The sequence below is a fragment of the Pleurodeles waltl genome, chromosome 6 (genome assembly GCF_031143425.1).
Source record: "Pleurodeles waltl isolate 20211129_DDA chromosome 6, aPleWal1.hap1.20221129, whole genome shotgun sequence".
In the NCBI taxonomy this organism is placed as follows: Eukaryota; Metazoa; Chordata; class Amphibia; order Caudata; family Salamandridae; genus Pleurodeles; species Pleurodeles waltl.
The window spans coordinates 311,384,932-311,457,020 of NC_090445.1; positions in this window are offsets into that span (position 1 = coordinate 311,384,932).

Below are 72,089 nucleotides of genomic sequence, written 5' to 3' on the forward strand. Positions count from 1 at the left end.
GGAGATGTACTGGTCAGCAAGGCACACCATCTGGACAGTGAGTGGAAACTCTTCTGATTCCTGTACATTTGTTCATTGGCCTGGGGGGGACTGAGGCAATATGGGCCCCATCAATGGCCCCCAATTACATGTGGTATATGTCCCATTGCAGAGAATCCAGCCATCACAGCATGTAAATTATCTACCTGGGGGAATGTGATGCAGCTGCACCTGTGTTTGAGCAATGCTGCTAAAGCCCTTGCAAGCACTACAGAGAACATTGGCTGTGACATTCCTGCAGCCAACCCCATTGTCACCTGGAAAGAGAAAGTTGGCAGGAAATGGAGCAGTGAGAGTACCTGCACAAGAGGGGTATTACTATGGTGCAAGAGATAGCAGGTAGCAGATCAGGCTCCAATTGTGCGCACAGCACTGTTATTGTGGCCCTGTCCAGATAATAGGTGAGTATGATGTGCCCGTCCTCCAGTGTAGCCAAGTCCACAAGGAGTCTGTACACAGAAGCTTGCCTACTCCTCCTAATCCTCCGCTGTGGTTAGTACCTAAGAGTCCCAAAAGTAAGAAGGGAGTGACTACTGGAACCATGAACAGACTACAGCACTGTACACAGAGCATGCTTGTATGTTGGATACTGGAATTGTATAGGTGATAATATTCAAATACAATGACACACTTACCAATCTGTACATGTGTACCTTCATTAGAAAATGTCATCAGGGACAGGTGGAAGTGATCGAACTCCACTGGCGTTTGTGTCATCGCAGGAAGTCTGCACCGCTGTGCAATTCCTCATTGGCTAACATAGCCCTCTATGGAGTATGGGAACCAATGATGATCAACACTGGCGGTGACGGTGTTCATCACCGTGGACGTGCCCACCATCTTATTCCTACCACTTCACTTGATTCCTAACTTTCCACAGGACGACATCTCCACTGAGTGTGCTGCTGTGATCTGCGCTGGAACCTGCCATGGCTCGTGCAACATGGGAAATGGCCCCAGCCTTCATGTTGGAGGAGTTGGAGAGGCTCATAGATGGGGTGCTACCCCTCTATGGGCAGTTATATGGGCCTCCAGACCAACAGGTGAGTACACCATGGGTAGGTTGCATGTGACATGGCTGCATGGAGATGTGTGTGTGCTGGCAGTGTGTCATATGAGGGGGGTATGGCTGGTGGCAGTGCTAATGCAGGGATACGGGTCATGTGTGTGCCTGATGAGGGGATAATGCATTTTTTAGGCCATATGTGTAACAGGCTGGATTGTCTGGTTATGTTGTCTCACTATTGTGTTTCCTCTGCAGGTCAGCGCCCATCAGAAGAAGGGGGTGTGGCGTACCATCACCAAGGACGTGCGAACCCTGGGGGTCTATAGCAGGCAGAGCACCCACTGCAGGAAACAGTAGAAGGACCTGAGATGATAGGCCCAAAAGACTGCAGAGGCCCAGCTTGGGACAGCCTCCCAACGAAGGAGGGGTGCACGTCGGAACCTGACCCCCCATGATGGCCCGCATACTGGCAGTGGCACACCCAGAGCTGGATGGGCGCTTGAGGGCATCACAGCAGCCACAAGGGGGTCAGCACAGGGTGTTTGACAACCATCTCTTTTGCCTAGCAAATGATGGTGCAAGGTACTAGTCAGTGGATGCCCAAATATGCCAGTTTAGACATTGCTCCGTGGTCCAGCTATGGATAATAGGGTGAACTGCATGTTTTTGATAGCTAGGTGCTAGACCTGACAGCCTTAAGGTGCTCACCTCTAACTTTTTGCCTGCCTGCGTCCACTTTTAGATACTGTTTATGCTGGTTTTTAAGACTCTGCGCACTTTACCACTGCTAAGCAGTGCTAAAGTGCATGTGCTCTCTCCCTTTAAACATGATGACATTGGATCATACCCAATTGGATTATTTAATTTACTCATAAGTCCCTAGTAAAATGCACTGTATGTGGCAAGGGCATGTAGGTTAAATGCTACCTGCAGCACTGATTGTGCCACCCACTTAAGAAGCTCCTTAAACTTGTCTGAGGCCTGCCATTGCAAGGCCTGTGTGTGCAGTTTCACTGCCAATTCGACTTAGCATTTAAAAGTACTTGTCAAGCCTAAAACTCCCTTTTTTCTACATATAAGACACCCCTAAGGTATGCCCTAGGTAACACATAGGGCAGGGTGCTGTGTAGGCAAAAGGCAGGACATGTACCTATATAGTTTACATGTCCTGGTAGTGTAAAACTCCTAAATTCATTTTTACACTGCTGTGAGGCCTGCTCCCTTCATAGGCTAACATTGGGGCTACCCTAATATACTGTTTGAGTGGTAGCTTCTGATCTGAAAGGAGTAGGAAGGTCATATTTAGTATGGCCACAATGGTGATACAAAATCCTGCTGACTGGTGAAGTTGGATTCAATATTACTATTTTAGAAATGCCACTTTTAGAAAATGAGCATTTCTCTGCACTTAAATCCTTCTGTGCCTCACAATCCACATCTGGCTGGTTTCAGTTGACAGCTCCCTTGTGCATTCACTGAGACACACCCCAAACACAGGATACTCAACCTCACTTGCATACATCTGCATTTTGAATGGGTCTTTCTGGGCTGGGTGGGTGGAGGGCCCGACACTTACATGTCAAAGGACAGTAGCCTGCCCTCACACAAAGGACTGCCACACCCCCTACTGGGAACATGGCAGACAGGATTGAACTGAAAGGGGCCCTTGTGCACTTCTAATCCGCACTTTTGAAGTCTCCCCCACTTCAAAGGCACATTTGGGTATTTAAACAGGGCCTCTGCCCCTACCAACTCAGACACTTCCTGGAGAAGAGAACCAGAATCTGCAACCTGCCCAGAAAAACTGCCTGACTGCCCAAAGGACTCACCTGACAGCTTTCTGTGAAGGACTGCTGTCTTACTGTTGCCCTGCTGCCTTGCTGCTCTCTGGCTGTGCTGAGAAGTACTCTCCACGGGGTTGGAGAGCTTGCCTCCTGTTCCCTGAAGTTTCAGGACCAAAAATACTTCATCTCTACAAGAAGGACTCCTTGTGCGGCGAAAATTGACTCACAGCCTGCCAGAAACAACGCACAGCCTGCACCACGGTGAAAAATTCACTGCACGCCGAACCGGAACGATGCAGCCCGACTTCGCAACAAGAAGATGGATGCAGCGCCTGCGTAGCGACCAGAAATTTGACGCACAGCCCACTGGATCAAAGCACAGCCAAGCCGGAACGACGCAGCTTGACTTCCAGAGAGGAATCGACGCAGCGCCTGTCGTGCGGTAGAAATTTCCATGCAACTCCCACCGGATCGACGCAGCCCCTGTGACTTTGTTCTATCACCGCCAGAAATCCACTCATCATCCCCAGGGCGTCCGAAAACCCAGCAACCCGAAGGGGATCCATGACCGAGTGCCGGAAATCAACTCACAACCATTCCTGTGTGAAAACTAAACAAGCATCGCTGTGTGCGGCCCCAGACATCAATGCTCACCTCCCTTTTTTCCACGCATCTCCTCCTCTGCAGCTCCTTGTGGAGATTTTGAATGCAAACCAGGTGCTTTGTGCTTGAAAGAGACATTTATTGTTTTTAAAAGACAAAAGACAATTTATATCACTTTTACAGTGACATCTCAACATATATTTATTGAATTTTAATCGTTTTGACCTGCATCTCATCAGATAAATATTATGTATTTTTCTAAACATTGTGTGGTGTATTTTTGTGGTGTTCTACTGTGTTATTGCATGATGTATTGCACAAATACTTTACACATTGCCTTCTAAGGTAAGCCTGACTGCATAGTGCCAAGCTACCAGAGGGTGGGCACAGGATAATTTAGATTGTGTGTGACTTACCTTGACCACAGTGAGGGTCCTTGCTTGGACCTGACTGCCAACCAAATACCCCATTTCTAAAAATAGGTAGCTGGCTTCCCATGTCAGACAATACTTAGCCCTTCCCAGTTGGTGTGTAGCTGGCAGTGTTTGGCTCCTACCTACTGTGGTACTTAGCCAATGGTATACCAGTGTGGTCCATATTGCACATTCTCAATCTCAGTGTGTGACAGTGATGTGTATACCATTTGTGCTTTTGGTGCTGTGATCGACCCTGTGCTCCCTTTCTTCCCTCCCTCTCCTTTTGTCATCCTATCCATGTGTGCATTAGCATCATCTGGCGAAGGAGCAAAGGCACCGGCGAGTGAGGGAGCTGCAGCCCACGGGACCCAGGAGGCAGAGTCCACCGATGCCGAGGGGACCAGTGGGACGGAGTGTGAGGGGAGCTCCACGGCAGGGACAGGAGGTGATACCACTGACTCTGATTCCTCCTATGATGGGAGCTCCCTGGTGGTGGTGGACCCTTCTGGGACCATCCCAGCTACAGGTTCTACCGCCACCCCATACCAGGACCGCCCTCCCAGTAGCCTCCCACCGAGTTGCCCGTGCCCGCTCACCCAGGAGGGTAGGCATCTCCTTAGCCCCAGGCCCCTCAGGACCTGCCACAGTCAGCCCTGCTGCCATCAGTGAGGAGGCTATTGTCCTCCTGAAATTCATCTCTGTAGAGCAGTCAACAAAGGTGAATGCCATCCAGGGGCTGGCATCCCAGATGCAGCAATGCAATTTCTTCCTGGAGGGCATTCACAGTGGCTTGGCGGCCTACTAAGATCGTTTCAGGCTCTGGCCTCTTCACTGACAGCAGCCAGTGTCCCTTTTCATCCATCCCCCCTCCAACTACCACTTCAGTCCCAGTCTCCTCACCTCCAACCCATCCCACGTACACATTCTGACAAGCATGCACCCAAAACAACACACAAGACTCTCAAAAACACAGGCAGCACACTTCAGTCCACAGGCACTCACACAGCCAACACCCAGATTCACACACATCATCCACTGCCTTTACTGTCTCCACCTGTTCCTCCCTCACAGTCACATCCTCACTCACACCTGCATGCACAGCATCAACAGTCCCTGAACCTGCCACCTGCACAGCCGTGCCCACAGTCATCACAACAGCAGACCTGCAGACATGCACCCAATGCAATGCCTTCCTGGAGGGCATTCGCAGTGGCTTGGCAGCCCTGCAGAGATCGTTTCAGGCTCTGGCCTCTTCACTGATGGCAGCCAGTGTCCCTGTTTCATCCGTCCCCCCTCCAGCTACCACTTCCCAGTCCCAGACTCCTCACCCCCAACCCATCCCATGCACACATTTTGAAAAGCATGCACCCAAAACAACACACATGACTCTCACAGACAAACACAGGCAGCACATTTTAGTCCACAAGCACTCACACAGCCAACACCCAGATGCACACACATCATCCACTGCCTCCACTGTCTCCCCCTCCTCCTCCTCCCTCACAGTCACATCCTCACTCATACATGCATGCACTGCATCACCAATCCCTGAACTTGCCACCTGCACAGCCTTGCCCACAGTCATCACAACAGCAGACCCGCAGACATGCACCCCACACACCATATGCGTAGTCACCACCACCAACATGACCACATCATGCAGCACACCCACCTTACTTGCAAATACCACCACAACATCCATCCTCACATCATGTTTGTCCTCTCCCACCCTGTCTGACCGACCTCTACAGACACACAAACACTCGCACTACCCCAACAGCCATCCACCTCACACATGCACACTGTCCATTCACCTGCACCCAAGTCCAGCACACCTCCTCCTCCTACAACCACTCCCTCTACCTCCACTCCCACCCCTCCTCCCACATCCTGCCCCATTGGCCCTAAGAAGCTTTTCCTTGCCAGCCTTGACCTCTTCCCTCCCCGTCCCCCCTCCTGGCTGTAAGCGGAAGGTCCCACCCCCCAGCCCAGTACCTCAAGCACCCAGTCTGACAGTGCTCCAACCCCAAAGTCTCCAGCTGCCACTAAGGGTCACATGAGTGTGACGCCAGTCCCCGGAACCAAGGAAACTCCTTCACCCACAAAATGGAGGGCTAAAGTGCTGACCCTTTCCAAACAGACTACCAAGACCATGGAGCCACCTCCAAAACTAGGGACAAGGAGGCCCCACCCAAAACCAAGGACAAGGAAGCTCTGCATAAATGTGAGCCCAACGAGGCCCCACCCAAAACCAAGGACAAGGAGGTGTGAGAAAATAGCCTCTTTCTAGCATGGTTACCCCCACTTTTGGCCTGTTTCTGAGTGTGTGTCAGAGTGTTTTTACTGTCTCACTAGGATCCTACTAGCCAGGACCCCAGTGCTCATAGTTAAAACCCTGTTTGTCAGTGTGTGTTTCCTGTCTCACTGGGATCCTGCTAGTCAGGAACCCAGTGCTCATAGTTTGTGGCCTCTGTGTGTGTTGTCAATAGGGCTTAACTGTGTCAGTGAGGTTCTGCAAACCAGAACTCCAGTGCTTATGCTCTCTCTACTTACCAAATTAGTCACTATAGTTTAGTGACTCCATATTCCGATTCCAATTGGCACACTGGACCCCCTTATAAATCCCTAGTATATGGTACCTAGGTACCCAGGGCATTGGGGTTCCAGGAGATCCTTACCGGCTACAGCATTTCTTTTGCCACCCATAAGGAGCTCAGACAAACCTTTCTTCCGACTGCCACTGCAGCCTGAGTGAAATAGTGCACACACTATTTGACAGCCATTTTCACTGCACTTAAGTAACTTATAAGTCACCTATATGTCTAACCTTCATTTACTGAAGGCTAGGTGCAAAGTTACTAAGTGTGAGGGCACCCTTGCACTAGCAAAGGTGCCCCCATGTTGTTCAGGGCCAATTCCCCGGACTTCATGAGTGCGGTGTACCATTACACCCGTGCACTACATATATGCACTTCACAATGGTAACTCCGAATATGGCCATGTGAGGTGTCTAAGATCATGGAATTGTCCCCTCATTCTAAATCTGGTGTTAGGGGGCAATTCCATGCACCTTGGGGCCACACCATAGGCCCCCAGTACTGCCAAACCAGCTCTCTGAGGTTTCCACTGCAGCCCCAGCTGCTGCCACCTCACAGACAGGTTTCTGCCCTCCTGCGGCCTGAGCAGCTCAGTCCCAGGAAGGCAGAACAATGTGTTTCCTTTCGGAAGAGGGTGTTACACCCTCTTCCTTTGGAAATAGGTGTTACAGGCTTAGGAGGGGTAGCCTCCCAAAACCTCTGGAAATGCTTTGAAGGGCAAAGATGGTATCCTCCTTGCATAAGCCAACATACACTAGTTCAGGGATCCCCAGTCCCTGCTCTGGCACGAAAATGGACAAAGGAAAGGGGAGTGACTACTCCCCTGTCCATCACCACCCCAGGGGAGGTGCCCAGAGCTCCTCCAGTGTGTCCGTGGCATTAGCCATCTTGTTTTCCAAGGTGTGGGGACACTCTAGAGACCTCTGAGTGGCCAGTGCCAGCAGGTGATATCAGAGACCCCTCCGGATAGGTACATACCTGGGTAGGTATCCAATCCCCCTCTCAGAGCTATTTAGGGTCTCTCCTCTGGGTGGTTTTTCAGATTCAGCTTGCAAGATTCCTCCAGAAATCCTCTGCATCCTCTACTTCAACTTCTGACCATCCGATCAACCGCAGACTTCTCCAGGAACTGTTGTAACTGCAACAAAGTCCAGCCAGCATTTGCAACAGTTTCCAAGGTGTGCATGATCTGAGGACTCACTGTCTTCATCCTGCACTAGAAGAAACAAAGGAATCTCCTGTGGCATGATGGAGTCACTTCCCTGCTTCTGCAGGCACCCTTCTGCGATGCTGACCGGTATTCTGGGACTCCTCTCCTGACGACGAGCGTGCTCCCTGGAACACAGGTGGTGGACAGACATGACCCAGACTGTCCAGCTGTCCAACTTTGGTGGAGATAAGAGCTTGCCTTCCAGGTTTGCAACAGTACCCCTGTGCATGGAATCATCTCCAGCTTCTCTGCACTTCTTCCAAGAATCCTTCATGCACAGTGTAGCCTAGGTCCTCAGCACTCTAACCTCCGGCACACAACTAGCTGAGTTGTTTTCCGGCGGCTTGGGACCTTCGTTTGTTGTGCTGAACCAACCGCACTTTGCATCTTATTGTCCCCATGTCCTGAGACTCCCGTGGGTGCTGCCTGTTCTTCTGTGGGCTGTCTCCAGTGTTGAGATCCCCCTCTGTCTCCTCAGTCTGAGTTGAGACCCCCAGGTCCCTCCCGGGTCCATGCAGCACCATTTTAATGCAAACTCTAAACTTGCTTGAACCAAGGCTTGTTGGACGAATCCAGCAACACAAACAGCCTGCATCCAACTACTTGACATGGGACATCTCCTGCACCATGCAGGAACCTGCAGCTATCTTCTTTGGTGCTCTTCTGCACACTTCTTCTAACCGGAGAATCCACTTTTGCATCATCTTCTAGGTTGGCAGGGGCTCCTGTCCTTCCTGGATTCTTCTGCGACTTCTGGACTTGGTCTCCCCTATTCACAGGTCTTCAGGTCCAAGAATCCACCGGTTGTTGAGTGTAGTCTTGCTTGGTTCTTGCGATACTCTTATCACGACCTGTAGTGTGTCCTGAGGAAACTTGCAGTACTTTACTCCTACTTTCCTGGGCTCTGGTGTGGGGTACTTTACTTACCTTTGGTGTTTTCTTATATTCCCAGCAACCCTCTACACATTACACTTGCCTAGGGGGGAATTTGTGATTCGCATTCCACTTTCTTAGAATATGGTTTGTGTTGCCCCTAAGCCTATTGCATTCTATTGTATTTTCTACTGTTATAGGACTGTTCACTTACCAGATTTTGGTTACTAGTGTATTTATTGTGTACAATACTTACCTCCAAAAGGTGTATTGCCTCTAAGATAGGTTGGCCTTGTGTCACTAAATAAAAGTACCTTTATTTTTGGTAACCCTGAGTATTGTCTTTTATTGTGTATGAGTACTATGTAACTAACTATACCGGTTTTGCAGGAGCTTTGCATGTCTCCTAGCCTAGCAGCCTAAGCTGCTCTGCTACAGCTACCTCTAAGCTGCTAGAACACTGCCTACATTTCACTAATAAAGTATAACTAGACCTGGTATAAGGTGTAAGTAACTTAGGTACCCACTACAAACCAGGCCAGACTCCTACAGGAGACCCCACCCAAAACTGAGCCCACGGAGCCCCATCCCGAACCAGAGGCCAAGGAGCCCCCTCAGTAACCAGTGGGCAGGGAGCCCCCTCCAGAACCAGTGAGCAAGGAGCACCCTCAGTAACCTGTGGGCAAGGAGCCCCCTCCAGAGCCAGTGGGCAAGGAGCCCCCTCAGTAACCCGGGGGCAAGAAGCCCCCTCCAGAACCAGTGTGCGAGGAGCCCCCTCAGTAACCAGTGGGCAAGGAGCCCCCTACCAATGATATGTCGCCCCACCCCACTTCCCCCCTGAGGTGCCTGCCCATTTCCAACATGCTGCCCCTGAACAGTGGAGTCCCTATGTTGTCAGGAGTCAAGTTGTGGCTTGGACTTTTGTAGGAAAGTAACATCTTGCCTGGCTTGTTACCCCCATTTTTACTTGTATGTATGTTTGTTTTTGCCTGTGTCACTGGGATCCTGCTAGCCAGGACCCCAGTCCTCATAAAGTATGCCCTGTATGAGTTCCCTGTGTGGTGCCTAACTGTATCACTGAGGCTCTGCTAACCAGAACCTCAGTGTTTATGCTCTCTCTGCTTTTAAAATTTTCACTGCAGGCTAGTGACTAATTTTACCAATTCTGATTGGCACACTGGAACACCCTTATAATTCCCTAGTATATGGTACCTAGGTACCCTGGGTATTGGGGTTCAAGGAGATCCCTATGGGCTACAGCATTTTGTTTACCACCCATAGGGAGCCAGCTAATTCTGAGCCTGAGTGAAATAACATCTACGTTATTTCACAGCCATCTTAGACTGCACTTAAGTAACTTATAAGTCACCTATGTGTCTAACCCTCACTTAGTGAAGGTTAGGTGCAAAGTTACTTAGTGTGAGGGCACCCTGGCACTCGCCAAGGTGCCCCTGCATTGTTCAGGGCAATTTCCCCGGACTTTGTGAGTGCGGGGACACCATTGCACACGTGCACTACATATAGGTCAATACCTATATGCAGCGTCACAATGGTAACTCCGAACACGGCCTTGTAACATGTCTAGGATCATGGAATTGTGTCCCCAATACCAGAATGGTAATGGGGGGACAATTCCATGTATCCCCGGGATCCAGCATAGAGCCTGTGTACTGTCAAACTTACTCTCCGGGGTTTTCTCTGCAGCTACTGCTGCTGCCAACCCTCAGACAGGTTTCTGCCCCCTGGGGCCTCAGCAGCCCAGTCCCAGGAAGGCAGAACAAAGTATTTCCTCTGAGAGAGGGTGTTACACCCTCTCCCTTTGTAAATAGGTGTTAAGGGCTTGGGAGGAGTAGCCTCTCCTAGCCTCTGGAAATGCTTTGAAGGGCACAGATGGTGCCCTCCTTGCAGAAGCCAGTCTACACCGGTTCAGGGATCCCCCAGCCCTGCTCTGGTGTGAAACTGGACAAAGGAAAAGGGAGTGACCACCCCCCTGACCAGCACCTTCCAAGGGGAGGTGCCCAAGCTCCTCCAGTGTGCCCCAGACCTCTGCCACTTGGATGCAGAGGTGTGTGGGCACATTGGACACCTCTGAGTGTCCAGTGCCGGCAGGTGACTTCAGAGACCCCTCCTGATAGGTGCTTACCTTTCTCTGTAGCCAATCCTCCTCTGAGGCCTACTTAGGGTCTCTCCTGTGGGTTTCTCACCAGATAATGAATGCAAGAGCTCACAAGAGTTCCTCTACACTTCTCTCTTCGACTTCTGCTAAGGATCAACAGCTGAATGCTCCAGGACGCCTGCAAAACTGCAACAAAGTAGCAAAAAGAGTACCAGCAACATTGTCGCGCCTCATCCTGCCGGCTTTCTCAACTGTTTCCTGGTGGTGCATGCTCAGAGGGCTGTCTGCCTTCACCCTGCACTGGAAGCCAAGAAGAAATCTCCCGTGGGTCGAAAGAATCTTCCCCCTGCCAACGCAGGCACCAAACTTCTGCATCACCGGTCCTCTAGGTCCCCCCTTATCTTGACGAGCGTGGTCCCTGCAACACAGGAGCTGGATCCAAGTGTTCCTTCTGTCCAAATTTGGTTTGCCTCCCCAGGCCAGACAGTAATCCTGTGTACTGCCTGAACTGCAGCTGCTAAGGCTTCTGTGCACTTTTGCAAGACTTCCTTTGTGCACAGCTTAGCCCAAATCCCCAGCACCCCGTCCTGCATTTCCCAACTCGCTGAGTTGGACTCTGACTTCGTGGGACTCCCTTTTGTTGTGCTAAGACAACCGCCGTGCTCAGATCTTCTGAACGCCTGTTCAGGTGCTTCTGTGGGTACTGCCTGCTTCTGCGTGGACTCTCTGTGTCGCTGAGCGCCCCCTCTGTCTCCTCTTCCAAGGGGCGACCTCCTGGTCCTTCCTGGGCCCTGGCAGCACCCAAAACCCTCAACCGCAACTCTTGCAGCTAGCAAGACTTGTTTGTGATATTTCTGCAAGGAAACAACTCTTATCCTCCAGCTCACCGTGGGACATCTTCTGACTAAAGGAGAAGTTCCTGGCACTTTCCGTTGTTCCAGAATCTTTGGCTTCTTCCACCCAGATGCAGCCCTTTTGTTCCTTCATCCAGGGTTTAGTGGGCTCCTGTCCCCCCTGGACACTTTTGTGACTCTTGGACTTGGGCCCCTTCCTTTACAGGTCCTCAGGTCCAGGAATCCGTCTTCAGTGCTTTGCAGTCAGTTGTTTGCAGAATCCCCTATCTCGACTTTACTGTCTTTCAGTGGTAGTAGGGTAACTTTACTCCTACTTTTCAGGGTCTTGGGGTGGGGTATCTTGGACACCCTTTGTGTTTTCTTACACTCCCAGTGACCCTCTACACACTACACTAGGCCTGGGGTCCATTCGTGGTCCGCATTCCACTTTTGGAGTATAAGGTTTGTGTTGCCCCTAGGCGTATTGTCTCCTATTGCATTCTATTGTGTCCTACAGTGTTTGCACTACTTTTCTAACTGTTTATTTACCTGATTTTGGTTTGTGTGTATATTTTGTGTATATTACTTACCTCCTAAGGGAGTATATCCTCTGAGATACTTTTGGCATATTGTCACTAAAATAAAGTACCTTTATTTTTGGTAACTCTGAGTATTGTGTTTTCTTATGAAGTAGTGCTGAGTGATATAAGTGGTATGGTAGGAGCTTTGCATGTCTCCTAGTTCAGCCTAAGCTGCTCTGCTATAGCTACCTCTATCAGCCTATGCTGCTAGAACACCTCTAATCTACTAATAAGGGATAACTTAACCTGGCACAAGGTGTAAGTACCACAAGATACCCACTATAAGCCAGGCCAGCCTCCTATAACTTTGCCCTGTGGGCATTTGTGACTTTGAGCTGGCCTTTGGGCCTGCATGTATGTATATATGCAGTTGTGTATGCTTTTGCATTTTGAATATTCATCCAACAGAAATACAGTGGTTAGAACAGTGTATGTGTCCTCGCTTTCTTTTCTCCGGGGTTCTGTTACTGTTGTTTTTCTCTGCAGGTGGTTCTGGGTGTGTGGTGTGTGTGTATGATGTGTGTTGTGCGTAAGTGTGTCACTCTCCCCACCCTCTCTCCGTCCCGTGTGTGCTAGACGGCTGTACTCACCTCTGTCGTCTTTGTTGGTGTTGGTGCTCCAGGACTGCCATGGCATAGTACAGCATAGGGAAGATTTGCAGTTCGGGGACCATGGCGGCCGCCGACGCCTCTGTGTCCCTGGAGGTGAGTGTCTCCTTTTATATAATGTGTTTTTGCCTGGCTTTTGGTGGTGTTGCTACCTCCCTGGAAATCCTGGTAGTGTGCTGTGTTATAATATGGTGGTCGGAACCTTGTCTTCTGCCTGCCAGTAGGTGGGTACTGCTGTGTTCAGTATTCGTACCGGCCTGGTGGTTGGTGTGGTACATTGGCTGTCTATGGGAGGGTTCACCGCCATGGTCATTATTTGGCAGTCATTACTGCCAGCCTGTTGGCAGTGATACCACCACGTTAACCCTGGCGGTCAGAAGACCACAAAGGTCATAATGACCACCATAGAAAGGGCATATTTGCTCATGCAACCATATGTCATCACGTGCAGTATAGTGCACACTACCTTGGGGCTGTAAGATCTGCGAGAGGGGTAACTTACCTATAGTGCATGCAAGGTTAGTGTACAGAGCACCCTTGATGAGTGCCATGTCGAGTTTGCAACTTTTAAATACACCTTGTCATGCACTTGCAATGGCAGTCTGTAAGAGGCTGGCATGGGGCCTCTCAGAGTGGTAGAATTGGTGCTGCAGTTCTGTTGTGTAGCCATTTTAGTTATAGCTCCATGCATGTTATTTCAGCATACAAGGCCTGCCGCAGTGTACTTTAACCTAGATTATTTTATTCAGCTTCGTTTTATTATTCTTACAAAAGCCACTTTTGCGGTCTTGTTTTATTTATTTCTATCTAGCTGTTTTTGCCTAGGCCAGCACTACGTTCTTAAACAGGACATTCTTGCTCACTCTCTGCTTCTTTCAAGGCTGCAGCTAGATAGGTTGCTGGTGAACATGGTACAAGTTTTGTCTCTGATATTCATAGAAAAACACACATCCTTATGTAAGGACATTTTCTCAGAACATCAGCTGTTTTATTATATAAACACTTCCTTGTCCCTTACACGTTAGAGGGAGATTCCAGCCAGAGAACCATGGCTGTATGCTGATTGCTGAACGCTTTGCTAGAGCTGCTTATGCAGACTTCAGGCCTTTGCTAAGGTATGGGGGATGATATCTTTCCAGGGGAACCTGAAGGCAGAATTAGAGCTTAACACGCTGTGCTCTAATATAGCCTAGGTAGGAATTTGTCTATTGATTCTAGTGACAATATGGTAGAGTTATTTCTATGCTTTACTCTCCTTGTCACCATTTTAATCTTGTCATGCTGTATCGTCCTGGTTATTGCAGCACATGCTTTGCTATCTAAGATGCAGTCACTTCATTAAAATCTTATTGAAACATGTACTGCCTCTAGATGTCATTGTGTATGTCAGACTAATGTAACTGAGAGAAACGGATGAGACCTGAGTGACCACGGTTTCCCTGAGAAATCAATTATGTCATGCACTCGGCTCCCCAATCGTCCCTGCCCTTGGTGGAAATGAGGCACTGCTAGTTATCCGGAACAAAACCTGGCTTGGGGCAACAGGTGTCACCTGTAGTGGGTTAGACTCAGTCTCCCACACCTCAGGCAATTCTGCTGCTCAAAATCTAATAGTGTCATTAGAAAAATGAGAGCCTACATAACAGTTCTATGGGGGGCTCTTCAGTACCCATGCTCTGGGTACCAGTGGTACAGTTTACTATGGATTTACAAGGGCGGCCACGTAGTACAGTTTTTGAAAAAGAGGTCTGGACCTGGGAACCTGTTTAGCAGGGGCCCAGGCAACTTACAGTTTGAAACCACATAATTTTCCAAGTAAAAAGTGGGAGACTAGCATGTCAAAAGAGGTCCTTTCTCACAAGTGTATCTGGAGGGTGAATGCATGAATCTCTAAGTAAGTCTGTGAGTAGGTGCATCAGTGCCTAAAGTGCATCTGTGAGTGGCTACATGAATGTCTGAGTGGGTCTGTGGGTAACTGTATGAGCATCTGACTGGGTCTGAGAGTGGGTGCATGTGTCTTTGAGTAGGTCTGTAAGTGGGTGTATTAATCTCTGAGTGGATGTGTGAGTGGGTCTGTGAGCGGGTCCATGAGCCTCTAAGTGGGTATGTGAGTGAGTGCATGAGGTGTCTCAGTGGGTTTGTAGGGGAGAGCATGGGTGTCTCAGTGGGTCTGTGAGTGGGTCCATGAGTCTCTGAGTGGGGCTGTCAGTGGGTGCATGAGTACCACAGTGACTCCGTAATTGAGTGCATGAGTACCTAGGTGGATCTGTGAGAGGGTGCAGGAGGATCTCAGTAACTGTAAGTGGGTGCATAAGTCTCTGAGTGGACTTTTGAGAGGGTGCATGAATCTATGTGTAGGTCTGTAACTAGGTGCATAAGTGTGTCAGTGGGCTGATGAGTGTGTGCATGAGTGTCTGAGGTGGTCTGTGAGTGGACACATGAGTCTCTGAGTAGGTCTACAAGTGGGTATAGGAGCCTCTGAATCTGTGAGTGGGTGCATGAGTACCTCAGTGGGTTTGTGAGTGTGTGCATTGGTATCTGGGTCTATCAGTGGGTGCATGAGTTTCTGGGTGGGTCTGTTAGTGGGTGCATGAGTCTGAGTGGGTCTGTGAGTGGGTGCATGAGTTTCTGGGGGGTCTCTGACTGGGGGCATGAGTATTTCAGTGGGTATGTGAGTATGTGCATGAGTCTCTAATTGTGCCTAGAAGTGGGTGCATGAGTCTTTGAGTGGGTCTGTGAGTGGGCACTTGAGTACCTCAGTGGGTATGGGAGTGGATGTATGAGTCTCTGAATAGGACTATGAGTGGGTGTATGAGTCTGGGAGTGGGTGCATGTGTACCTCAGTGGGTCTGTGAGTGGGTCATCAGTATCTGAGTGGGTATCTGAGTGAGTGCAAGAGAATCTCTGTGAGAGTGTAAATCTCTTTTTTTGCAATATACACAAATTTGTTGTTACACAATGGGGGCAGCGCTGTGTGTTGTGATGCATTAGCACAAATCACATGTGGGAAGGAAAAACCTATTCTTTGACATTTTCTGCCTATAGTGTGTCCCAGAAACACCCCTACATCCCACCCATGGGGTCGGGGTGCATCCAACCTAACCCCTTATGGCAGTTTTTCTGATTCGTTTTTAACCCCGGGGATCATACCCCTAAATTAAAATGTGACATTTGCAACTTTCTGCTCAGGTAAATGTGTGAATATATGTAGATAGATAGATAGATAGATAGATAGATAGATAGATAGATAGATAGATAGATAGATAGATAGATAGATAGATAGAGCCTCACAAATCCAAACAGTACATTTTAGCTATTGTGGACTTACCTTGGATTTTGTATTGCTGCAGTCATTTGGTCCTCAACCTGTCCTACATACATTGACAGGGCTCTTAGAGTCTTGCCGGTGTTGATGTAGAATGGGGGTGTGCAGGGTTTGCAGGGTTCGGATATTTGTAATCTATAATCATCTGATATAACAGGTTTGGAGTGTTTACCTCTATGGATATACTGGTGAAAGATGGACTCTAAATGCACCAAACAGAGTACTCAATTTTCAACAGACTATTGGTCAGGTTTTATCTTTGTACTGTCAATGGAGGTAGTGGAGGGTAGTGTAGGTGAAAGGACAGATGACGGATATTCGTCCATCATGTTGTCAAACTCTAATCGTTTATGGTGGAAAACCGATTAGTCATAGTTTTTTAAGGTCCATCTGTATCCACCAAACTCTAGATCACAAATTTCATACATTTCTAATCTTTCTTTCCAAGACTACCTTCAAAAGTGTAAAAGTGTGCATGCACAATAGTTTTTTTGTTGTTGTAATACATCTTGTAATTATGAAAATTCTGTAAATGTATATTGTTTCTTTCTAGTTGTCTCCATAAAGGATATTAAAAACAGATTCAAATTATAATTGTTATTATCCATCAAGACCTTCAAGAATGCTTCTGAGGCTGTCCTCATTCAGGGCCAATAGAAACCAATAAAGATCCTGTCTTGTCCCAAATGTCTTCCCAGGGTTATGTCATGAGCCAAATCAAGTAGGAAGGGCATGTAACACTGGGGACCACCAGTACACGGCTGTCCCAGTGCCAGGAGCCTGAGGCTCATGCTATGGTCCTCACTCCCACAGTAGATTAGGTGACCCCCAAAGTCTTTGCCTGCTACATGGGCTGAAGCCTGGTCCCTCAAGCCCTCAAGAATATAACAATCCTTCTGCACTCTGCAGAATTCTTCCCTTTCTTGCCTGCTAACAAGCTGAGGTATGTCATCTAGGTTAGCAGTGTCCTCCCTGGTTAGCTCAGGGGCTTCCTCTTCAGGGATGCTGTCAACCTCCACCACGGGAATTTCAGGGTTTGGTTTCCCATGGCCACTGCCTCTCTCATGGGCAGCTGTCTTGGCCATTGTTCCAGGTTCCAGATGCCCTTGACTCCCTTCCCGGGCAGTCATGGGCTGTGTGGTCATACTTAATTACTCAGGCAATCCCATCATCTCCAAGTGAGACCTGAGCTCTACCTCCCTTTAGGCAGTGTTCTCCAGGTCATTGCCTAGCAAATAATCAACCAGCATGACAGGGCTTGCAATAATTTTCAGAGAACTTGAGCCCCCCCTTTCCACTCAAAGGGAACCACAGGCACAGGTATATGGCTCTCACGATTGTCAGCAACTATGACTTGGTGGAATGTGTTCAGTAGTACCTGCTCTGCAGGTACCTCCAGACACTTAACAGTATTGATGCTGGCTCCTCTGCCTTGAAGAGCCTCCACCCATTGCCCATTAATGGTGACCATCTGCCTATACTTTGCAGGCATGTGGGCTTTTTGGCAACATGTATTTATCCCCAAGGGAAGCTAGGGTCACCTTTGTCTGTCTCACCAAGCTAACTGGGACTACCTCCTCTCCGAGCCTACATTCACCAACCCAGGTGTCTGCAAATCAGTGGGGGCTGTTACCTATTGGGACATGTGGAGTCCCGCTTGGAGTACCCATATTTGTAGCACTCAGTACCCTGGGATACAAACCTCCCTGTCTTATGATCAATTAACCTCTTCTTCTTAGGGGCAGACTGGGACTGGCTACTGCCACTCCCTCTGGAATTATTTTGGGGGCCTTTACATGACTACTTGCTTTTAGGTTTTTCTCCTCAATCTTTCTTCTGGTGGGTACCCTGACCCTCTTCTTTTGGGGACCCTACCCCCCTATCTTGAATGCCTCCCCCATCCCCCAGATACCTTAGTGGACACTCAGGTGCTAGCCCAGATGTCCTCCTCCTCAGCAGGCGTCCTGGGGTCAGTCATACTAAGCATGTGCTCTCTCATGATTAAATAGTACATCCCATTAAAATCACTAACCTTGTTATCTCTCACCCAGCCATTCAGTTCCTTACTTGAGTAATCAAATACATTTCAACCCAGGTTTGGTTGATTAGCTTCTGTCTGTCACGATACTTTTCGAGAGTGAGCCCACATTTGGCAATTTAAATGGCCTTCATAGGGGTATACTTTGGTCCCCAACCTCCAGTGTCAGAAGTGCTTCCCTGCCAAGTGTCGGCATGTGTTTTCCCAGACTCCCTACCCCAGTGATCCTCAGAAACCATGTGAACTTTCCCTGTAACCTCATAAGCAGAAAACCTTGTATCAATGTCCTTGGGTCTATGAACCTTTTTTTCTCCAGCAATTACTGCATGCATACTGCCACTATGACTGCTGGAATCTGCCTGTCTGTCCTTGATATCCAGCTCTTTCAGACTCCTTACATGAGCCAGTACATTTTCGTCTGCTAAGGCTCTCTCTGCTTCAGCCTTTTTGGCCTCCCTTTCAACTTTTTTTTTTCTGCCTCCATCCTCCATGGGAGAACACACTGCTTCTTGCTCTCACAGGGAGCTCAAATTTAGAGATTTCTCCATCAGACACTGCATGTTGTTCCCAGACCCTCAGTGACTGAAATTCCTCCTTCTTGGTTGCACTCTTGACAGGAACTCCCATCTCTTTGCAAAAGTCATTAAGCTGAGCCATTGTATAGGTGTCCAAGTTGGCATGCTCATTTTTTCTTTGATTCCACTTGTAGAACCAGCGGGCAGACACATGATTTTGAGAAGAAATTAAAAAATACCAAACAGGGCAAATTTAAAATTCGAAATGGCCTTGGATGTGGAATGGTAGTGTACATCAAGTCATTGTATGGTACTGCACAAACATAAGCCCTGTACTGCTGATCACCAGTCTTAGAAATTAGGTTTCTGGTTGAGAGAGGTATGCACCCTGATCAAGCAGGAACCACAATCCTAGGCATGGTAATTCACAAACACACCCTAAATTAACCTTTGCTCATTCTCTGGTAGCTGGGCACTGAGGAGTCAGGCTTAACTTACGAGGCAATGTGTAAAGTATTTGTGCAACACTTCAAACAGTAAAAATGAAAACATCACACAAAATGATTCCACACATGGTTAGAAACATAGAACATAATGTACTAAATAAAACAAGACCAAAATGACAAAATCCAATACATTGAATTTGGGTTATGAATTTTTTTAAATAAACTAAAGAGAAGTGCTTAGAAGCAAGAAATGTCAATGAGGGATATCTAGTCGTGCCGGACTGGAACAAAGTCAAGAGTTCAGGCCAGCTGTAATGGAGTGCGGACTGGATATAGAGTCTCACTTAGGCCCACTGAACAAAGGTACCTTGATCCTGACAAGATGGGAGGTGCAACTGAGGCAATGCGTTGGTTTCAATCCTACAACAGATGCGGATGCAGGTAAGTTGGACGTTTTTTATGTCCCTGAGACTTCAGAAAACAGGAGACCAGTCAGTTGGCCCTTGGAGTCACTCTAGGTTCTGGTGTGAAGAGTTGCAAGTCCATTCCTTCTCATTCCCAGGCAAGGCGCAGAAGGCATCAGGTCAGAACAGAAAAGCAGCTGTACAGCAGAGTAGAAGTCCAGCAAAGTGGCAGTACTTGTAGCAGCACAGCAGTCTTTCTTCCTAGCACAGTATCCAGAGGTCCAGAAGTGTACTGAAATGGTGGTGTCAGAGGTCCAGTACTTACATCTAGTTGTGCCTTGGAAGTGGTGGAGACCTAGAAGACAGATCCTCGAAGTGCCTAGTAGTCTTCCCTTCCTACATTGGCTCTAGACTCACTGCAGGGGGTATGCAGTCCTTTGTGTGGGAAAGGACAGAGCCTATTCAAGTATAAGTGTGAGTCTGTGCACAGCTCCTCCCTCCAACCCTGTCCAGGATGAAAAATCAGGAGGTGGATGGCCCATTAAATCACACCTAAGCTCCCATTGTGTGTGGCCGATAGAGGGAGTGCACAAAGCCTAGCTGTCACCCACCTCAGACATGTATTCAGAGACAGGCAGCAGGCTCCAAATCGCTACAGTAAGAAAATGTCAGCCTTCTAAAAGTGGCATTTTCAGTACTGCAGCTTAAAATTTGACTTCACCATAAGTTGGGATTTTACCCTGTGAATCCAAAGACATCAAACTCATAAATCTTATATCTTCCAGACTGTGAATTACACGTATAAAATGTAATAAGGTAATTCCAATGTTATCCATGGGAGAGATAGGCCTTGCTGTAGTGAAAAAGAACTTTGGGAGTTCTGTATTACAAGGACATGTAAAACTTACATGTTCTGCCTTTTATATACATTGCACTCTGCCCTCTGGGTTGTCCAGGGCTTAATATAGGGGCAACCTATATATATAAAAAGGGAAGCTTTGGGCCTGGCAAAAGGGTTATTTTTCCAGGTCGTCATGGCAATGTAAAACTGCACACACATGCTCTGCAATGGCTTGAGGCATGATTAGAGGGCAACTTTAATGGGTGGCACAATCAGTGCTGCAGGCCCACAGGTAGCATTTAATTTAAAGGCCCTGAGCACATGTAGTGTACTTTACTAGGGACTTATAAGTAAATTAAATATGCCAATTGGGTTAAGCCAACCTTACCATCCTTTAGAGAAGAGAGCACATGGACTTTAGCACTGGTTAGCAGTGGCAAAGGGCACAGAGTCCTAAAACCAGCAAAAACAGGGTGCAGGTAGCAAAAAGGAGGGGCGAAGACCACCCTAAAGACGTCAGGTCTAACAATAACTTTGATGCTATCCCAATCTTCAATATAATTTATGTTACATTAAATAACACCTGTATCACTATTACATCTAATGTATTTAATGCCTTTAGGGTATGATCAAAGCCTTTTGTTGGGGTATTTCTACTCCTACGTGGAGTCAGGCTGGCTCTGGGAACAAAAGTTTTCCTTCTCTAGGTCTCACCTCACCTTATATTTACTTGTAGAAGCACAGGCTGTTTACAAGTTAAGGATATTTTTGGGTTTACCCTAACTGGTCTTCCTGCAAGGAGCTGGCCATTGTCACTGCTCTAGGAGCAGTTTTCACATTTTAAGGTCAAGCAGTGGCTGGGCAACGGCATGGAGAGCTAAGGCAAATTTGCCTCTAAATGGTTCAGACAGGGAAAATGTACATTTCTAAGAGATACCTTTCTTAAATATTTATAAAAAATTCATGTTTGCCATTAAATTGGGTTTGTAATAAATAGTAACATAGTGGTTGAATCATTTTTCTGGCTGGTCTCAAAACCAAATTAATATTTGAATCTGAGCTCTAGTTTTTCTCTTAGGACAGCTATACCATTCACAATGAAAATACCTTTTGAGAGCTTGCCATTGTAGGGACATACCAACAGTAGATTTCAAGAGGTTCCAATTTCAAATACCATTCTCCTGAACCTGAGGTCTATAAGGCCTACATAATGTGACGTATTAATATTGAAAAATAATGTTTTTCTCCTCGCCAAAAATGGCTAATTTGTCTGGTCAGGCTGCAGGTCTAAACCTAAGCAGTCAGACTAAAATTGAAGGGCTGAAACTATTTGTCATGTTAGTGGATGACCCAATAGGTGCTGCAATCCAAAGACGTCATTTATCTCTCCATGCCATAGTGATTTTTCTACCTCATAACGTATGGCTTTATTGAAGTGTTAAATGTGTGAATCAGAGATTAGACAATTTATACATATTTAAGGGGATGCAGCAAATACCCTGAGCTCTGGACAGTGCAGTGTGCAGACTTTGGAAACCAGCAAAAGAATTAAGTAAAAAATGGGGATCACAACGCAAAATATGTTTCTTCTCGCATAGCAAAAACTCATTTTCTGAATTTCCACTTGTAAACCAAGACATTTGGGCAACTCAGGTGTGCAATATTTTGAAATGGAGACCCTAAATATGCTCATAGTTGACAACCATTTTATGGGCAGACAGTGTGGATAAAGCAAGTTATAACACAGTAAAACACAATGGCCCTCATTACAACATTGGCGGTAAAAGGCGCTTAACGCCGTGCAGAAGACCGCCAAAACATAGCCGCGGCCGCGGAATTCCGAAACAGCTATTATGACACACATCTCGGAATCCGCCGAAATTCAGACACCCACACAAGACCGCCACACCAAAGGTCAGTGATAAACTGGCGAAAACAAATCCTCCACCGTCACGCCAACAGAAACATGCCCATGCTATCACGACCCACGAATCCACGCGGCGATCTTTCAACCGCGGTATTCCATTGGCGGTACACACCTCCGCGCTCAAAATACACTCACATCTCCAAAACACCGCCACATTCGACAATTCAAAATACACACACCTGATACACATACAAACACCACTCCCACACACCCAACACAATATAAAACACACAACCACATCACCCACAAACCCCTATGACAAAAAATCAGAGACGAAGGCCAGATAGACAGAGAGCACAGCAACTGAGAACCCCACCACACAGAGGCACACAACACCATCACCCATGCAACATTACACACCACACACCACTACACATCACCACACACATCAACACTTACACCACCCCACACATCACCCACACCAACTCATGTCCCGCCAAAGACACCCCCAGTTTTCAGAGGAGGAGCTCAGGGTCATGGTGGAGGAAATCCTATGGGTAGAGCCACAGCTATTTGGCTCACAGGTGCAGCACACATCCATAGCCAGGAAGATGGAGCTATTGCAAAGAATCGTGGACAGGGTCAACGCTGTGGGACAGCATCCAAGAAATCGGTGGGACATCTGGAAGAGGTGGAACGACCTACGGGGGAAGGTGCGTTCAGTGGTATCCAGGCACAACATCGCAGTACAGCAGACTGGCGGCGGACCCCCACCTCCTCCCCCACAACTAACAACATGGGAGGAGCAAGTCTTGACCATCATGCATCCAGAGGGCCTCGGAGGAGTCGGTGGAGGAATGGACACTGGTAAGCTAAACCTCAACTATCATATCCCCCACCCTACCTGCATGCCTTCACACACCCCCACCTTCGCCCCCTCCCCTATCACTCGAAATCCTCACTAATGTACTCAGAACACAAACCAAACATCCCAACACCAAGCCCTGCATGGAAAAACAAAGCATGGTCAGCTCTCACCAAAGCATGCTCACTGCACATACCCATAACAATCCCCTAACCATCATCACACAAACCCACACACAGGAATGCTTGCACTGGGGTACACAAACACCCACCCATGGCACACCATTACTCACACACATGCACTAATCATGCTCTTATATCCGTGCAGGACCACTACGGAACGTCACCACACCGGAGGGTCCAGACAACTCCACTCCACCCACAGAAGAGGCCCACAGTGACGACAGCAGTTCTGTCCTACTGGATCCTGATGACCAGCATGGACCACCGTAGGCCTCGGTACAGTCGGTTCCCCTTGCACAGACACAGCCCAACTCTGACCTTCCACCCTCTGGTAACACCAGCACAGCACCCACCCAGCGGGCCCATACCTCCGTACCCAGGACACGTCAATCAGCAGTGTGTCCACCACTACAGGGAACCCAGGATAACCCACCACCCCAACAACAACAGGGACCTGGGGACAGTGGTAGTGGGCACACAGTCCAGGGGACGGAGGCACAGGAACACAGGGGAACTGGGAGGGCTGCTGTGCGACAGGGGGCAGACAGGCCAAGGGAACCCACCCTCCACAAGGCCCTCTCCTACATCATGGGAGCCTACCACCACTCCCAGGAGACGATGGCAACGGTCCTGGCCAAGTTTCAGGAGACCCAACGCCTGCAGGACGAACTGTATTTGGGGTTCAGGGAGGAGCTCAGAACCATCAGCTCCGCCCTGGGCACCATCGTAGGGGTGCTGAAGGACATACAAAAGACCATGAGGAACACCGTGGCACTCCAAGGGGCCCCTGACACTAGCATGACGATGAACTGCCCACCACCTCCGCCGGCGCTAGTGGACGGGACGCCCCGCCACAGGACCACCACACCAGCACCCCACCCCCTGCAGACGGACAACCACCCCGCAAGCGGTCCCTGAGATCCAGGAACAGGACAGAGCAAGATGGGAAGACCCCTGCCAGGAAATGAGACCACCCTGATTGTCCTCCCACTGTCTCACTTTGTTACCCTGTCACGATTGGAACTGCCCCATCTCCACTTCCTATGCCCATATGGGAAGTGCACCTGTGTGACTAATGGACTGGACTCTGCCATGGACATTCCTCCACTGTCCCCCATCACCATATCACTACCCCCCTCCATTTTTGAGCACTGAAATAAACACCCTTGAACCACAAAACAATCTGGAGTCAGTCTGTGATTTAGTAAATATGTATAATCAATGACAGTGTCAACATGCGTTTCCAATTTTAAAGCCAACATACCTATGTCACACATCACAAGTCCTTGAAGGATGCAAGCAGATGACACACGTTGCTAACCACACCTGTGAAACCGTAATGGAAAGGTACAACTCAGTGACCAAATACTGCTATGAACTGACAGACAGGATAGAGGTAGAAGTGTGAAAGTGAATGTAATGGTAAAAAGAAAAGTGTTCTCACCTGTGTGTCACTGGAAATATTGCTGTATGACTGACTCCCTGTTGTCTATGTCTTTTTCCTCAGCGTCCTCCTCATCACTGTCCACAGGCTCCACAGCTGCCACAACACCGCCATCTGGACCATCCTCCTGCAGAAAAGGCACCTGGCGTCGCAAAGCAAGATTGTGAAGCATCGAGCAGGCGATGATGATCTGGCATACCTTCCTTGGTGAGTAGAATAGGGATCCACCTGTCATATGCAGGCACCTGAACCTGGCCTTCAGGAGGCCGAAGGTGTGTTCGATCACCCTCCTAGTCCGCCCATGTGCCTCATTGTAGCGTTCCTCTGCCCTGGTCCTGCGATTCCTCACTGGGGTCAATAGCCAGGACAGGTTGGGGTAACCAGAGTCCCCCAATAGCCACACCCGGTGCCTCTGGAGTTGACCCATCATATAAGGGATGCTGCTATTGTGCAGGATGTAGGCGTCATGCACTGAGCCAGGGAACATAGCATTTACCTCCGAGATGTACTGGTCTGCCAAACAGACCATCTGTACATTCATGGAATGATAACTCTTCCGGTTCCTGTACACCTGTTCACTCCTGTGGGGGGGACCAGAGCTACATGGGTCCCATCAATAGCACCTATGATGTTGGGGATATGTCTAAGGGCATAGAAGTCACCTTTCACTGAAGGCAAATCCTCCACCTGAGGGAAAACAATGTAGCTCCTTACGTGTTTCAGCAGGGCAGACAACACTCTGGACAACACGTTGGAAAACATAGGCTGGGACATCCTTGATGCCATGGCCACTGTTGTCTGAAACGATCCACTTGCAAGGAAATGGAGCACTGACAGCACCTGCACTTGAGGGGGGATTCCTGTGGGATGGCGGATTGCTGACATCAGGTCTGGCTCCAACTGGGTACATAGTTCCTGGATAGTGGCACGGTCAAACCTGTAGGTGATGATTAAATGTCGCTCCTCCATTGTCAACAGGTCCACCAGCGGTCGGTACACCGGAGGATTTCGTCATCTTCTCAAATGTCCAAGCTGACGGTGCCTAGGAAGGACAACAGCGACCACAGCGTAAAAAAAATCCCAGGTATGTACCCACAGATACACAGAACACGACACCAAAGACAAAAATCTTCCTGTATGTGTGTCAAGTGTAGGCCCAGGTATGTGTGACGCAGTTGCAAATCAAGCCATGTGGGCCCCTGAAATGGCGGCTGCCTGACCTCTAAACTGTGACAATGGGATGTGAGGTAACTGCGCTGGCGTTGTACACCGTCGTGGTCGAAGACCGAAGCGCAAAGCTGCATTGGTTAACATTGGACCCTATGGGTCCCAGTAGCCAATGATGAAGTGCGCCGGCGGTGATGAGCCGCGGACGTGACTGCCATTTTCTATCTGTTCAATCACTTGATACCTGATCTTCGACAGGAGAGGACCTACACTGCAAGTGCTGATGTGACCTCGGTCTGGAAGAGACAATGGCTGCTGCGTCTGGGGAAAGGGCCCCTGCCTTCACTGCTCAGGAGTTGGAGAAGCTTGTGGACGGGGTCCTCCCCAAGTACACGCTACTCTCCGGTCCTCCAGACCAACAGGTAAGTACACAGGGAGCACGTTGTATGGGCTATGCCTGAGTGGAGAGGGCTGGTTGTAAGAGGGAAAGGGGCAGAGTGCAGTGAACATGAAGGACTGTGAATGCATGTGCCACATGGCAAGGGCAGGGATGGGGGCCACTCACTTCGACGGTGCTCTTGCTAATGACTTCTCTTCTTCCCCTGTGCATGTCATGTAGGTCAGCGCCCACCAGAAGAAGGACATTTGGCGTGCCATCGCCAAGGACGTCCGGACCCGGGAGGTCCACCAGAGACGGGGCACCCACTGCCGTAAAAGATGGGAGGACATTCGCCGCTGGAGCAAGAAGACGGCAGAGGCTCAGCTGGGGATGGCCTCCCAATGTGGGAGGGGTGCCCATCGCACCATGACCCCCCTGATGTTCCGGATCCTGGCGGTGGCCTACCCTGATTTGGATTGGCGCTTGAGGGCATTACAGCAGACACAAGGGGGTGAGTACACCCTCATTCTGGGGACTTTGCGCGCAGTTGCGGGGTCTAGGTGTGGGAGGAGGGCTGTGGGTTTCCCTAGGCCAGGGCGACTTCCATAGGCTAGGCCCCTCCGTAATGCAGGCCATGTGGCACTCCAACCCACTGCAGTAGAGTGTCAATTACAGGTATACATGCTCCTGGGGCATCCATGTGTGCAGATGTCCACCATAGCGATGTAGGCCATATCCCAGGAATTGCATCTGTAGAGGCCAGGAGCACGGCGTAGTGCAGGGGGCTGCTGTGTCTGTATTGTCCGCCAACGGTAGCGGTAAGCCATGCACTCAACCTGTCTTTCTTCTGTCGTCGTTCCCCCTCTTTCTCTGCTCTCCCTGTTCTTTTGTGCATCAGCATCATCAGGCAGAGGTACAGTGGCACCGTAGCACGAGGGAGCTGCATCCCACATGGCCATGGAGGGCCACACCATGGACTCAGAATGCACCAGTGGGACGGAGGGCGAGGGGAGCTTCACGTCGGGCACCGGATCACCAAACAGCGACACGGACTCGTCCGCCGATGGGAGCTCCCTTGTGGTGGTGGCACCATCTGTGCCCCACACTTCTACAGGTACAGCCGCCACCTCCCCTACCAGCACCGCCCTCCCAGCAGCCCCTCAGCGTTCGCCCCGTGCCCACTCACTCAGGCGGGTGGGCATCACCTTCGCCCCAGGCGCCTCAGCCCCTGCCCCTGTCACCCCTGCTGCCCTCAGTGAGGAGGCCATTGACCTCCCCAGGTCACTCACTGTTGGGCAGTCTACCATTGTGAATGCCATCCAGGGTGTAGAAAGGGATTTGCAACATGGTAATGCATTCCTGGAGGGCATTCATTCTGGTCAGGCTGCCCTTCATCAAACCCTGAAATATTTGGCCTCAGCACTGATGGCAGCCATTGTCCCTGTGTCTAGCCTCCCCCCTCCAACTTTCTCCACCCAGACCCAAGCCCCTGGACCCCAGCCTATCCCAAGCACACCATAAGACAAGCATGCACACACATTAACACACAAAAGTAGCTCAGGCAAACATAGGCACCACACATCCCACAGGCACTCACACAAGCATCAGACACATACAGACACAGCAACATCCACTGCCTCCACTGTGTCCCCCTCCTCATCGTCTCCCTCCTCCCTCCCAGTGTTGTCTACACTCTCACCTGCATGCACTACATCTACAGCCATTAGGATTCGCACCAGAACACCCAGCACCACACCCCGCTCACCTGCACTCACCACCCCCACTCCCATTTACACGTCCCCTGTGTCCTCTCCCAGTGTGTCTGTGACACCCCCTCCCAAAGTACACAAACGCGGGCACCCACACACCCAACATCCATCCACCTCACGACAGCCTCCAGTACCTGCACCTGCACCCAAAACACCTAAAGTGACACCTCCTACAACCACCTCCTCTTCCTCCACTCCCAGACCCCCTCCAGCTACCCATCCCAGTGTTCGTCATAAGCTCTCCCTCAGCAACGTTGACCTCTTTGCCCCCATCCCCACACCTCCAATTCATAAGTCCCGTAGTAGCGCCTCAGCCAAAAGGACTCCTGTACCAGTGGTGCGTGTTACAGGTGTGTGGAGTGCACCGGCCACCAGGGCAGGCAGTGTGACATGGAGCCAAAGCACTGCCAGTCCACCCCCTGTAAAGCATCTCAAGTTGGAAAGTGGCCGATGGGACAGGGTGAAGACTCCTGGTGGCAAAACTGCTCACAAGGGTCCCAGGGGGATTGCAGAGTCAGCTGTGATTCCTCCAAAGGTGGTGAAGGGCCAGAGGAAGTCTGCACAGTCTGGTGAGAGCAGCACGGCGGAGAAGGGCGCCATCCTCCCCGGCGGCCGGGACTCCACCGCCAGCACCGTCGTCACTGGTCAGGAGACCACCGCCGGAGTCAGTGCCCAGGAGGGCAGGAGTATCGTCACTGGTCAGGAGACCACCGCCGGAGTCAGTGCCCAGGAGGGCAGGAGTATCGTCACGGGTCAGGAGACCACCGCCAGAGGCAGTGCCCAGGAGGACAGGAGTATTGTCACTGGTCAGGAGAGGGCAGGAGTATCGTCACTGGTCAGGAGACCACCGCCAGAGTCAGTGCCCAGGAGGGCCCCGGCTGCCACAGCCCCGCTGGAAAAGGAGGGACCGTCATGCCACACACCAATGCACAGGTCAGAGACCGCCATGGCAAAGCACCGCTGAACAAGGGAATCACCGCCATGGTGAAGACCGCTGAACAGGGCAAAGCACCGCTGAACAGGGCAGAGAACCGCTGACCAGATCAGAGACCGCCATGGCAAAGCACCGCTGAACAAGGGAATCACCGCCATGGTGAAGACCGCTGAACAGGGCAAAGCACCGCTGAACGGGGCAGAGAACCGCTGAACAGATCAGAGACCGCCATGGCAAAGCACCGCTGAACAAAGCAGAGTACCGCTGAACAGATCAGAGACCGCCATGGCAAAGCACCGCTGAACAAGGGAATCACCGCCATGGTGAAGACCGCTGAACAGGGCACAGCACCGCTGAACAGGGCAGAGAACCGCTGAACAGATCAGAGACCACCATGGCAAAGCACCGCTGAACAAGGAAACACCGCCACATCAAGCATCGTTATCCCATGTACAGCTGGGACTGGGACGGAACAGGAACCGTCACGGGGAGCTTAATGCAGTGTGGGCACCATTCCCCCTCTAGAACCAGTGGAGACTGTTATCCACTTGAGAGACTGTGGCTTTGCACTCCCCAGGATTGTTCAGTGGCAAACCAACCACTTTAGAGACTTGAGAGACTGTGGCTTTGCACTCCCCAGGATTGTTCAGTGGGCAAACCAACCACTGTAGAGACTTGAGAGACTGTGGCTTTGCACTCCCCAGGATTGTTCAGTGGGCAAACCAACCACTGTAGAGACTTGAGAGACTGTGGCTTTGCACTCCTCAGGATTGTTCAGTGGGCAAACCAACCACTGTAGAGACTTGAGAGACTGTGGCTTTGCACTCCCCAGGATTGTTCAGTGGGCAAACCAACCACTGTAGAGACTTGAGAAACTGTGGCTTTGCACTCCCCAGGATTGTTCAGTGGGCAACCCACCCGCTGTAGAGACTTGAGAGACTGTGACTTTGCACTCCCCAGGATACATCAATGGGCATGGAGCCCCGTTGTGGATCTGGCGTGATGCTGTAATCCGGCTGAGTGCCCCCCTCCCTTCCCTTCCCCCTGAGGTGCCTGTTGTATTTCTATCTGATGCCCCAGCAGTGTTCTCTCCGTTTGTGGACAGGTATCTATTGTGGGCCTCGCCCATGCATTTTTGGACCAGTGGTGCACGGACATTGATATGTGCATACCTGTACTGCTTCTCATAATGTATATACTTTTGAATGTGTATATATATATCTGTATATATTTGGTAACTGTATTTTGATACATTACAATTTTTCGACTGATTTCCTTTGGTCTTTGCATTCTTCCGGGGGGGTTGTGGGTTGTTACTGTGATGTTTTGACATGCATAGCTGTGTGTGTTATAATGTGCGAGGGTGGGGGTGTTTCGTGTGTGTGTCCCTGACTTTTGCCTCTCCCCTACCCTATGTCGTAGGTGCAGTACTCACCATTGTCTTCGCTGCCGCCGTTGCTTGTGCTCGTAAATGAGCAGGAAGACAAGGGCAGGTAGGATTTGTAATTCCGGCTCCATGGTGTCCCCCTTCTTCGTGGGATGTGTAGAAGCTGTTTCCGCCGTGTTTTTATCCACGGTGAATCTGCCCCGGAAAAAGCGTCGGATTGGCAGGTTGTGATACTGTGGGCGGTACATTGTCTCCCGCCTGTCTGTTGGCGGTGATGAGGTACTCTGGGTTTTTCAGAACCGGTACTGATCCGGTAACCCAGCGGTGCCAGGGTACACCCAAAGACCTCGGTACTTTCCTGATTCAGACTACAGAAACTCAGAGTCTTCTAGGTGAAGTCAAAGATCGAATTTATTGGCTGCAACCAATTGACAAGTGTCCTAGAAGTACAACAGCACGATTTGTATGTTCTCAGGAGACTGTGTTTCAATGCAAAGTCAGGTTTCCTTATATACAGTTTTTTAAGCTTCAGGCAAACATTCTTGACATTTTGGTTGGTCATTCACATGTTTTCACTACAAAGGAAAAAACAGTGTCATGATGAAACCTCATATTTCATGTCATCCAACCCATAATAAATTACCCGGCAAGGCCTAGTATTTTACATCAGATAAGTGTGGACCCCCAATAAAAACGGGCACCTCCCCCTCGTAAAGTAAGAAGAAGAAAAGAGCAGGTGCAGGTGTGAGCAAGATTAGGCAGGGTGTGTGAGCGATAATAAGGGTTTTATGGCATGGTGTGCCTTGATGCTATCTGATTCGGCCACTGGGAGAGGGACTGACCAAACAGGTTTGGCCTGAGGCAATGGTTCCAGCTTGCCCAGGTCAGAGAAAAGTCAATCAAGGTGTACGTGTCCTTGGAATCAAATCTGACTGTATTATAAGCCTATGTGAGGGCAACTTTTAAAATGGCTGCCGTGTATAAAATGGGAGCCACGAGTGCAGGACGAAAATGGCGATTTCGAGGTGAGCTGCTGGAATTGAGCGAAAATGCTCATGCTTAGTGTACTAGTCATTATCGGTCTTTTGATACTAAAATCGTACTGCTGTGGCAAAGTAAATTACATGGGTCCAGAATTTTTAGAACCACAGTGACCGCAGCGCTGCTTGTCTGTACCGCCGTGGCGGTCGGAGTGTTAAAGTGGCTGTCTATGTTGGCGGTTTCCGCCACGGTCATAATTCCCTTTTTTTTGTCCGCCGGACTGTTTGCGGTATTACCGCACCTTTAACACCGTCCGCCAGGGTTGTAATGACCCCCAATATGTTTAGCTTCTCAATGGTGGATCCCTATAATTCGTGATGGCAGGAATATAGGCCCTTGTTATGAACATGGCAGTCCGTTCCGCTCGGCCGGCGATAGAAACCGCAAACAGAGGAGCGGTCCGGACTGCCAAATAATGAACCAAACGAAACACACGCATCCCGCACACCACTCACCGCCAGGAAAGGAGTTTCCGCTGATGACGGAAGAGTCCACTCACAGGCAGTCGGAAAGGCCCAACCTGCCCATCAAATTATGAACCACCATTCCGCCGCCAGTTCCGGGGCGGGAACCACCGCCACACAAAGCCAGGCAGAAATTAAACTAATGGAAGGAAAGACTCACCAGAGTTCCACAAAACGTGCAGCAGCAGCCATGGACAGAGAGCTGCTGATCATGCCAGCCTTGCTCCTTGCCATATACCAACACAACCGAGACTGCCGACGAAGACGATGACGGTAAGTACCGCAACCTACAGCACAAGGGAGAAAAGGGAATAGTTACATACCCACCCACTCCACCCACTCCACCCACTCTGCAATGTCCCACAACCCTTCCCAGCAGTACAAGTCAGACACCCCACACCAAGAGGTACGTACCTGAACGAAGGCTATTGCAACTTGACCATAGTACATCCAATAGCCCCACACCCATTAAAAATTAAAACAAACACCAGGGTGGAACTGCGTGCAGCCCAAACATAGGCCACACAGAAACTTTAATTTGTAGCTCACTGAGCAAAACAGTGCCAACAGGGCCAATGGTCAGTCCATAAAATGCAAATTGTCCTTTGCCACAACTGGCCACACCTGACTCCCACAAGTGCTGGGTACTCCACTTAACGATGCACCATATGGGGATCCAGGGACCTCACGGAAGGGATCCGGGGGTGGGGATTTCCAATGGGGGTGGGACTTTGACTTGCGTGAGGAGGTTGGAGGGGGTGGGCTTCTCCTCTGAAGGGGGTAGGGGCTGTTTGGCTCGGGTGGAGCTGGCCTAGGCTCTGACTGTGCCTTCTTCTTCACCGGGGAAGGGGCACAGGAATGGGAAGGCTGGACTGGGGTGAGCTGTGATGTGGAAGGAGCGGAAAGGACAAGGAGGTGGGCACGTTTGGGGACAAGACGGGGTGGGCCAGTGCGTTGGAACAGGTCTGCACGGGAGAGGAAAAGTTTATTGGGAGCAATTGGGGTGGGCGTGGATGAGGGCATGGGGGCAGAGGGAGTTGATGTATGGGGTGTAGGTGTGCCTGAAGTGGGTCCAGATGACTGCTCAGTATTTTGTGGTGTGGTGGATGTCTGATGGGTGGGTGTCTTGGTGTGTTTGTGTGTTTTGGGAGGTGGGGGGTGGACACAGTGGGAGAAGACAGACAGCTAGTGTGGATGTATGTTGGGTGGGTGTCTGCAAGTCTGGTGAGTGTGCTGCATGTGCCAACTAAAGTAGAGGTGGTGAGTGCAGGTGTGGTGTATGGGGTGCATATACACCTGTCTGCTATCGTGGTGAGTGCAGGAAGAGGAGCAGTAACAGTGAGTGAAGGTGCAGTGCATGAGGGTGTGGATGTAGAGGGGACAGACAGGGAGGCGGAATAGGTGGGCACACAGGGTGAAGTGGACGTTGTTGTGTGTGCAGGTGTCTGTTGGCTGTGTGAATGCTTGTGGTGGGAGGTGTGGTGCTTGTGTTTGAAAGTGTGCTTCTTGAGTGTTGATGTGCCTATAAGCGGGTCTGATTGTGTGCTTTGGACGGGTGAAGGGAGTGCAGTGCTTTAAGGGGTAGAGGAGGTTGGAGGGGGGACGGAATGGCCAGGGAAACTGGCTGACGTCCAAGAGGAGGCCAGAGCCTGAAAAGATCTCTGTAGGGCAGACACAGCACCGTGAATGCCATCCAGGTAGGCATTGGTCTGCTGCACCTCAGATGGCAGATCCTGGATGGCATTGATGATGGTTGTCTGCCCTACAGAGATGGTTCTCAGGAGGTCAATATCCTCCTCTGTGAGGGCAGCAGGGCTGACTGGGGCAGGGGAGGAGGTGCCTGGGGCGAAGGAGATGCCCACCTTTCTGGTTGGGCGGGCACGGGCAACTCGGTGGGGAGTAGAAGGCAGGGCGCTGATGGCATGGGGGTGGTGGAAGATCTCACGGTAGTGGTGTGTCCACTAGGGTCCACCACCGCCGGAGGACCCCCATCGGAGGAGGTCTCAGAGTCACTACCTCCTGTGGTATTAGCCTCCCCCATGGAAGTCCCCTCGCCCTCCCAACCACTGGTGCCCTCGGCGTCAGTTGTCTCTGCCTCAAAGGATCTGTGGGCCACTGCCTCCCCACTTGCGGTGCCTCAGCTCCCTCACCTGATGTTGACGCTGTACCAAACCAACACAAGAGAACAGGGAAGGGGAGACAAAACAGGAGAGATACTTGTGAATAGCTGAATGCTGATACACAATGGACAGACATACACCTACCCAGCAGACACACCGAACAGGCAGCACCGTGCACTATGCCCATGGCTATGCCCCTGACTACTGAGCAGTATACTGGCCTACACCCATACCCTGAAATAGTATTGGAGCTGAGGTAGGTGAAACCTGACAGGGACACCCCTACACCCTTTGAGGAACATACAGTAGATGGACAACAGTCAAATTCCCTGCTCTAAGCACCATGAGCCCTATTGCACACACACTCATCCTTCCAGGTTGAAGTATGGTCTGTGAGTACTCACCCCCTTGTGACTGCTGTGCAGCCTTCAAGGCCCACCCAGACAGACTCTTGTGCTTGTTCTGCATCTGTGTCTATCACAGTCATCAAGTTTATCAACATTACTAGATTGAGTAGCATTAGATTGACTCTGTGCAGCTGGATCTAAAGCTATGTGTGAGGTATTCCACCAGCTCCCATCTGACAATCTCACAGCATTCTTACGCACTTCACGTATTTGTTGGGAATCTTTGAATTTTGATAAACCTTTTCTAACTAGCACAGGATTTTTTACTCTCACCCAATCACCTACCTGCAACTTCCCATTTCTGTTACTCACATCTGTTAACCTCTTCAGTCCCCTAAGGTTAGAGTTGTGTTCCGCAGCTTTCCAGATTTCTCTTAAGTCACTACCATAATGGAACAACTTTATCATCCAAAAAGGACACATTTCAGTTGATGCCACTCTCCCTCTCATAGGCTCAAACGGGGTTTTATATGTAGCAATATGAGGTGTAGTGCGATAAGACCACACTAACTCCCTGATAGCCTGATCTACTGACAAATGATTTCTGTATGAAGCTTGAATGCAATCTACCAATACACGATTAAATCGCTCGACCATTCCATTACTTTGTAGATGGTAGAGAGGTGTTCTGATGTGTTTGACACCACATTTGCTCAGAAATTGAAGCATCTCCATTGATATGAATTGAACCCCATTGTCGGTTAAAATCTGTTCTGGAAAACCTTCACGACTAAAGATCTTTTTTAAGCAATCAATCACCAGTTGAGTAGTGGGAAACCTGACTGGCTCAACCTCTACCCATCTGGATAGATGATCAATTATAACTACAAAATATTTCATGTTGGGAGGCAAAATGTGGTAAGGGCCAAGAATATCAAGACCAAGTTTTTGCCAAGCTCTCGCTGGAGAAGGAACAAATGTATCCGTCACACCTTCAGTGATCAACACCTTATCACTTGTACAGCATCTTGTACAGTTTCTTACATAGTCATCAGTTTCTTTATCCATACTAGGCCACCAAAAATCAGATCTTAACTTTCTTTTAGTGATTGTAGCTCCCAAATGACCAGCGTGAGACGCAGCAATTAAATTCCTCCTAAAACATACTGGCGGAACAAGTTTCCTACCTCTGACTAATTTATCTCCCTCAATGGATAATTCTTCAGATACTTTCCGAAACAATTGTAATTCTGACAGCAAACTTTTCTCCTTGGGCCAACCTGACTTGACCATGCACATCACTTCACATAGTATTTTATCTTCAAGTACAGCATTTACCCGTTCCTTTTCATCCAAAGGCATGTCACTATCAGTCACACAAGCAACAAAGCATTCCTCAATTTCTGTTTCCCATTCCTGTTCATCATTATCTTCAACAGGTAACCTTGACAAACAATCTGCCCTTCTATTTTTTTCACCAGGAATGTATTCAATCGAAAAAGTGAACTCCAGTAGCTTAGCAGACAGTCTTGCAACACGAGCCGTCAAACGTTTAATTTTCTTGACAGACAGAATTTCTACAAGAGGTCTATGATCAGTCTTCAAAATAAAAGGTCTACCCAATAAATATTGCTTACATTTTTCAATGCTCCATACACAAGCTAAAAGTTCCTTTTCAATCACTGAATATTTACGTTCAACCTGCCTTAGGGTTCTTGATGCAAACCCTACGGTGCTCTCATTTCCATCATCCGACAATTGTGAAATGACAGCACCAAGACCATATTCACACGCATCAAGAGTTACTATGGTGCTCCTCGCTTCTGAGAATGGCTGTAAGGCTGGGACATTAACAATCTCCTGTTTGATTTGTTCAAACATTCTATTACATTCATCTGACCACAGAAATGTGGGACTCTTCAATGTAGCTCTAAAACATTCAGTATTTTTCTCAAAATTTCTTAAGAATTGGCATAGAACTCGCATGATCCAAGGAATGACAATAACTGGTCTCTGGATTTAGGGGCCGGAGCTTCTAATAAGCTTTTAACTAAGGTTGGTTTAGGTTTAATGCCATCTTTTGAAAAAACATGACAGAGGTATTCAATTTCTCTAGCTTTGAAAATACATTTGTCTTTTCTCAATGTCACACCTCTGCTTTCCAGTGTACACAATACCTCTTCTAAAACTTTCTCGTGTGTTGATTCGTCACTGGAAAAGACTACGATATCATCCTGAAAATCACAACATTGGGATTATCTGTGAACATGTCTGACATTAATCTCTGGAAAGCCGCGGCCGCTGAGGCTAAACCAAAAGGTAACCTACAGAATTGAAAGGTTCCATCAGTAGTAATAAACGCAGTTAAATGCCTTGAATCTGCATCTAATTGCACTTGATGATATGCAGAATTTAAATCTAGCTTAGTAAACCACCTGGATGACCCAATTTTCGCAATTAAATCATCAGTCCTCGGCAGTGGGAAACTGTCTACCCAAATTGCCTCATTTAAACTTCTCAAATCTACACACATTCTCAGGTCACCTGTTTTTTTCCTGGCTAAATCTATGGGAGACAACCACAATGTTGCTTAAACCTTCTCAATTACACCCTGCTCACACATTTCTCTTAGCAGTTTAGACAATTCAGACCTCACACTCAAGGGTACATTTCTTAACTTGTGCTTGATAGGAGTGGCATCATGTTTAAGTTTTATTGTATGAGTGTAATTAGTCATCTTTCCTAATTGTTCTTGAAACAACTTCTTAAATTTCTGTTGCCAATCACATACAAGATTGGAAGCAAAGTTAAACTTTCTTTTTCTATAACTACAGGTTTGTCTCGTCCAGGCTTGATGGCTAGATTAAATTCTGCCTGATGAAGTAGCCCTAGAACATTGATTCCTTTCTTGGCGACATAGACTTTTCCACGTAAAGTCTTATCTGAGATTGTCTTTGAGGCCCAAAAATAACCCATCAAATCAATTTTGCTTCCTTCAAAAGCAACAGTGGAAACATCTGGGGGATAAAGAATTTTGGTGACCCAATTTTCTTTAAATTTTTCTTGAGCTACTATAGTTATGCAAGCCCCCGTGTTCCACGATGACAGTTGCTGCTCTGTGCCCCTTTATGAGAAGACACATCATCTGATCTTCATGTTCAAATAAATTAAGAAGTTAACCCAATTACCTAATGTGGTGATCGCATCACAGTTGAAATTGTCTGTCTATCAGAGGCACGGAATACCATGACATCATTGTAATGATGTCATGGTAATCCGTGCCTCTGATAGACAGACAATTACAACCGTGATGCGATCACCACAGTGTGCTTGGCGGTGGCGGGGCGGGGTGGGGTGGTCCGGGATTCCCGCCGGCAGGGTCCTGGCGTGGAGTGGTGGTCTGGGAATGTTTGGCGGGGTTGGATTTTTCTATCATTATATGGCGGGTTTCCATTCGCCACCACCGGTGGGATTCTGTTTGGCTGTCTTTCCTGCCATGTTCATAATGACCGCCATAATGTCTAGAGGCATATATTTTTAGACAGGTTTCAACCAATGCCCATCTGTCAGTCTAAATCCCCTACTTGTTGCAAACATTAAATATCATCTTCTCGTGCCATACAAGGTTGAATCATGCAAAGGCACCTTCTCTACCTGACCTTTGACTGTTGAAGTATACCTAGACCCTCCCATTTATGTTAGCCCTCGTGGCAGGCAGTTGCAGTGCCTTTCTTTGTCCTCATTGATGTCTATCCTCTCTATAACTGCCATAGATTAATACTGTTTTTCCTCACTCTCCATGGAGGTGTCCATCTACTTGACAACTGCCTTTTTCTCCACTGTTTGATGCTGTTCCCTAAGACATACATGCCCCCTATATTATGTCCTGTGAGACCCCCGCTGCTATTTCTCAATACCCTTCTTTGCTGATCAGGACAACTGCATAGGATATGTCACGCCCTGCATCAATATGCATGCTTACCTTTCATACTAGGAGATTTTTCTTGCTTTCTAGATTGTGAAGCATCTTATGAGTGCTTGGCAATATTTTATGTCATTCCTATATGGAAACGCAGATATTAATAATGATCATCTGGGAACACATTGCAGTACATGCCTGGCCTTAGCAATCAGTGCACAATTCATATTTAAACACATTATCTGTGTACTCCGATTAGCCTATGATTCACAACTAGAGAAAATAATAACAAAATTGTTCTTGCTCAAACTAAATCCGACTAAAACACAATTTGTTCTTCTTTACACCAAAGAATCGCCACTCCCAGTTTAGAAGTAGTTCGAAAATGCCTCCAACCTCAACATCCCACCAAAATTGGCTTCCCTTCCCAGATCTCAGGGTTTCATCATATACCACAAAATAAATGATGGGTGAACTGCTTGTCACTGGTATTTACTAAGATCCTCACCTATTATATATTTGCCCACTATATCGCTGTAAGCAGAGGTCAGTAGTATGCAAATCAGTCTTAGCCCTGCTCCAGTAAGAACAGTCTAGCCCGATCTGTTAGGTCAGGTGCTTTCCAGGTGGGAACACAAACAAGTGGTTTTGTCTAGTTTGGCTTCAGCAGATGAGTGCACCTTAAGTCCAACGTGGCAGAGTGGATGGGACCCACATCTAGGCATCTGACTTAAAAAAAAAAAAAAAAAAAGACATGGGCCAAAACTTTTCACAGAATCCTTACATTTCCAAAATCAGTGAATCAGTTTCATTCCATTATCTTCTCCCTAGAAACGGAAAGCCCAGTCCGACCAGCAAACTTCAGGACTATTGTCCAATCTCTGGTACTCTCAAACCTAGATGGTGGAAATATGATAGTATCCGACCACTACAAATATGCCCTAGTTACCACTCTAAGCAGCAGCACATCTACTAATAATACACACAAGATACCACTCCTATCATGAAGGATCTCAATCATCCCCTTGAAGCCAGAATCTACCTCAGAATGGCTTTCGCCCAGGCTTCCCTTTTTATTTTGAAGTAGGAAAAAGCTGGAACAAAAAGCGACACAAGATGCAAAACGTGACTACTCTTGATATCCCTAATTTGAAAAAAGTCCAAACCACTGAACCAAAGTTTCTGCATTGAAGCTCTATTACTGTGGAAGTACCTGCATAAGAGCCTACAGCGGTTCAACAAACTCCTCTCCATTCATCAAAAGCCAAAACACACATTTGGGATACATCATATATAGACTACATATATTACTCTGCCCGTTGTTGACTACACACACATAAAATGTTTTTTTTTGCATATTCTAAAGCGATATACCGCCTTTTTAGTCAGTCCTATGCTATATAAACATACCCACTGGGAAGGACACTGTAGATTTAAGTGCACTTATGTTATCAGTTTTATTTGGAATGCCAGGAATTCGGTATATGCTGGCACAAGCTGTATGACTAAGACACACATTTGAGAAACAAATGACTTCAACATGCACACTCCTAGCATGATATGCATTTAAGACATTTCTAAAACTGTTGCAGCTTGCAGTGCTAATAGTACTTATATATCTAAGCACACTCAGTTATTCCAACCAATCAATCAATCAATCATGGCATTTCTAAAGTACAGCACTATCACCCCTAAGGGTATCTGGGCCCTGAGATTGCGGTGTCTCCATCAAAAAGCCATGTCGTGAGTCTCCTTCTTAAGTTCACCAGGGAGGGAACGGTTTGGAGGTGAAGGGGCAGGCCGTTCCAGGACCTAGCTGCTGTATAGGAGAAAGAGTGGCCTCCCCTGCAGGGTGTGTTTGTGCGAGGTTTAGCGAGGTGGAGCGTAGTTGTCTTGCTGGGACGTAGAAGCTCAGCCGATGAGCCAGACTCATTCTCAATCTTCCCAAGTGTTCAAGCAGCAAACACCAGCCACACTATAACCTCCTGGTCCCCGATTACCACACAGACCACTCCAGCCATCATGTCATCCATCCACTGTGGGGCACCCACAAACCCCTTTCCCTACCAGCTCTTCAATTTTGGAGTCAACACGATTAGCACGGAACTAAGGAGGATTATAACTTAGCAGGGACAAAGATGTCACTAACAGTTTGTTTCATTTTACATATTGTATATTTATTATAAAATGAATACTCTGACAGTATAATAAATCTTTTGACAAAAATGTGTGCGCTAATCCAAAATATGTGTATGGCTTTGCTCTGTTAGTGAGGATAGTTGCTGTCTTGTTTGGAACCCAGACATCATATGCAGTGCGATTCTAAGCTCACTGCTTCACATCCCTGAAAAACTATCCCACAGACATGTGAGGTGCTTAACCCATTCTGTGCCGTGGACTTAATGGTTACGTCCCGCGGCACAGTGCTCCAAGGCGGTGATGGAAGGGGAAGACCTTCCCTTCCACCCCCACCCCCCATCCCCCGCCCATCCCCCCGTAATGACTTCAGCGCGCTGACCTCATGACCCACTACCGGTCGCACTGGAAGCCATTTGCTTCGATTGCGATCACAGGAGAAACAGGTAAGTTTCTCCTCCGGAGGGTGGGGGGTTTGGGCCAAAGAGGCACTGGGAAAAGAAAGGCTTTTCGTTTCCCCCGGTGTCTCTTTGAGCATTCCTGCTCCCCGATCGCATTGCAATCGGGCAGCAGGAATGCCCACTAGATGCCAGGGATTTAAATTCTTTTATTTTGATGTGAAATGTTTGTGTTTGGGAGCGGCCCCTTGGGCAAGGGTCGCTCCCTTTTGGGGGCATGTTTATGTTGGACATTTCTACCCCCTTTGGGGGCAGATCGGCCTATTATTTTTAGGTCGATCTGCCCCCAATAGGGGCAGAATCCACTAGACACCAGGGATTTTTTTTTTTAACTATTTTTAAAATGTTTGTGTTTGGGAGCAGCCCCTTGGGCAAGGGTCGCTCCCTTTTGGGGCCATGTTTATTGTGGTCATTTCTAGCCCCCTTGGGGGCAGATCGGCCTATTATTTTTAGGCCTATCTGCCCCCAAGGGGGGCAGAATCCACTAGACACCAGGGATTTTTTTTTTTTGTTCTAGAAAATGTTTACGTGTTTGGGAGCGGCCCCTTGGGCAAGGGTCGCTCCCTTTTGGGGGCATGTTTATTGTGGCCATTTCTGCCCCCCTTGGGGGCAGATCGGCCTATTATTTTTAGGCCGATCTGCCCCCAAGGGGGGCAGAATCCACTAGACACCAGGGATTTTTTAAATTTATTTACTGTGGAATGTTTTGCATTGGGGAGCGGCCCCTTGGGCAAGGGTCGCTCCCATTTGGGGGCATGTTTCTTGTGGTCATTTCTGCCCCCCTTGGGGGCAGATCGGCCTATTACTTTTAGGCTGATCTGCCCCCAAGGGGGTCAGAAGCCACTTAGACACCAGGGATAGTGTGTGTGTGTTAGTGGAGGGGGGCAACCCCTTGGGCAAGGGTCGCCCCCCTTTGGGAGCACATGTACCAAGGCCATTTCTTCCCCCCTTGGGGACAGATCGGCCTATTATTTTAAGGCTCATCTGCCCCAAGGGGGCAGAAACCACTAGAACGCCAGGGATTTTTTTTATATGTTTATTTATGTTGGGGGGTGTCCCCTTGGGCAAGAGGCACCCCCCCAAGGGGGGCATTGAACTATTGTCCATTTCTGCCCCCCCTTGTGGGCAGATGGGTCTATTTTTTTTTAGGCCCATCTGCCCCCAAGGGGGGCAGAAGCCACTTAGACACCAGGGATAGTGTGTGTGTGTGTTAGTGGAGGGGGGGCGGCCCCTTGGGCAAGGGTCGCCCCCCCCCTTTGGGGGCACGTGTACCAAGGCCATTTCTCCCACCCTTTGAGACAGATCAGCCTATTATTTTTAGGCTGGTCTGTCCCTAAGGGGGGCAGAAACCACTAGAATGCCAGGGATTTTTTAAAATATGTTTATTTATGTGGGGGTGTCCCCTTGGGCAAGGGGCACCCCCCAAGGGGGGAATTGAACTGTTGGCTATTTCTGCCCCCCTTGGGGGCATATGGGCCGATTGTTTTAGGCCCATCTGCCCCCAAGGGGGGCAGAAGCCACGTAGGCACCAGGGATAGTGTGTGGTTTGTTTTTTGTTTGGGGGTGGGCCCTTGGGGACACACTACTAAAGGTATTTTCTGCCCTCCTTGGGGCAGATAGGCCTATTTTTTAGTAGGCCCATCTGCCCCATGGCAGAATCCACTTAGTCACCAATTTCTAAATGCTTGATGGTGGGATGTTTGTCAACTGATGAAGTATTTGCATTTGTGATAATTTTTTTCCTCCTTTTTGTTCTAGTTCAAAGCTTTTGCTTTCTTTGCTGTGGCTCCTTGCGGTTTTGGCGGTGGTTGACCTGCGGTTTGCATAGTTGTATGTTTTAGGTAAGTAAAAACAATTTACTCCAAAGGAGTATTGTTGCCATGCATGAATGACATGTTTGCAGGTGGTGTACTAAATGCAGGTTTGTGTGAAATTGTCCTTAGATTTGTGCACAATGATATTTGTGTTGTCTTATTTCTAATTTGCTTTTCTTTCTTTCTTTTTAGTGGGATATCATTGGTGATTGCTGTGTCTGTGCAGAGTAGTTGCTGGTGATTAAAGCTTTTTCAGGCAAGTGAGCGGTATAGTTTTTGAGTTTATAACTCTTACTAATAAGCTACACTTTATTACTTATCTTAGTGCTGGTTGTTGGTGGTGCATTTGTCCAGTTCATTTTCATAGGAAAGATCATAGCTAGCCGCAGGATGACCACTCAGCAGGTGTTTGGTATGCTTTTTGGGTCATTGTCTGATCAGGGGAGGAAGTGAGGGATTCTGGCAGTGATGTTTCTGCCAGAGAGGAATCTTCTGATGAGAAAGCCACACTCAGTGCAGATGAAGGGCCTGTTTCAGAGGAGGACACTGATGTGCCATTAGTGCAGCAACCTGGGGCTGAAAGGTTTCCCGTTAGAAGACCTGAACTCTGGGTTGCCCCAAACATGGAGCAGCCAGAGTTGCCTGCCTTTACTGGTCTCCCGGGGTGTAGAGTCAATACTGAGAACTTTTTGCCTGTCAATTTCTTTGAGTTATTTGTGGATGATGTGTTTTTGGAAGAGATTGTTGAGCACACGAATTTGTATGCAGAGCATTATTTGAGGGACAACGCTGCTAGACTTAGGCCGCACTCTAGAGCTGCCCAGTGGATTCCCACAAATTTGGAGGAGATGAAAAGGTTTTTAGGTTTGACTCTTTTGATGGGGTTGATAAGGAAGCCGTCACTGGCTTCTTATTGGTCTATTAGTCCCTTGATGGTAACAGCTATATTTCCTGCAACAATGAGTTGTAATCAGTATTTGCTTCTTCTTAGGATGCTGCATTTTATTGACAATGCATTAGCCTTGCCACGAGATCACCCTGATTCTGACCGTCTTTTTAAGATTAGGCCTGTCCTTGATCATTTTGTAGATCGTTTTCAGAGGTCTATGTTCCAGGCAAAGAAATAGATGTGGACGAGTCTTTGGTCCTCTTCAAGGGTCATTTGGTTTTTAGGCAGTACATTCCTAGCAAGAGAGCACGTTGTGGAATTAAATTGTATATGCTGTCTGAAAGTAGTACAGGATATGTGTATAATTTCTGTGTCTACACTGGTAGGGATACCAGTATTGACCCCCCTGGCTGTCCTCCCACTTTTGGAGTTACTGAGAAAATTGTGTGGGAACTTGGTAGACGCCTGTTCAACAAAGGTCACCATTTGTATGTAGATAACTTTTACACTGGAGTGCAGTTGTTCAAGGAATTGTTTAGAGTGGACACTGTTGCTTGTGGCATACTTCGTTGTAACCGGAAAGGCTATCCAAGGGAGCTTGTCTGTAAAAAACTTGAGAGGGGACAGTTTAGTGCCTTGCAGAATGATGAGCTGCTAGCTTTGAAGTTTTCAGACAGGAGGGATGTCTACATGCTAACTACCATCCATGATGAGAGTACTTCCCCCGTGACTATTTGGGGGCAGGTTGCTGAAGTACGCAAACCTGTGTGCATTTTAAATTATAATAAGCACATGGGAGGTGTAGATAGAGTTGACAGAGGTTGGAACCTTATACTGCTATTCATAAGTCTTACGTTTGGTATAAGAAGTTAGCAATTCACCTCTTCCACTTAGCAACTTTTAATGCTTTTATTGTGTTTAAGGACAGGTCTCCAGAGTCAAAGATGACATTTGTGAAATTTCAGGAGTCAGTGATAGAGAGCCTTATTGTGGTGGAACAGGTCAGAGTTCCTAGAGAAGCAGTAGTGGAGGATGTGGCTAGATTGAAAGATCGCCACTTTGCTGAGCACATTCCTCCCACACCCAAAAAAGACTTTCCAGCTAAGAAATGTAGAGTGTGTTTTCAAAGGGTTATCCGGAGGGAGACTCAAATGTACTGCCTAGATTGTCCTTCAAAGCCTGGGCTGTGTGTGGGTGGTTGTTTTAAGAATGACCACACCCAGAAGAATTACTGGGAACAACCATGAGTGTAAACTCATGTCTGTTTTATATTTTCATGTGTTCAGATTCATGGTTAGCATTTCTGTCATGTACTTAGTTAGAGCTTTTGTGTTTGTACTTTTGTAGATATTTCTAATTAGTTAGGGGTTTCTTTGTTTAAAAAAAAAAAGTGATGCCTTTGTGTGTGGAATGGGGCTTGGCTGAGGGTGTACATAGTGTACATGTTGACTTGCTGTTGGCTACTGCAACACACTGCCAGCCAAACACCAGTCCACACACTCCCATCAGCTGGTGTGATTGTTGTATCAGGCACGTGGGCGTATTTAAGTGATGGGCCCTTGAGTGGCGCTGTCTGTCAATGTGAGTGTTGTAATGTGCTGGGCCCGTGGCTGGCGGTGTGAATGGTCTTGTGCGTGTCTTGTATGAAAGGTGTATGAATGGACTGTAAAGCAGTTGGTGCCTTGCCGTGGCTTTACAGCTCACGAGCTGTGAGTCATTGGTTCCCTTTTTTGGCCTTTCAGTTATTAACAGTGCATTTCATTTTTGTGAAATCTCTTGTTAATAAAATTTGATCCACTGAACCATCACTCACACTCGTGCCAAATCCAACCAGTATGTGTGGTAAAAATGACAAAACCTGCTCCGCTGTAATCAGGCATCGCAGCACACCAGTGACACGCTAGGTGCCTCGGGTGGGACCCCGATGATGAAGCATGCCACCAACTTGGTTGGTGGGTGAGGGGTCTTTTTCACATAACCTAAGTGTGTTTCTTTTCACAATTTTAGTGTTTGGCACATCACAGACGTATGTGGACACATCAAAATGAAATAGTACAAAACTACCTGTGTTTGGGGGGAAAGGGGCACCTCTGTTTTTGGTCCTGGGTGTGGCCTTCATCTAGGGAAACCTACCAAACCCAGACATTTTTTAAAACTAGACACCCCAAGGAGTCCAGGGAGGTTTGGCTTGCGTAGATCCCCCAACATTTTCTTACCCAGACTCCTCTGCAAACCTCAAAATTTACTTAAAAAAGAATATTTTCCTGACTTTCTTTTGTACGATCACCGCTCCAGCACAAAATTCCTACTCCCCAGCGTTCCCCTCAGTCTCCCAAGTAAAATGACACCTCACTTGTGTGGGTCCCCAAAGCAGAGTCAGCCTAAAGATGTATAAAAGAAGAATATGTCCTTATCAACTTGCTGTGCTATCCCCTCTATCTCTACAAGATTTTGGCCTTATCCTGTTGCAGGCACCTGGCCCACTCACACAAGTGAGGTATCATTTTTACTGGGAGACTTGGGGGAACGTTGGGTGGAAGGAAATTTGTGGCGCCTCTCAGATTCCAGAACTTTCTGTCACCGACATGTGAGGAAAATGTGTTTTTTTAGCCAAATTTTGAGGTTTGCAGAGGATTCAGGGTAACAGAACCTGGTCAGAGCCCCACAAGTCACCCCATCTTGGATTCCCCTAGGTCTCTAGTTTTCAAAAGTACACATGTTTGGTAGGTTTCCCTAGGTGCCGGCTGAGCTAGAGGCCAAAATCTACAGTAGGCACTTTGCAAAAAAAAAAACTCTGTTTTCTGTCAAAAAATGGGTTGTGTCCATGTTGTGCTTTGGGGCATTTCCTGTCGCGGACGCTAGGCCTACCCACACAAGTGAGGGACCATTTTTATCGGGAGATGTGAGGGAACGTTGGGTGGAAGGACATTTGTGGCTCCTCTCAGATTCCAGAACTTTCTGTTACCGAAATTGGAGGAAAATGTGTTTTTTTAGCCAAATTTTGAGGTTTGCAAAGGATTCTGGGTAACAGAACCTGGTTAGAGCCCCACAAGTCACCCCATCTTGGATTCCCCTAGGTCTCTAGTTTTAAAAAATGCACAGGTTTGGTAGGTTTCCCTAGGTGACGGCTGAGCTAGAGGCCAAATTCTACAGGTAGGCACTTTGCAAAAAACACCTCTGTTTTCTGTCAAAAAATGGGATGTGTCCACGTTGTGTTTTGGGGCATTTCCTGTCGCGGGCGCTAGGCCTACCCACACAAGTGAGGTACCATTTTTATCAGGAGACTTGGGGGAACATAGAATAGCAAAACAAGTGTATTGCCCCTTGTCTTTCTCTACATTTTTTCCTTCAAAATATAAGAGAGTGTGTAAAAAAGACTTCTATTTGAGAAATGCCCTGTAATTCACATGCTAGTATGGGCATCCCGGAATTCAGAGATGTGCAAATAACAACTGCTCCTCAACACCTTATCTTGTGCCCATTTTGGAAATACAAAGGTTTTCTTGATAGCTATTTGGTACTCTTTATATTTGAGCCAATGAATTGCTGTATACCCGGTATACAGTAGAATGAAAACCCACTGCAGGGTGCAGCTCATTTATTGGATCTGGGTACCTAGAGTTCTTGATGAACCTACAAGTCCTATATATCCCCACAACCAGAAGAGTCCAGCAGATGTAACGGTATATTGCTTTAAAAAATCTGACATTGCAGGAAAAAGTTACAGAGTAAAACGTAGAGAACAATTGCAGTTTTTTTACCTCAATTTCAATATTTAGTTTTTTTCAGTTGTTATTTTCTGTAGGAAACCCTTGTAGGATCTACACAAATTACCCCTTGCTGAATTCAGAATTTTGTCTACTTTTCATAAATGTTTCGGTTTCTGGGATCCAGCATTGGTTTCATGCCCTTTTCCGTCACTGACTGGAAGGAGGCTGGAAGCACAAAAAATCATAAAAATGCAGTATGTCCCAGTAAAATACCAAAATTGTGTTGAAAAATTGGGTTGTCTGATTCAAGTCTGCCTGTTCCTGAAATCTGGGAAGCTGGTGATTTTAGCACCGCAAACCCTTTGTTGATGCCATTTTCAGGGAAAAAACCACAAGCCTTCTTCTGCAGCCCCTTTTTCCCATTTTTTGAAAAAAACGAAATTGTCACTGTATTTTGGCTAATTTCTTGGCCTCCTTCTGGGGAACCCACAAAGTCTGGGTACCTCTAGAATCCCTAAGATGTTGGAAAAAAAGAATGCAAATTTGGCGTGGGTAGCTTATGTGAACAAAAAGTTATGAGGGCCTATGCGTGAACTGCCCCAAATAGCCAAAAAAAGGCTTGGCACAGAAGGGGGAAAAGGTCTGGCAGCGAAGGTGTTAAAAGTGACTTTAATTGTGACTTGGCTATCAAGCCACTTTTGAGGTCATGAATAATTTTGTAACCTACTTGACCCAGCAAGTAGTCCCATTCAGAAGTTAGCCGGGTTGGGATGCTAACCGTCAATGGGGCTTCTAACTTTATTCACTGTAAAATGACAATTTGGAAGTGTTGTCAAGATATGTTAAAAAAATATATGTCCTACTTAACAAAATATAGCTCCCTGCCACATGGCTCTATAGGCCTTCCTTAGGGGAGGCATATATATATATTGTTAATGGATTGGGTGGCTTTGGCACTGGTTTGAATGGCAAAGTCGAACTAGCAGTAAAAACACTTTCCTTCCAGTCTGCAGTGGCAGGGTGGGAAACATTTTGAACTTTGTCACACACAGGGTGGCACAAACAGTGCTACAAGCCTTAGTGGACACTCTGGGGGTCATTACAACATTGGTGGTAAAAGCCGCTTACCGCCGCGGCCTCGGAATTCCGCCACAGTCATTATGACCCACAGCTGGGAATCCGCCAAAATCCAGACACCCACACAAGTCCGCCACACCAAAGGTCAGTGATAAACTGGCGATAACAAAACCTCCACCGTCACGCCAACAGGAATATGCCCACACTATCACGACCCACGAATTCACGCAGCGGTCTTTCAACCGCGGTATTCCATTGGCGGTACATACCGCTGCGCTCAAAATACACACACATTTACAAAACACATCCACATTGGACAATTCGAAATACACACACCTGATACACATACACACACCACTCCCACACACCCATTACAATATAAAACACACACCCACATCACCCACAAACCCTTACGTCAATAATTGCGACAGAAGGCCAGAGAGAGACACCACCAGAAAGAACAATAGCATCCACAGGCACCCTACACCATCACTCACACAACATCCAAGCACCTCACACAACACACCTCTAAATATCACCCTGCACATCACAACACACACCACCCCACACATCACCCACACCACCCCATGGCCCCGCAAAGGCACCCCAGGTTCTCTGAGGAGCTCAGGGTCATGGTGGAGGAAATCATCCAGGTAGAGCCACAGCTATTCGGATCACAAGTGCAGCACACCACCATAGCTAGGAAGATGGAGCTATGGCGAAGAATCGTGGACAGGGTCAACGCAGTGGGACAGCACCCAAGAACACGGGATGACATCAGGAAGAGGTGGAATGACCTACGGGGGAAGGTGCGTTCCGTGGTCTCAAGACACCACCTTGCGGTTCAGAGGACTGGCGGTGGACCCCCACCTCCTCCTCCAGAACTCACTACATGGGAGGAGCAGGTCTTGGCTATACTGCATCCTGAGGGCCTCTCAGGAGTAGCTGGAGGAATGGACTCTGGTAAGGCAAATGTTTCACTACGTCATCCCCCACCCCCCTGCATGCTATCACATACCCCCACCCTCACCCCCATCACTCCAACTCCACACGTATGTCCCAATATCAGCAAACCACACATCCCAATCCCAAGCCCTGCATGTAACACCAAAGCATGGACAACCATCACCAAAGCATGTCCACTGTACATACCCATACACCCCCTGAAACTATTATCGCACAAGGTCCTTCACAGGAATGCAAGCACTGGGGTACAGGGTCACCCACCCATTGCACACCATGGCACACACAGATTCAATAATCATGCCTTTACACCCCTGCCGGACCCCTACCCAATGTCACCGGACAGGAGGGTCCAGACATGTCCACTCCATCCACAGAAGATGCCCATAATGATGACAGCAGCTCTGTCCAACTGGATCTAGATGACCAGCCCGACCCATCTTGGACCTCGGGACAGTCGGTTCCCCTCACACTGGCACAGGCCACTACAGACTTTCCCCCCTCTAGAAACACCAGCACAGCACCCACCCAGTGGGCCCATCCCTCTGTCCCCAGGACACGTCAATCAGCAGTGTGTCCACCACGACAGGGAACCCAGGCTAACCCACCACCCCAACAACACCAGGGACCTGGGGGCAGTGGCAGTGGGCACACAATTCAGGGGACAGAGGCCCAGGAACACAGGGGAACTGGGAGGGCTGCTGTGCGACAGATGGAGGACGAGCCCAGGGAACCCACTCTCCACGAGGCCCTCTCCAACATCATGGGAGCCTACCATCATTCCCAGGAGACGATGGCAACGGTACTGGCCAAGTTTCAAGAGACCCAGCGGCTGCAGGAGGAACAGTATCTGGGCTTCAGGGAGGAACTAAAATCCATCAATTCCACCCTGGGCAACACTGTAGGAGGGACACTGTGGCACAAGGAGCCACTGACACTAGCCTGGACGATGAACTACCCACCACCTCCGCCGGGGCTAGTGGACAGGAGTCACTGCCACAGGACTACGACACCAGCACCCCACCCCCTGCAGATGGAGAACCACCCCGCAAGCAGTCCCTGAGATCCAAGACAAAGACAGAGAACAATGCCAAGACCCCCGCCAAGAAATGAGACCACCCTGAATGTCATACTTCTGTCCCACTTTGTCACCCTGTCCATCCTTAAACTGCCCCAGCTTCACTTCCTATGCCTCTTTGGACAATGCACCTGTGAGACTCATAGACTGGACTCTGCCATGGACATTCCTCCACCATCACCCCTGGCCATTTTACAACCCCCTCCACTATTTAGCACTTAAATAAACACCCTTAAATCACAAAACAATCTGGAGTCAGTCTGTGCTTTCACATTTGTGTATTTGCAATAACTGAGGGAAATAGCAATGTCCATTGTATTGTCAACATACCTATGTCACACAGCTCTAGTCCATGCGGAAATAAAGCAGATGTCACACAGTGGGACCCACATCTGTGAAATCGTAAGGGAAAGTGACAACTCAGTGACTATACACTGGGTGAAAATGACAGACAGATGAGAGGTACTAGAATTAAATCAGATGTAGCAGGCAGTGTTGTCTTCTTACCTGTGTTTCACTGGAAGTATTGGTGGATCACTGTGTTCCTGTTGTCTATGTCCTCTTCTTCAGCTTCCTCGTCTTCACTGTCCACATGCTCCACAGCTGCCTCAACACCTCCATCTGGACCATCCTCCTGCAGAAACTGCACCTGTCGTCGAAAAGCCAAGTTGTGAAGCATACACTAGGCCACGATGATCTGGCATACCTTCTTTGGTGAGTAGAATAGGGAACTACCTGCCTATGGAGGCACCCGAACCTGGCCTTCAGGAGGCCGAAGGTCCTCTCTGTAATCCTCCTAGTTCGCCCATGGGCCTCATCGTAGCGTTCCTCTGCCCTTGTCCGGGGATTCCTCACTGGGGTCAGTAGCCATGACAGGTTGGGGTAACCAGAGTCACCTGCAAATGGGGAGGGACAACTGTTAGACACACACTAACTCATAGGGACATCCCCAGACCCAGACACCTATTCACACTGTATAGGGTCCATGTCCTCACCTAATAGCCACACACGGTGCCTCTGGATTTGCCCCATCACATAAGGGATGCGGCTATTCCTTAGAATGTAAGCGTCATGCACTGAGCCAGTAAAATTTGGCATTCACATGGGAGATGTACTGGTCGGCCAAACACACCATCTGCACATTCATCGAATGTCACTCTTCCGGTTTCTGTACACCTGTTCTCTCCTTCGTAGGGGGACCAAGGCCACATGTGTCTCATCAATGGCACCTATGATGTTGGGGATATGTCCCAGGGCATAGAAGTCTCCTTTCACTGTAGGCAAATCCTCCACCTGAGGGAAAACGATGTAGCTCCGCATGTGTTTCAGCAAGGCAGACAACACTCTGGACAACACGATGGAAAACATAGGCTGGGACATCCCTGATGCTATGGCCACTGTTGTTTGAAAAGACCCACTTGCTAGGAAATGGAGTACTGACAGCACCTGCACTAGAGGGGGGATTCCTGTGGGATAGCTGACATCAGGTCTGTCTCCAACTGGGCACACAGGATTGTGGTACGATCAAGTCTCTAGGTGATGATCACATGTCGCTCCTCCATTGTCTACAGTTTCATCAGCCGCCATCTCCTCACCTGCCCCAACAGATGTTGCCTATGGAGGAGAACAGCGAGCAGAGAGCCAACCAACACAACTTAATCTGAAAATGTTTGCAAATCGACATATGGCTGTATTAGTGTTTAAGCAAGGCCTAGATATGTGTGACGCAGTCCAAAATAATGCCATGTGGGCCCCTGAAATGGCGGCTGCCTGACCTGTAAAGTGGGACAAGGGGATATGAGATAACTGCGCTGGCGTTGTACACCGTCGCGGTAGGCGGTCCAAGACCCCGGCACAATCCTGCATTGGTTAATGTTGGACCCTATGGGTCCCGGGAGCCAATGACGATGTACACCGGCGGTGACGGTACGCACCACCGCGGACGTGAGTGCCATTTTCTCTCTGTTCAATCACTTGATACCTGATCTTCGACAGGAGAGGACCTACACTGCAAGTGCTGCTGTGACCTCAGTCTGGAAGAGACAATGGCTTGTGTGTCTGGGGAAAGGGCCCCTGCCTTCAGCATGGAGGAGTTGGAGGAACTAGTGGATGGGGTCCTCCCCCAGTCCACGCTTACTCTACGATCCTCCAGACAAACAGGTGAGTACACTGTGAGCATGCTGTATGGGCAATGGCTGTTTGGAGTGGTGTGGATGAAAGATAGGGGGGAGAATGAAGCGTGCATGAAACGACAGTGAGTGCATGTGCGTCATGGCAAGGGTAGGGATGCGGGCCAATGGCTGTGACGGTGCGGACGGTTATATCTTCTCTGTTTCCCCTGTACTATTCCTGTAGGTCAGCGCCCACCAGAAGAAGGATATTTGGCGTGCCATCGCCAAGGAAGTCCGGACCCTGGGGGTCTACCACAGATGGGGCACCCACTGCCGGAAAAGATGGGAGGACATCCGCCGCTGGAGCAAGAAGACGGCGGAGGCCCGGCTGGGGAAGGCCTCCCAACGTGGGAGGGGTGCCCGTCGCACCATGACCCCCCCTGATGTTCCGGATCCTGGCGGTGGCGTACCCGGAGTTGGATGGGCGCTTGAGGGCATCATAGCAGCCACCAGGGGATGAGCACACTCTCATTCAGCTGATTCAGCGCGCATTGTAGGTGTCTGGGTGGGGGAAGTGGGCTGTGGGTTCCCCTAGGCCAGGGTGAGTTTAGTAGGGAAGGTCCCTTCTGAAGGCAGGCCCTGTGGCACCCCACCGCACCTGTGTACAGAGCCAACTACACCTAGTCAGGCTCTTGTGACATCTACATGTGCAGAGAACGGGCATAGCCTTGTAACCCCTGTCCCTGTGATTGATTAGGGTACTATAAGTGCATGGCATAGTGCAGGGGTCTTCTGTGTCTGTAGTGTCCGCCAACGGTAGCGGTATTGCATGCACTGAACATGTCTTTCTTATTTCTCCCCCCCCCCCTTTTTGTGGTCTCCCTGTTCTTGTGTGCATTAGCATCATCAGGCGGAGGAGCATTGGCACCGGAGCAGGAGGTAGCTGCATCCCACATGGCCCTGGAGGGCGACACAACGGAGTCTGAATTCACCAGTGGGACGGAGGGCGAGGGGAGCTCCACAGCGGGGACAGGAGCTGAGACCAGCGATACGGACTCCTCCTCTGATGGGAGCTCCCTTGCGGTGGCAGGCCCTTCTGTGCCCCCCGCATCTACAGGTACAGCTGCCACCCCCCCTACCAGCACCGCCCTCCAAGCAGCCCCTCAGCGTTTGCCCTTTGGCCGCTCACCCAGGAGGGTGGGCATCTCCTTCGCCCCAGGCACCTCAGGCCCTGCCCCTGTCACCTCTGCTGCCCTCAGTGAGGAGGCCATTGACCTCCTCAGGTCCCTCACTGTTGGGCAGTCTACCATTTTGAATGCCAGGGTGTAGAGAGGCAGTTGCAACAAACCAATGTATACCTGGTAGGTATTCATTCTGGTCAGGCAGCCCAACAGCGAGTTTTTCAGACTCTGGCCTCAGCACTGATGGCAGCCATTGTCCCTGTATCTAGCCTCCCCCCTCCAACTTCCTCCACCCAGACCCAAACCCCTGTACCTCAGCCTATCCCAAGCACACCATCAGACCAGCATGCACACACGTCAACACACAAGGGAAGCTCAGGCAAACATAAGCACCACACATCCCACAGGCACTCACGCAAGCATCACACACATGCAGACATACCAACATCCACTGCCTCCACTGTGTCCCCCTCCTCCTTGTCTCCCTCCTGCCTCCCTGTCTCGTCTCCACTCACACCTGCATGCACTACATCGTCAGCCACTACCTCCATCACCAGCACACCCATAACCACAACCCGCTCACGTGCACTCACCACCCCCACTACCATTCACACATCCTGTGTCCTCTCCCAATGTGTCTGTGAGCCCACCTCCCAAGGTACACAAACGCAGCCACACACCCACCCAACAGCCATCCACCTCACGACAGCCTCCAGCCCATGCACAGTCACCCAAAGTCAGCAAACGTACACCTCCTACAACCACTACCTCTTCCTCCACTCCCAAACCCCCTCCATCTACCCATCCCAGTGTGCCCAAAAAACATTTCCTGTCCAACCTTGACCTCTTTCCCTCACCTCCCCCACCCCTTCAGTCTCCTAGGGCCCGCCTCTCCAGGTCCCAACCCAGCACCTCAGCCACAACATCTGCGGCAACAGTGGTGCCAGTAGTAACCGGCTTCTGGAGTGCGCCAGGCCGCAGGGCAGCCAGTGTGGCAAGGAGCCATAGCACGGACAGTCCCCCACCTCAAAAGCATAAAAAGTTGTCCAGTGCCCGGCGGGAGAGAGGAAACAAATCTGCCACCAAAGCCGCTCCCAGGGGTACAGTTGGGAGTGTGGAGACAGCTGCGCCACCATCCAAGGTGAGAAAGGGGCACAGTAAAACCAGCAAGTCTGGGAAAACCTGCACAGCGGACAAGACCGCAACAAGCACCGCTGCCAAGGACACTGCCACCACCAGCACCGCTGCCAAGGACACCACCGCCACCAGCACCGCTGCCAAGGACACTGCCGCCACCAGCGCCGCTGAACAGGACACCGCTGCCACCAGCACCGCTACCAAGGACACCGCCGCCACCAGCACCGCTGAACAGGACACCGCCGCCACCTGCACCGCTGAACAGGACACCGCCGCCACCAGCACTGCTGCCAAGGACACCACCGCCACCAGCACCGCTGAATAGGACACCACCGCAACAAGCACCGCAAGCCAGTGAGCGCCAAAGATTCTGACGCTACTGAGGCCGCCACGAGCAGGATGAAGCACTCTGGGCACAAAGCCCCCTCCAGAACCAGTGGAGAATGACATCCAATACCTCAGTCCTTGGCAGAATGAAGCACTCTGGGCACAAAGCCCCCTCCAAAACCAGTGGAGAGATCCATCTACTACCTCAGTCCTTGGCAGGATGAAGCACTCTGGGCACAAACCCCCCTCCAGAACCAGTGGAGAAAGGCATCCACTACCTCAGTCCTTGGCAGGATGAAGCACTCTGGGCACAAAGCCCCCTCCAGAACCAGTGGAGAGATCCATCCCCTACCTCAGTACTTGGCAGGATGAAGCACTCTGGGCACAAAGCCCCCTCCAGAACCAGTGGAGACTGTTATCCACTTGAGAGACTGTGGCTTTGCACTCCCCTGGATAAAGCAGTGGGCAAACCACCCACTGGAGAGACTTGAGAGACTGTGGCTTTGCACTTCCCTGGATAAAGAAGTAGGCAAACCACCCACAGGAGAGATTTCAGAGACTGTGGCTTTGCATACCCCAGGATGCATCAGTGGGCAACCCACCCACTGTAGAGACTTGAGAGACTGTGGCTTTGCACTCCCCAGGATAAAGCAGTGGACAACCCATCCACTGAAGAGACTTGAGAGACTGTGGCCTTGCACTCCCCAGGATAAAGCAGTGGGCAACCCACTCACTGTAGAGACTTGAGAGACTGTGGCTTTGCACTCCCCAGGATAAAGCAGTGGGCATGGAGCCCCCTCGTGGATCTGGCGTCGTCCACTCATCCGGCTGAGGTGCCCCCCCTTCCGTTCCCCCTGAGGAGCCTGTTTTATTTCTATCTGATGCCCCAGCATTGTTCTCTCCGTCTTGTTCAGGTATTGAGTGTGGGCCTCGCCCATGCATTTTGGGCCCAGTGGTCCACAAACTATGGTGATGGAATCCCTTGGACTTGTATTCTTGGTGTATATATTTGTTTATAGTGTCAATATCTTTATATACGTATATATTTTTGATTCATGTATTTGAATATATTACAATCATTCGACTCATTTCCCTTTGTCCTTGCATTCCTCCAGGGGGTTTGGGGGGTGTAACTGTAATGTATCATGATGTATTAGTGTTTTTGTTGTTGTGGGTGAGGGTGGGGGTGGGGGTGTTGCGTGTTGCGTATGTATGTCACTCTCTTTTCCCTCCCCCCTCCCCTGTGTCGTAGGTGCAGTACTCACCGTGGTCTTTGCCGCTGTCTTTGTTGTTCCTGGTAGAGAAGCATGAAGATAAAGGCTGGCAGTATCTGGAGCTCGGGTTCCATGACGTCCTGATTCCTCGTGGTGTGTAGAGGTGAGCATTTTCCCTTCCAAGTCCTGTTTCCACTGTGTTTTTGTTCGCGGTGAATCCGCCCCGGAAAAGGTGGTGGATTGGACTGTTGTAATTCTGTGGGCGGTACATTGTCCTCCACCTGTCTGTTGACGGTTACCGCAGCGGAGTTTGTTTGTACCGCCTTGGCGGTCGGAGTGTTAAAGTGTCTGTCTATGTTGGCGGTTTCCCCGACGGTCGTGATTCCAAATCTTTTTCCGCCGGCCTGTTGGCGGTTTTACCGCCGCTTTAACACCGACCACCAGGGTTGTAATGACCACCTCTGTCTGTCATGTCCTGTGTTCCCTGGGTATCAAATACTAGGGAGTTATAAGTAAGTCAGTCCTTACCAATTGGGGGTATCCAATATGACATGCAATTTGTATAGGGTTAGAACACTGGCACTGAAGTCTGGTTAGCAGGTCTCAGTGTACTCTCAGAGTCAAATTACTGGCAGCATCAGCTCAAGAATGTGGGGCTGAACTAGCATGATGAGGCATTGCCTTACAGAATACACATGCAGAAATACATCCCTCACTCACTAACAAAATGTGTTGCACTTGTTCACTGAAAATAAACTTTCTCCATTCTCATTTAGTCCAAGTAATGTAAGGTCCATATTTATACTTTTTTTGCCCCCCATTTGCGTCATTGTTTGATGCAAAAGTGGCGCAAACTAACAAAATATAGTTGTATATTGTAAGTTTGTGCTGCTTTTGTGTCAAAAAGTGCTGCAAATGCACTGCAAATAAAGTATAAATATGCTCCTAAATGTGCAAGCTCCATCCAGGTATTATTGGTCACAAAGGCAAATTGTCAAGTAATAGGTTCAACAGCGTGGTCAGGTTTCCACAAATAGACACGTTTCCACATTGCCACTTAGTTAAACACATATCCTTGTAGCCATTGTCTTACCAGAACAGAAAAAGCACATTGTTGCACTCCACGTTTACACACTGTGCTTCTCCTTCAGATACATGCAATGAAGTCTACACTGACCAATGTATGCATGCTCCCTAAATAACAAAGGCACACTTTGACAGGGATAGTGATTCATTGAGTAAACGGAACATGCTTCCTGACATTTGATCAATGTTACATCTGTGTACTTCAATGCCAATTGACATAGGTAGAGTCACACACATAGACAACTTTTTTAATCTTTTCTCTCAAATTGACGCATATTCATGGTCACATTAATGGACAGGAACCTACTCACTGACTTTGACTCAGAACAGTTAAAAGCACACAAAGACTTAGCACTTTGGCATTGGTTGAGATGACAGTGAGGGGCAAATTCTCGTATCTGAACATGCTACCCTTCCGGGCCCTGTGCACAACCCCTGCTGCGTATGGATGACCCCTCCCCATTGGGCTGCATAAGGCATCCCACATGACAAAACTAATAGCATCATAAGTGACAACATTGAAAATATCACTTATAACATCACCCCTTACATTGTGTCTTGATCCATGAGTTGCTCCACACCCTTGTACTATTTATGACATCACACATAAGCTCACTGATGCCATCATAAGTGATATAATTGAAAACATCACTTCTAACATCACTGATGACATCTCGTCATTTGTAAAACCAGCTGCATAAAGGTGGGAAAATAGGGCTTTTTGCAGGTGTCCCCTCCCTTTTTGCTCCCATTTGGACCACTAGATACTGGTTTTCTGGCTCTGATTGTTCTCTGGGCTCTGTTAACTAGGCCCTGGGCTAGTGCTCTGTTTAAAAGTGTTAGAAATGGGGTATCAGGTTGGCAGTCAGTTTGCACTCTGTCCAAGCAGGGACCCTCACTCTAGTCAGGACAATGGAGGTGCACACTTAGATAACCCCTGCTCACCCCCTTGGTAGCTTGGCCCAAGCAGTCAGGCAATGTGTAAAGTATTTGTACCAACACACACAGTAATACAGTGAAAACACTACAAAATGGACACTACACTAGTTTAGAAAAATAGGCAATATTTATCTAAATCACCCAACACCAAAATGACAAAAATCTAACATACAAAGTCAACATATGAATTTTTTAAATATTAAGAGTCTTACTCCATAGAAAACAATGGAAACGTTGTTATACAAAGTACCTAGTTTGCGTAAAAAATAAAGCCGCACGGGCAAGCGTGCGTCATAAATGTCAGCAATGCGTCAACTCCTTACTCGCAAGTGAGGCAGTGCGTTGTTTCTTCTCTGGTCGGGTAGGCAATGCAGCCTTTTTCTCTCCTGCAAGAGAGCGATGCTTGGATTTCCAGACAGGTCATCTTGGATCCACGCATGTCCACAATGGTTTTGATGTCCAGCGATAATGTGTGAGAAATCCCGTCACAGGGTGTTGGAAAACTGTACTGTGTAGGGTTTGCATAATTTTCAGCAGCTGCAAGCGGGTGTTGCATCATTTTTCCAGCCACAATGCAGGTGATGTGTTTATTTCCAAGCCACGCTGCAAGTGGTGCATCGATTTCAACTGTAAGGAGGGTGACGCATCATTTTACAGCCGCTTTGCAGGTGGTACATTGAAATTTCCCCTGCACAGCTTACTGTGCATAGATTTCAGTCCTTGTTCTACCAGCCTCACCTTTCAAGGGCCCAGGGACTGGATAGAGAACCACTTGGCAGGGCATGAGTCTCAGCAGAGAGTCCAGGTACTGACAGAGGAAGTCTTTGATGGCCATGAGACTTCAAAACTGGAGGTAAGCTCAATCCAAGCCCTTGGAGATTCTTCACAAGCAGGAATATACTGCAAAGTGAAGTCTTTGTCTTCTTTCAGGCAGAAACAGCAACTGCAGGCCAACCCAGCAAAGCACAGTCACAGACAAAGGGGCAGTACTTCTCCTCCAGCTCTTCAACTCTTCTTCTTGCAGAAGTTCCTCTTGGTTCTAGAAGTAGTCTGAAAATCTGGGGATTTGGGTCCACTACTTATACCCCTTTCTGCCTTTGAAGTAGGCAAAATTCAAAGGAAAGTCTCTGTTGTTCACAAGATCCTGGCTCCAGACACACACCAGGGGGTTAGAGACTGCATTGTGTGAGGGCAGGCACCGCCCATTCAGGTGTAAGTTACCACTCCTACCTCCACTATAGCCCAGATGGCTCATCAGGATATGCAGGATATACCCCAGCTCCCTTTGTGTCACTGTATAGAGGGGATTCACAAACAGCCCAACTGTCAGTCTGCCCAGACAGGGAAAACACAAGCAGGCAGAGTCACAGAACAGTTTAAGCAAAAAAATGTCCACTTTCTAAACGTGGCATTTTCAAACAGACAATTTAAAAACAACTTTACCACAATAATTTTTTTTTAATTATGAGTGCTGACACACCAAACTCCACATCTCTATCCACTCTCAAAGGAAAACTGCACTTGAAGGATATTTAAAGGCAGCCCCCATGTTAACCTATGAGAGAGATAAGCCTTGCAATAGCGAAAACCGAATTTAGCAGTATTTCACTGTTAGGACAGTTAAAACACATCAGTACATGTCCCACCTTAAACATACACTGCACCCTGCCCATGGGGCTACCTAGAGTCTACCTTGGGGGTGCCTTACATGTATAAAAAGTGAAGGTTTGGGCCTGGCAAGTAGGTACACCAAGTCCAATTGGCAGTTTACAACTGCACACACAGACACTGCAGTGGCAGGTCTGAGTCATATTGACAGGGCTACTAATATGGGTGGCACAACCAGTGCTGCAGACCCACTAGTAGCATTTGATTTACAGGCCCTGGGCACCTCTAGTGCACTTTACTAGGGACTTACTAGTAGCTCAAACATGGCAATCATAGAAAAGCCAATTACATATACAACTTACACAGGGAACACTTGCACTTTAGCACTGGTCAGCAGTGGTAAAGTGCCCAGAGTAACAAAGCCAGCAAAACCAGAGTCCAGCACACAGTCAAAACATGGGAAGCAGAGGCAAAAAAGACAGGGGAGACTATGCCAATTATGCCAGGTCCAACAAAAAGGTATACAGTAATTCGGTTTAATTACAACTGGTTCCAACAACCTACCTGTAAGTCTCTAGTGTATGGTAGGGCATGTAGATTTATGTTTCCAGTGGACTTAATGCACTTAAGTGTGCCCTGCTGTGGGGTCTACTGTCATTGCAAAGCCAGCCCTTTTTGCTTTTGATTACACATGCCAACCCTAAGGTCTGCCATTGGAGCCTCAAGGGTATGGTGTGTTGTAATTTCAAGCAGGCACAATATAAAATATGATTTATATGTTCTGGTGGGGAAAAAGCTGCCCATTTCTTTTCTCCCCATTCTAGCACTGCCAGCTCCATAGGCTAACATGGGAAGGCATTATTAAACTCTAATAACATCTAACTTTTGACAGCAACGTGCTAGAGCAGTGATTCAAAGTATCAATATAATAGCTACAACAAATCCAATGATTTGCAAAAGTTAGATTTATTATAACTATTGCAGGAAAGTAACAACTTGCTTTCCTAAAGTAACCTAAAACAGTGCTGTAATAGCTTCTTTTGAGTTGTCAGAATGTGACAGTGTGAGCCAAGCTGCTCTGATGAGGTGTGAAGTGACCTGGGCTGAAACAAAGGGACTATCTGGTGGGAGGAGATCTGTTGCAGATGCCAGGGAAGGAAGGGGTTTGGGTAGCCAAACAGGTCTTCAAAGGGAGAAGGACCTGACCCACCCCCACTTTCTGTACCCCCAGCCAGATTAGGTTAGGAGAGGGGCTAGAAGGGGGTTGTAGGGAAACGTTAGCCACACCTGTGGGTTGAGTTAGCCACACCTGAACCTCCAGGAGAGATGTTCTCCATTTTGATTTTGCGTGAGATATGCATTCTGGGACAGAACTGTTCCAGACTTTTCCAGGAAGTGGTCATCGCAGAGGCTGGCAACTGGAACCCCACTGGTTGGGGGTGCCACCCTCCTTGCCAGCCCCAACATGAGGAATAAGTATGGAAGAGCTGCACAACACCTCAGATCCCTCCCTGGAAGCATTAATAAAAGAAGGGTTGCCTTGCTGAACCCCTGGTTTGCACCACAAGAGGACTGCACTTATAAGGCTGCACCTGTTGCTCACTCTGTATTTTGCAAAGGAGGACTCTGCCTCGCTTCTAAGATTGAGGAGTGGACTCCCTTACAGAAACAGGTGTAAAAGAGCTACTACAAGTTGCCTGTACCAACTCCACAAAGAAAAGGACAGCTGAATAGTGCCCAGTGGACTTTTAAGGATTTGAGCAGGTGTGTTGTGGAAATTGTAGTCCCACCTCTCAAGCAGCAACTCTGGAACCTTGGCTGGTGTTGTGGACCCATCAAGACCCAAAAAGGACCTTCTAGGCAAAGATCCAGAAGTTTGGAATCATTTGGAGAATTTTTGGTAAAAAGCTCCAATAGGTTGACTGACCCGCTGCGGAGAGTCAAGCCGGCAACATTGAACTGCAACAAGTCCTGAAATTCAGGTACGCCCCTCTGAAAACTCTGGCGCTATTCCTGTCGATAACGAGGACCAAGACCTCCAGGATTTCACAAATGCCTCAGCTGAAGCAAGCCAACATCTTCAAATTGCAAGCCAGCCCACCAAGGAGACTCACGAGACATCAAGAGAAAAAGAACCAAAAAAACTGACTAAGTGTGAAAGTAAGTTTTTGACCAGGTCTACCGCTTATTATAACTGACCAGTGCCCCATTGTGGTCAGCCTTAAACTTTGACTTTGTCCCAGTCAGGTGCGATCAGATAGCCAAGATTTGCCCTTTTCACTTTTTAGCGCTAGAAAGCACATTTTTTTACATTTAATATTTAAAAAGCTATATCTCTGGTGTCCTAAATTGTTTTTTTGTCACTTTAGTGTCATTTTGAAGATAAAAAGTATCTCTATTTTTACAAACTAGTGTTAGATATTTATTGTTTGTTGTGTCTTATTTATTCACTGTTGTGGGGATATAAAATGCTTTACACACCTATTTCCTAATTTAAACTTGACTGCTAGACAGCCAAGCTAACAATGGCTGAGCAAGAATTACTTTATTGAGACTTTCACTGGACCTTTTCTGTAATTGTGGTATTATTACTAGCTGTAGGTAGTTACCTGCACCTACTAATAAACCACCTTCCAACAATAAACATGTAATGAAAAATGAAAACCATACAAACTGAAAGAACAATACTACTAGCATACAACCAGTCCTTAATACACATAGGGGGTCATTACGACCCTGGCGGACGGCGGAGAAGCGGCGGTCTTACCGCCAACAGGCTGGCGGTAAAATTTCTCCATTCCGTCTGCTGGGCTGGAGACCTTGGTCTCCAGCCCGGCAGTCGTCACAATACCGCTGGCGGTATTTTGACCCGGCTGACCGCCATGGATTTCATGGGGTTTGGAACCGCCATGAAATCCATGGCGGTAAGCACTATCAGTGCCAGGGAATTCCTTCCCTGGCACAGATAGGGGTCTCCCTCCCCCACCCCCACCCAAGTTCTTTCCCTATACCACCCACCACCCCTGCCACCCCCCAAAGGTGGCAGGAACCCTCTCCCCACCCCAACCCCCAACATCACATCACACATACACAGCCGACACGCACGCAGGCACCACCAACACACATACCCGCACACACATCAACATACATGCGAACAGCCACACACACAAACACGCACACCCACATTCAGACATACACGCACACATCCATACAGACATACTTACAGACATACACGCACTCATTTCCAAACACACAACACCCCCGCAAGCATACACGCACTCACACACCCCCTCTACATGCGCACACGCACACCCCCATGCACCCACACAACACACAACGCCCCTCGACCCCCTCCCCTAACGGACGATCAACTTACCTGGTCCGTTGATCCTCCTGGAGGGGACGGGATCCATGGGGGCTGCTCCGCCACCACCACACCGTCAACAGAACACCGCCATGCCGAATCACAGGACATGATTCGGTGGGTGGTGTTCTGTTGACGTGGCTGTGGAGGTGGAGCAACCTCCACTTCCCCGCCGCCTGCAAGTAGGGCTGCTGGCGGCTCTCCCCCTGAAAAAGGATGGAGAGCTGCCAGCAGTCATAATACGCTGAGCGGAACAACCGCCACCACTGTCGGTCTTCAGCACAGCGGTCCCGGTCTTTTCAAAAGACCGCCAAAGTCAAAATGACCCCCATAGTCATTTTAAGGTAGTAATACTCAAGAAGATGTAATGGCACTACACCAGTAAAAGAGACCCACACACATTCAAGGACTGAGATACAGTGATAAGTACAGAAGCACACTAGCAAACATTTGCTAAAGTACGCTAACAGACCAATGATACACACAGGCAGAAAGTCACACTCAAAGGTACAACTGACATTTGTTTCAACACAACCTATTATTCTCCTAAATAAAAAGAGAAATGAGCAGAATAGAATAGCCGCACAATACGTATGCAAAGAGAAACACATTTATGCAATATTTGCATACTGCAATGTTAACAAATGCATTTAGGAGTATATGGTGACACAGACAGAACAATGGGTGTAATAGGTCTTCTGCACCAAAATACAACTATTTTTCTTTGTGTGTGTGATACTGGTTATTAAAAGCCTTCCCAGTGTCTATAGACCCTTGCCTGCAGTTTGGACATAAAACTAAATTTAAAGAGCCTTTAGAACTAGCAGAGCACTTGGCAGAGGACTATAAGTGTGTTATAAATGCCTCTGTGAACACACTCAGACTTACACAAAAAATGTCACAGCACTAAATTACACTTCCAACAGTATTTCCTGAAAGTAGTAGTAGAAAATCAGAAGGAGTCATGAAAATAAAATAATTTATGTCTCTGGAATGTCAGTATGAATAAATAGTAAAGAAAAAAGGTCATGCTGGGGTGGAAACACTTGTGCACCTGTTCCACACAACAATGCAAAGCAACATGTAATTATTTTATGTCAATTTACAATATAAACCTAAAATAAGAAGAAACGCTGTAATAAATGATAAAATGCATGGCAAACACTAAAATTATGCAATAGCTTAAAATGAATCCCGATAAAGATAGTTTAATAATATACCACTCAATACAAAGGTTACAAGAAGCACTGAACATATTAAATTGTAATCCTAAACTTCATCCTCAATCATCAGTGGATATACATATGGTAGTTGAAGTTAGCATTATGTTTCCATAGGAAAAGCATTTTTTGTTTGCTTAGAATTTTGCCGCTATTTGACAAATCTTCAGTAAATTGTCCACAAGGAAAGTTTTTCCACTTCAGCTCCTTCCTAGGCCCTTTTGGGATGATCCATCAAGTGAGGTCCAAGAAAAAAAGGGGGCCCAAAACAGTTTTGCCCCTCTCATTTTTATAAGAACTTTAGACATGGCTGCAGCCCAAATTGCTGAATGGATTTACCAAATTTGACAGAAAGCGAGATCCCAAAAGAGTGCTTTTTGTGATTTGGTGTTAATCTGTTCAGTAGTTTTGGAGCAAATGAGGCCCCAAAATTTAGTATGCTTTATGCAGTGGAGGATCCACAGGGCCGACAAATTTTATGGTGGGATCTGATTGGTGGCTGCCACCGCATCAACAACGACTAGAGAATCAGTCCAGAGTCCTAAGAAAAAGTTTAATAAAAGATATAAGGGGGCAGGGTAGGGATTTTGAATTTAGAAAGAAATTAATGGATGATCCCCCACTATGGAGAAATAAACCCCAACCACTAGGGTGAGCTGGAAAATGTTCCTTTTGGGGCAGGGGGCAAAGTATTGGGTACCTGGATGTCTATCAGAAGCTAAAGAGACCCAGAGGGATGGGGTCGAGGCTCAGGGAGGGACCATACGTGTCCCTCCAAATATTAAAGGAATTTGGCCCTGGTGATGGGGTCCGCAGGCCTTATTAAGGCTCAGGGAGGGATATGTGCACTCCATTCACCTCACTAACGTAATTTAGCTTCAGGGGATCGGGTCCATGGACCTACTAAAGTTCGGTGAGGGGGGCTGTATGCTCCTCCCCTTAATAACGACATTTTACCATGGGGATGGGTACCTGGGGCCCTTAGTGGCCCTAGGGGAAAAGAGACACACACCTCCTTCCCATAAATAAAAAACAATGGCCCCAGAGGATAGGGTTTCTAGAGCCAAAATTGGCCCCAAGGCCCCCCTCCCCTTAAATATAGAATAGGATCCTGGGGGTGGGGTCCTCACAGCCTCAAGTGGATCGAGGAAGGGCCTTTCACCCCCTTCTCATTTTATGAAAAAAGGCCATGCGGATGGGGTCCCCTGGGCCAGAATTGTTTTGGGGAAGGGGCTGTGCCAATGGGATGGGCACAGGGCCAGACACTGCGGCTAACCCCCGCGCTGTGCATAGCCAAAGGCTATGCACAATGTGAGGTTGACTGCCACATGGGAGGTTGGCTACAGGAAGAGGTGGCAGGCCAGGCCCTGCAGCCAACTCCCCATCATGCATAGTGGGGTGTTGTATTTACTTATGGTAATAAATTAGTACTTTACATTTAAAAAAAAACTCTACACCTTCACTGAAAAAGGCAAATGTTAAAATAAGGTTATAGTTAGGTGAAAATATCTGTTAAAACATACAGTTATAGTTATCGTAAGTAACTGTAACTATAACGCATTCCCATTTGTAACTATAACTAATACCCTTGCCATGTGTCTAAACTGCTGTAAAAATATTTATAAAATTACAAATACCTTTCTCTACTTATTTTCTCTTTAATAAAGTGGAAATAAGTAGCAAATAACAAAACTTACTATGTAGTAGATCTAGGACCCTAGTACAGAACACAGTGAAATGCAGAACGCAAGCAAAATGTGCTAAAAATGTCTGCCTTTTACATTTGGTAAATACAGTCATTAGCCAATCACATACTGCCTTATGTGCATGTACCGTGGTATACTGCAAACTTAACACAGTATACCTTGGAAAAAAAAATATATATATAGGGTTTTAAAAAATTGTAACCTTAACACTACTTACACTATGCACAAATACTTCCAAACATTACCATTTACGCCAAATAATCTATTTCCTGCCACATTACGTCTACATTCATTAACACACTTTCACACTACCTCTGTTTCAATTACCACACCTCACTGTACGCCACTACATTCAACACCACTACACTCTACTGTGCACGACAACACTGAATGCTAATCTACTGTATGACACTCTACTTTACCCCACTCCACTCTACACCACTACACTGAACGCTATTACACTCTGCACCACTCTATTTTATGACACTCCAATGTACTCTGCTAAATTGTATGTCCCTCCACTCTAGGCTACACCCCTTTATACTATTTCACTGTATGTAACTTCTCTCTACTGTGTGGTATTCCTCTGTACGCCACTGCACTTTATGCCACTTCACTGCAGCCACTTCACTCTATGCCAGTCAACTCTACAACACCCAATGTATGCCTCTCCACTCTATTCTATTCCACTGTACACCACTACACTGTACCTCACTTCATTGTACACCACTCTACTCTACCCTACTCCACTGCATGCCACTCCATTATATGCCACTCCACTACACAATTTTACTCTTCAAAAACCCACCATACGCAATTGCATTGTACATCACTCTATTCTACAGAACTGTCACTACACTCAGGTCTATGCCAATCCATTCTACCATACTACAATCTATTGCACTGTACGACACGTTCTATGCCACCATACTCTATGCTATTCCACTTTATGCCAATCCACAGTACACCACTAACACTCAACATTATTCCAATCCACACAACTCCACTGTATGCCACTTTGTTCTCCGTTGCTCCACTCTATACCAATACACTCTATGATATTCCACTGTACGCCACTTCACTCTTTAACACTCCAATGTACACTATTCCATAGTACGCTATCACACTATACATTACTACAGTATATCCCACTACACTCTACCTCGCTTCACTGTACAACATTAAACTGTACGGTATTTCACTCTACAACACTCCACTGTAGGCCACTCCAGTCTATGTCACTCCACTATACACAACTACATTGTATGCTAATCCACTGTACACCACTACACTCTACCTGAATCCACTCTACACCACTCCACTCTATATCACTACAATGTACACTATTATACTCTACTCAATTTCTTGACACCTCATTGAACGCCACTAGACCTATATGTCCCTCCACGTTACACTATTCCATTGTACACTGTTCCACAGTATGCAACTCCACTCTATGACACTACATTCTACGCTATTCCACTATATGCTACATAACTCTATGCCACTCTGCTGTACACTACGTCAGCGTATACCACTGCACTGTATGCTATTCCTCTGTATGCCACTTCACCTTATGCCACTCCTCTATAGAAGAATTCACTGTATGCTATTACACTGTACATGACTGCATGCTAGGGCACTACACTCTACACCTCTCTTTTCAATGTGAAGCCACTCTACCATATTATAGTCTACTCTATTCCACTATACTAACACTCAACTCTACTCTACACTGCTCTAATCTGTGCTATTCCACTAAATGACATTCCACTCTACATCCTACACAGTACAGCAGTAATGTTAATCCATTCTACACCACTCAACTGTTCGATACTCCCCTATAGCTACTCCACTCTATGCCACTCCCCTCTACACCACTAGACTCTACACTTTACTTTATGCTATTCCACTGTACACCACTCCAATATACAACACTCTATTCTATGACAGTCCACATGAGGCTATTACATCTCATGCCACTAAAGTCTACCCCACTGTACTTGAAACCCCCTCCATTCTAAGGTACTCCACTCTAGAACAATTCACCCTAGGTCACTATACTACATGCCACTCCAGTCTCCACTATTCCACTGCACACTGCTAGACTGAACCTCACTCTGCTCTTCACCACTCTACTCTACTTTACTCCACTAAATGCCACTCCACCCTATGCTATTCCACTGTACAACTCTTCACTCTATGCCACTCAAATCTTCCTCACTCCAGTGTACGCTACTACACAGTATGCCACTCCAGTATACAACACTCCACTCTAATCCACTCTTCGCTATTCCATTGTATGCGACTACACAGTACCTCACTCGAGTCTATGACAGCCAACTCCATAAAACCCACTGTATGCCACCCCACTCTGTGCTATTCCACTGTACAACACTACAGTGTGCCCAACTCCACTGTACACCACTCTACTCTACCCAACTCCACTGTGTGCCCCTCCATTATATGTTATTCCATTCTATGCCTCTCCCATCTATGCCATTCAGCTCTACCCCACACAATGTATGCTATTCCGCTCTATGCCACTCCATATTACAACACTCCACTCTAACCCACTGTACACAATTCCAATGTATGCCACTAAATGTTCCTCACTACAATCCATGTCAGTCAACTCTACAACACCCACTGCATGCCACTCCACTACATGCTGTTCCACTCTTCACAACTCTACTCTACACTAGTTGACTGTACACCACTCCACTGTAACACATTCCATTGTCTGTCACTGCACTATAAACCACTACACTGTATTGTTGGAAAATGGGTTATTGGTAGGGCAGGTAGGTACCTACACCTAGCAACAAGCCACTAACCTCCACATAGGTACAGTTAGGTCTCAGTAAATTAATCCCAGCTCAACCCTTGGTAGCTTGGCAACGAGCGTCAAGGCTTAACTTAGGAGACAAAGTGTAAAGCATTCAAATATCACAAAACAGTAATTAAATAAAACACAGGAAACAGTTTAAAAATCCAAAACCAATTTATAAAAATAGTTTCTATTTTTATCTTTAAAATGACACAAAAACGATTAAAATCGGTTCAGGGGAACCGGAGATATGAATTTTTAAAGAATTATTACTTTTCTAGCGCTTAGAAACAAAAAGCGCCAATCGGGTCATCTGGTTGCACCTCGACCGGGGCAAAGTCAAACTTTCAGGCCGACCGCGATGGAGCCCTGCTCGGCTACAGGTCGCGGGAGGCCTCGGTTAAAAAGTTACCTTCTGACTTAGTCTTTATTTTGACGTTTTTCTTCACCGGGACGAACCTGCCAGTTGAATCCGACCTCCTGGAGCCCTTGTCCGGATACGCGATGTGGGTTTCCTCGGTGGAGACTTTTACCTTCGGACTTAGTCGTTTTTTCGAGATGAAAATCCTTCGACCGGGGTAAACCTGGATCTTGATCCGACGTCCATGGAGCCCTTCTCGGATACGATGGCTGGGAGGTCCCGGTCAACTTTTTACGTTCGGACTTAGTCTCTTTTTTGGATGTTTTTCTTTACCGGGACGAACCACGAAGTCAGGCCGGGTCGCGGTTGAGGCAAGCCGGCTAGAATTTCCGCGGCGGGTCGGTCCCTCTCTGGAGCTTTTTTCCAAAAATTCTCAAATCTTTTCCAAACTTCTGGGGCTTCACCCAGATGTTCTTTTAAGGTTCTTTTGGGGTCCACAGCTCACCCCAAGGGTCCAGAAGTTCTGTGATGGTCCTTGGGGGGTGCGGACTTCAACTCCCAGAATGCACCTGGCGCAAACTCCTTTTTGGCCACTGGACAGTGGTCAGCTGGTCGCTTTCTTCAGGAGTTGGTGCAGGGGACTCTGGTTAGCAATTTTTCACCTGTAGCAAACAGGGAGTCCCTCCTTGAACCAGTTGAAGCCAGGCAAAGTCCTTCTTGTGGTGAAGCCCAAGTGTGCAGCTGGTGCAGTCCTTCTGAGTGCAGGTTCCAGGTGCAGGCCAGGGGTCCAGCAGGGCAGTCCTTCTTCTTCTTTAGTTCCTTTCTTGTTGAATTCTGGAGGGGATCTCAGGCGTGGGTGCAGGTCTGCCAGTTTTATCCTTGCTCCTGGGTGAAAAGCAGGGGGGCCCTGGTTCTCCAATCAGGGACAGGGTCGTTCCCCTGTGATGACCACTTCCTGGGAAGTGTGGCAAAAATCCATCCCAGAAGGCAACAGTCTCTAAAAATCCAACATGGATTAATCTGATTTTTGGAGGTTACATCTGGCTGAGCCCACCCACTGGTGTGGCTAAAAATCATAAACACACCCCTCTCCTGCCCTCTCCTAATCTAATCAAGGGGCACCTAATTGTCTGGGGTTGCAGGATGTGGGGGTGTTGCTGGGTGCTGCAAATGTCCTTCTCTGCCTTTGAAGACCAGTTTGGCAGCCCTCCCCCTTCCTGCCTCACCATCTGCTGAGGGGAGATTCTCTCCCCCAAGCACATTCCTTTGTGTGAAGCCTGGCCACTTCACACCTCATCAAGGCAGCCTGGCAGAAGCTGCTGCAGGCTGGCCAATCAGAGCACAGCAGCAAAAACAATGCAGAGCTGAAATTGGCAACTTTTTAGGTAAAGTCTAAACTTTTTACCTGAACTAGTTATATTAAATCCAACAACTGGAAGTTGTAGGATTTATTACAACAATTAATTTGATACCAAATTCTTGGTATGCAACATTTAAGGAGACTTTAAAATTTAAAATAAAGTCTGCCCATTCTAGCCTATGAAGGCCATTTACTTCAATGAGGGAAAAACTAATTTGGCTGTTTTTACCTCACCAGGGCTTATAAATCTATTTTTATAAAGTCCCTGCTTATAGTTACATGGCACCCAGCCCTAGGGTCACATAGGGCACACCTTAGGGGTGACTTATATGTAAAAATAAGGTAGTTTAAGACTTTGGAAGTACCTTTAATTCCAAAGTCGAATTTGCATATAACTTTAATTTAAAAGCAGCCAGCAAGGCAGGCTTGCTTTTAAAATGACACTGGGCACCTCAGCAATGCACCTAGGTGTGCACCACCTATGCTGTGGTCCCTAAACCTACATGCCCTACCATATACTAGGGACTTATAGGTAGGTTAACTTAGCCAATTATAATTAGCCTAATTTGCATATTCATTTTACACAGAGCACAGGCCCTGGGACTGGTTAGCAGTACCCAGGGCACCATCAGAGTCAGGAAAACACCAGCATAAAGTGGAAAATGGGGGCAAAAAGTTAGGGGGCCTCTGCAATCAGCCCTGTTTTCCCACATGTATGATATTTGACTATATGCTGCTGAACTCTATGACAATCTTGTGTACACCACTGCACTATACAACTCTGTTCACCATCCACTGTACCACTATGAATTCTATGCTATTCCATTTATGCCACTACACTATATGCCACTCCACTGTATACCACACTAATCTACTGTGGGAAAATAGATTATTAGTAAGGGCAGTTAGATACCTACACTTATTAATAGGCCAAAATCTCACATAAGGTCCAGTCAAGGTCTCAATAAATTAATCCTTGCTCAACACTTGGCAGCTTGGCCCACGAGGAGTTAGGCTTAATTTAGGAGACACGTGTGTAAAACATTTAATATCAACAAAACAGTAAATAAGTAAAAAACAAGACACAATAAAACTCCAACACCAATTTATAAAAAATGCAAATATTTTTATCTTTAAAATGACACCAAACAAAAATCCAATGTAGGGAACCAGAGAGATGAATTTTTAAAGATTAAGGGCCCTAATTTGAGTCTCGCGGTCATAAGGCCGCCAGACTCGTGGTGGCGGTTGGAACACCACGGCTGTTGTGGTCTAACCGCCACATTAGGATACTGGTAGTCGGACTGCCAAAAGACTGCCATCTCCCCAGGATCTTTAATCCCAACGGAATGACATCTGTAGTGGCTGTAATGAACCACAACGCAGATGTGATGATTACA